Source organism: Triticum aestivum, chromosome 1D, assembly GCF_018294505.1.
Source record: "Triticum aestivum cultivar Chinese Spring chromosome 1D, IWGSC CS RefSeq v2.1, whole genome shotgun sequence".
NCBI classification, from domain to species: Eukaryota; Viridiplantae; Streptophyta; class Magnoliopsida; order Poales; family Poaceae; genus Triticum; species Triticum aestivum.
This window is the reverse complement of record NC_057796.1, coordinates 230905142-230977230: the sequence shown is the minus strand read 5'-3', so window position 1 is coordinate 230977230 and position 72089 is coordinate 230905142. Positions and strand designations below refer to the sequence as shown.

General features: G+C 44.7%; 2 protein-coding genes and 1 non-coding gene across 4 annotated transcripts; 1 reads left to right on the top strand and 2 right to left on the bottom strand.

The window, feature by feature from the left end:
- The first annotated feature begins 31550 nt into the window (after positions 1 to 31550).
- LOC123181163 (E3 ubiquitin-protein ligase HAKAI homolog) lies at positions 31551 to 34555 on the top strand. Its single transcript, XM_044593407.1, has 3 exons — positions 31551 to 31907; positions 32771 to 32829; positions 33361 to 34555. Exons 1-3 carry the CDS (start codon positions 31590 to 31592, stop codon positions 34385 to 34387), a joined length of 1404 nt encoding a protein of 467 aa, XP_044449342.1. The 5' UTR covers positions 31551 to 31589; the 3' UTR covers positions 34388 to 34555.
- A 669-nt stretch (positions 34556 to 35224) lies between these two features.
- LOC123183733 (U6 spliceosomal RNA) lies at positions 35225 to 35327 on the bottom strand. The gene has a single exon (XR_006492762.1). It is a non-coding gene; the product is annotated as a U6 spliceosomal RNA (small nuclear RNA).
- A 444-nt stretch (positions 35328 to 35771) lies between these two features.
- LOC123181162 (katanin p80 WD40 repeat-containing subunit B1 homolog KTN80.3) lies at positions 35772 to 42282 on the bottom strand. Of its 2 annotated transcripts, none has more exons than XM_044593405.1 (18): positions 42027 to 42282; positions 40965 to 41095; positions 40730 to 40847; positions 40409 to 40635; positions 40085 to 40187; positions 39866 to 39936; positions 39181 to 39204; positions 38965 to 39039; positions 38726 to 38869; positions 38532 to 38655; positions 37699 to 38406; positions 37552 to 37616; positions 37332 to 37454; positions 37151 to 37225; positions 36954 to 37072; positions 36596 to 36712; positions 36439 to 36507; positions 35772 to 36335 (listed from the first exon to the last, which is right to left on the bottom strand). In XM_044593405.1, exons 1-18 carry the CDS (start codon positions 42052 to 42054, stop codon positions 36254 to 36256), a joined length of 2403 nt encoding a protein of 800 aa, XP_044449340.1. In that variant the 5' UTR covers positions 42055 to 42282; the 3' UTR covers positions 35772 to 36253. The 2 variants fall into 2 exon arrangements, with proteins under 2 accessions (XP_044449340.1, XP_044449341.1); XM_044593406.1 differs by having other exon boundaries at positions 37552 to 37640; positions 38143 to 38406.
- Positions 42283 to 72089: the final 29807 nt, after the last annotated feature.

Genomic DNA, 72089 nt, shown 5'->3' with positions numbered 1-72089 from the left:
ATAGCCGTGTCCCTCGGTAAAAGGACGACCCGGAGTTGTACCTTGACCTTATGACAACTAGAACTGGATACTTAATAAAACACACCCTTCCAAGTGCCAGATATAACCCGGTGATCGCTCTCTAACAGGGCGACGAGGAGGGGATCGCCGGGTAGGATTATGCTATACGATGCTACTTGGAGGACTTCAATCTACTCTCTTCTACATGCTGCAAGATGGAGGCTGCCAGAAGCGTATTCTTCGACAGGATTAGCTATCCCCCTCTTATTCTGGCATTCTGCAGTTCAGTCCACCGATATGGCCCTTTACACATATACCCATGCATATGTAGTGTAGCTCCTTGCTTGCGAGTACTTTGGATGAGTACTCACGGTTGCTTTCCTTCCTCTTTTCCCCCTTCCTTTCTACCTGGTTGTCGCAACCAGATGCTGGAGCCCCGGAGCCAGACGCCACCGTCGACGACGACTCCTACTACACTGGAGGTGCCTGCTACTACGTGCAGTCCGCTGACGACGACCAGGAGTTAGTTAGGAGGATCCCAGGCAGGAGGCCTGCGCCTCGTCCGATCTGTATCCCAGTTTGTGCTAGCCTTCTTAAGGCAAACTTGTTTAACTTATGTCTATACTCAGATTTTGTTGCTTCCGCTGACTCGTCTATGAGAGAGCACTTGTATTCGAGCCCTCGAGGCCCCTGGCTTGTATTATGATGCTTGTATGACTTATTTATGTTGTAGAGTTGTGTTGTGATATCTTCTCGTGAGTCCCTGATCTTGATCGTACACATTTGCGTGCATGATTAGTGTACGGTCAAATCGGGGGCGTCACAATCCCCGACACTTCTGGTGTTTTACCAGATAATTTTCTACCATACAACTTCTTTGAAGACGAGAAGTGAATGAAAGGTCATGCATTAAAGAAGTGGGAGTCGACCTTGAACTTTGTGTTCATGCCCATGGACTCGATGTGGAACTTATCATGGAAGCTTCTTGCAAAATATTTAATCATTTGGGTAATTCTTTCGGTGTCATTAAATTGGATCCCTTGCAGCTATGGTTCCGACCATAATTTGCTTCTTCAAACCACCTTTCGTTTATTAAATCATAATTTTCTCACCATGAATCATAGTAAATTATATATGCCTAAAATAGGTATGCAAATTGGTGCATGGCGACAAATAGTAGCAATTATCACTCACGGATAACAGTCTACTCAAGCTGAATTGAAACCGGATAAATAATGCAACCAGACAACCAGGTAAAAAACTGGCACATATGTACAGACAACTATTTCATTGGTCTTTCCTCGAATTTGTACCTATTTATCTGTGCTTATGTTTAAAGATCGAGTGTCCATCAGCTGTAACATCAAGGAAATTGCACATGTATCTTTCTCGCTACTCTTTTCACAAAATTGGTTGCTTCAAACATAAAAATTGTTGGCAAAACATATATGATTATATTTTTTCCAAATAATAATTCTCTCACATGTCAGCATACATATCTTGGCACTCATTACTATCCAAGAATTTGGTGGCATGGATCCACTCTGGCAACAAACAGATTCATGGTAGGAGAAAAATGCGAAGAGAAAAAACACGGGACAACACATACCTTGCCTCCTCCCTGGCCCGGTTCCCTGTGCCAGCCTCCTCCCTCACCTGTGCAGCTCCACCCCATCGCGACCGGAGCGTTGCCCCGTGCTCCAACCACCGGATGGCTAGTGAAGCTAGTTGTGCTGATGGAGAAAAACTAAGAGAATAGATATGGGGAGAGGGATCTCACCATCGGTAGCTTCCTCGGCCTCGAGCACCTCCATCCGGTCTCTCCTTTTTCTGACCTTCCCCGTCTCGGCCTCTAGCTCGAGCTCCGACCCACCAATGCCAGATTCGACCCAGAAGCATCAACGGTGGTGGAGGGGAGTAGCAGGCAGTGGCGGTGACGAGCGAGGATGAGCGAGGGGCTGTGGGGAACGAAGCTTGCGCAGCACCCCGACAGCGGTACGGCGCCACGAACGGCAGCTTCCTCACGGCGACGTGGTTGTAGGACAGAGAGGAGGGAGGCAGAAGGGCGGCGGCGGCGGCGGCTAACGAGGATGGAGGAGGAGGGAGGAGTGCGGGATGTGGGGCTTGGTGAGGCTAGGGTTTGTCCGGTGTGGGCTGTGCCTGGGAGACGAGACGAGGGATTGGGTGCGGAGCGCGCGGTGCGGATTGGGCAAAACGCCCTGCACGCGAAAACAGGCAACCCAGCCAACCACCACGCCACGCGAGCCCACCCGTCATTGGACAATGAAAACGACCGCGGTGAAAATTAGTTTTGACCGCTGTGAAGATCCGATGGCTCAGACGCGCCAGAATACAGATCCGATGAACAACGAAGCTCTAAATCGAGGGAGCCTACTGGGAGCGAGTTGGCTAGCCTCATTATTTGTTTAAATTTGTTTTGTTTTCTGTTTTTATTTTTCTTTTATTTATTTTCCTTTTTCTTTTTATTTATTTTCTTTTCTGTTTTATTTCACTTTAAAATATTTAGGCATTTAAAAAATGTTTCTCCACAATAATACCAGTGCATTATTTGGCACCCACCGAACATTTTTGTTTCAATGTTTGAAAACTTTTGTTGTTTGCCATATTTTGAATTGATTTTTGAATCGGTTTTGAACTAACGAAAGATTAGCAACAGTAACGGAGGTGACGTGGTATCATTAGCAGAGTTTTACCGTCGCTTAATTATCCGGGCGTCACAATTCTCCTCTACTACAAGAAATCTCGTCCCGAGATTTAAGAGGGGAGTAAGGGGGAAAGTTCTGGTTACGATATTCTAACGGATCTTCTCGAAGAAGTTAATCCCTTTCGTTGATGTCTTCAATTCTTTATTCCAATGCATCATGATGAAGTTGTCTTCCTTCGGGAACTCCATCGTACTTACGAAAGGATAAGGGGGTATTATGGAAGAACGACCGCTACAATGTTTGCTTATCTAGTAGATAACATCAGGGAAGGTGGCGGAAAGTAACTCTCGAATTGAAACTTTAGACATTATCGAGAGCAAAGTGAGGAGGTATCATGAGAAGTTTCGAGCGGATAGACAATTGTTCGTTGCCTGAAACAGAGTGTGAAAGGGGTTGAAGGCAACGGGAATAAGTATTGTGTCTAATACCAGAATTGATGATCACAGGGAAGGTGGCTCGTGAATTACATACGAAGACAAGAATGAGGAATAACTTTGGAAACAGGGGGTGTATAGGAGAGTCAGTTTTCGATCCTGTGGAACTGTGGGTTATGGGCCCACCATGTGGGTTAAAATTAGGAGGAGCGGTGACATCTTGCATGGTCATGATAGTAAGGCATGCCAGAGGATAGCCTGTCGATTATGTCGGCAACAACGTCGGTACCAAGGGCGAGGGACGAAGAGAACCATTTTCCTGCTCGTTGAACGAGGCGGACCAATAGGCAAAGTTCTCGTCCATCGGCGGCTACCGGAATGTCATCAACAATAGTAACAGGGTCTTGCTGACGAAATTGTACACCGAGGTGTTTACATAAGCAGTGAGGCTTTACTGCTTAGATTATATAGATCACAAGAAAGGTCAAACAAACCAATGAAAAGGAAAATGTGATCATGAGGTTAAACAGAACAATGGAAAGGGAAATGTGTTTAAACACATATTCCAGGGGTATATCTTTCTCAAGGACAAGCAGAGCATCATATCCATGACATGATAGAAAGCAGAAAACCCTTTAGGTAAGGGGAGAGAAATTTCATGACATTACCCTTATAGCGGTGTTTGGATAATTGAGCAGGAAACATTTAGCATTGGGCTTCAAATGTTCTTGTTGAGAATCGGAGTATCATAGACATGCTTCGAGATAGCATTGACATGGTCATCAGGTGAAGATCAGACTTTGGAAACACAATGGATCCATCAGGAACAACTTATAGAATAAGTCTTTTGATTTCCTCATGGAAGAATGACTAACCTTGCCTAACAATAGGTTCTCCGGCCAGGTGTGCTAGGCATGACATCATCTTACCGGGTCATATAAAGACCAATGTTATAACTCTTGGAAATATGTTCCAACCATCATATCTGACCGAGATTCAGATCTGATTGTTGTTGGGATACCGCAGACTCGGGATGCCTGAGAAGAGAGGTGTAACACAAATTGTCGAGATGACATTGTAAGATTCTCGGGAATTGAACTGTGTGAGCGAGTTCCGAAACAAGAGTTCATCATTAAATCAAGGAGAGGTGAGGAGGTGGCTGATTGACTCAGCGAAAATTCCTCCAGATTTCCAAAAAGATGGGTTTCCACAGTCATGTGAACAAGGAGATAACATTTGTCAGATCAAATGATATAATGGTGTGCTAGAGGAAAGCATACTCAATTGGACATTGATTGAAAGGTGCACCCGAAATATGGGCTGGGTCGCACGATCAATGTTTGAATGGTGACTAAATGAACAAAAGAAGTAGAATGAAACTATCAACCATTAACTTACAAGCAATAGGGTTGCTAGAAGTTTTGAATTTTACACATCATAGTGCATTTGTCGGTATTCCGGGTTAGAAACAACACGGGGAACAAGGAATAATGGTGATGGTGAGAAGTATCACTATGTATCAAGGATTCTCGAGACATGGTGAAATTAGCATGACATTCTTGACATAAAAGATGGTAATATTCCAAGGTAGATCCTAACACAAGCTGGATAGAAATAAACTCAATGTACTACACAAAACATGAACAATTTTGTGTCGGAGGGAGGGCAATAAGGTTATTGCCGTTGATAACATAAATCATCGAGGGGCAAGGGTGGTATTTCGCATCAAGAATTCGATTGATATCCAGGAAGGAATCAAGATGTTGATGATGATCATGACAAATTTTGATGAGAGGCTCCACGAAGATGTAATAGATCAGCGATGACATCAAGTCAAAGCAATGGTGAAGCGAAAGGTTAATGGAACCAAGGGTATGACACAAACTCCAAAGCAAGCTTGCTGTCCAAAGCTAAATGATATGATGAGGAAAGATCGACGTAAGCTTAGCTCATCGTCAAAAATTGTGCTCCGGGAAGAAGGACCAGGTAGCACAATTAAAATTTAGCACGATAATGATATAGCCGATCAGGATTGGGATGACTTGAAGGATTATTAAACTCGTAAGCAACAAAAATTACTTAAGAGTTATTGAATCAGAGTGCGGACTCGATTCACTATTTGGTGTCCCCGGTTGACGACAACCCAAAACCCAGGAAAATTGGAAGCGGTGAGAAATAACAGTTGATGATGAACCCATAAGAAGTTATGCAGTTCCATGATATTCTCAAGATACCAGAGTGTAATACTCGACGGTAGATCAAAGTCAAGGTTGGACCGGGGTATTGACCCACAGAAGACAAATGCTTAAACTTGCCCGAGAAATGGGATCAAAGGAGAACAATATGGTCGGAAATTGGTATATGCCTAAAATAGGTATGCAAATTGGTGCATGGCGACAAATAGTAGCAATTATCACTCACGGATAACAGTCTACTCAAGCTGAATTGAAACCGGATAAATAATGCAACCAGACAACCAGGTAAAAAACTGGCACATATGTACAGACAACTATTTCATTGGTCTTTCCTCGAATTTGTACCTATTTATCTGTGCTTATGTTTAAAGATCGAGTGTCCATCAGCTGTAACATCAAGGAAATTGCACATGTATCTTTCTCGCTACTCTTTTCACAAAATTGGTTGCTTCAAACATAAAAATTGTTGGCAAAACATATATGATTATATTTTTTCCAAATAATAATTCTCTCACATGTCAGCATACATATCTTGGCACTCATTACTATCCAAGAATTTGGTGGCATGGATCCACTCTGGCAACAAACAGATTCATGGTAGGAGAAAAATGCGAAGAGAAAAAACACGGGACAACACATACCTTGCCTCCTCCCTGGCCCAGTTCCCTGTGCCAGCCTCCTCCCTCACCTGTGCAGCTCCACCCCATCGCGACCGGAGCGTTGCCCCGTGCTCCAACCACCGGATGGCTAGTGAAGCTAGTTGTGCTGATGGAGAAAAACTAAGAGAATAGATATGGGGAGAGGGATCTCACCATCGGTAGCTTCCTCGGCCTCGAGCACCTCCATCCGGTCTCTCCTTTTTCTGACCTTCCCCGTCTCGGCCTCTAGCTCGAGCTCCGACCCACCAATGCCAGATTCGACCCAGAAGCATCAACGGTGGTGGAGGGGAGTAGCAGGCAGTGGCGGTGACGAGCGAGGATGAGCGAGGGGCTGTGGGGAACGAAGCTTGCGCAGCACCCCGACAGCGGTACGGCGCCACGAACGGCAGCTTCCTCACGGCGACGTGGTTGTAGGACAGAGAGGAGGGAGGCAGAAGGGCGGCGGCGGCGGCTAACGAGGATGGAGGAGGAGGGAGGAGTGCGGGATGTGGGGCTTGGTGAGGCTAGGGTTTGTCCGGTGTGGGCTGTGCCTGGGAGACGAGACGAGGGATTGGGTGCGGAGCGCGCGGTGCGGATTGGGCAAAACGCCCTGCACGCGAAAACAGGCAACCCAGCCAACCACCACGCCACGCGAGCCCACCCGTCATTGGACAATGAAAACGACCGCGGTGAAAATTAGTTTTGACCGCTGTGAAGATCCGATGGCTCAGACGCGCCAGAATACAGATCCGATGAACAACGAAGCTCTAAATCGAGGGAGCCTCAGTTGGCTAGCCTCATTATTTGTTTAAATATCTTACAGATTTACATTTCAACAAATTAATAAATTAATAAGGAGGATAGTAGCATTTGCATCCATCTAATATTTTGCCTGTCATTCTTAGCGAGAATTCAAAATAGTGACCTTTGGATCAATTATGGGTTTATAATTTCGTGCCAAGACGCTGAAAGCATTTTTGTCTCATGTTTCGACTGCCATATCCATTTTCTCTGTAAATTCTAGACCTGCAGTTGAGATTATAATCTTTGCATGCCCTTTTGTTGTACCTTCTGAAATACGCTAACATTACAAAAAAGAGCCACATGTTTTAGAAATTGAATTATATGGTCACCATGACAACTTTTCAGGTTATGGTTCTTTAGCCATTTAATGCAGTATTGATGGTTCAGTGTACTTCACGAAGAAACATAATGCATAATTCATCAATTTTGAGCCTTACCTGCATATTTTTGCCGCTCCTTTTGCACTGCACCATATTTTCTTACATGTATTGCTTCACCCGTCACCATAGAGGTCATACCTCACCTTGACCATGCAGCTGCTAGGAGTACGATCAATATATGATCATTCTTAGAGTTGAAATTATAATTTCCGTACTGAATCAATTGCTTCCTTCATCAAGTGATTCATAGTAAACTGGTAAACATGAATTCTGTGTGTATATTTACTTCTTCATTTTCCATTTATTTTGTTCAAAATATTTTTATGGTGTTTTTCAGAAAGCTTATGGTTAGAGATGTGGTGCTGTATGAGGCTATTGTTAGGATGGAAGATAAATTAATGTTAAAAATGTGTGATAACCATATTTTCAACTTAAAAAATGCTTCCTTAACTGGTCTATACATGTTACACAAATATGATTTTTTTCAAACTCTGATTTTCAATATAGCATGATTTAACACATGGGCATTCTACTACCAATATCGAATATTTCGTTGCAAAACGAAACTATTTTCTTCGACAACATGGCTTTAGCGGGTTTCTGCGCCATTTGGCGCAACGGGTCAACTAGTAAAAAAAAGGAAACCCCCGGGCTTCGGCCCAGCTGACCACCAGCCCAACTGGGCAAAGGGCCAACCGACCAGCCCAGCCCCACTCCTCTCCTTATCCCCTGGACCCCGAAACCCTAACCCGCCGGCCACCACTTCCTCCCCTCGCTCTGGATCCGGATCGGGAGGAGCCCGATCCCTTCGCCCACGCTCGACGCCGTCGCCGGAGGCCACCCCGCCGGACCGCAACCTCGCCGGCCTGCCTACTCCTCCCCGCCGGACTGCTTCCTCTCCGTCCCAGTCGTCTCTGTCCTCCTCCTCGCCCCCCCCCCCCCCCCCCCGTTGCCCCGTTCCCTACAGAACCGCGGTGAGGCCCCCGGCCTCTTCCCCTCTGCCCCCGCGCACACCGTGCCCCCTTGCGTGCCCGAAGTCGTCGGCGCTCCACCTCGTCGCCCGCATCGAACCCAGCCATTACAGCCGCGACTGGACCGCCCCTACTGCTGCTCCCTCGCGCGGACGCACCCCCTGCTCCTGGCCGCGCCTGCCCGCGCCGAAGCGCGCGCGCTCGCTCGCTCGCATCACAGCTTGCGCCGCCCGCTCGCGGTGGCCTCAACCACGCGTGCACCCGCCCCGCGCTGCTCCCCCTCGCTGACCGCCGCCTGCGGCCGCGCCCCGCTGCTCCTGCTGCCGACCAGCGCGCCTCGCCGCTCGCTCGCCGTCGCCAACGCTCCGGCCGCGCCCGCTGTCCCCCGCCCGCGCCTTCACGCCCCCTACCGGTAGCGCGCCGCACCGTCCGACCGTGCCCGCCGCCCCGTGCCGGCCACGCCCCCTCGTCGCGCCGCTCCGGCGCCCTACTGTCGCCGTCCGCTCCCCTACACCTGCCTCGCTCGCGCGCCTCCTCTCGCATCCACGCCGACGCTCGCCCGCGCTTCGCCCCGCACGCCCAACGGAGCTCCACCCTGGCGCCGCTCGCCGCACGCCGCTCCCCCCCCACCAGCTGCTGGTGGTTTGCTGCTGGCGCTGCTCGTCGTTGCCCCGCGCCGCCGTGCTGGGCTCGCCCCCCGGCTCCGTTCCGCTCCACTCGCCGGGCGGAGCCCTCTGCTCCGCCCGTTAACCCGCACGCCCGCAGCGCCCCTGCGCCCGAATCGCCCATCACCCGTTTGGCCCTATGGGCCACTGACTAGGGGGCCCCACCCACAAAATGTTAAAATAAATAAATAATAATAATATATTAATTAATTAACTTAATTAATTATGTTTAATTAACCTAATTAACTAGTATTAATTAATTAAACAGTAATTAGATTAGGTAAACCCTAATTAGATTAAACAGAGTATGGCATGCGGGACCCACACGTCAGTTTGACCGGTCAACGGTCACTGTTGACTGCTGACGTCATGATGACGTCAGCTTACACTATTCTGGATAATGTGGATTTAAAATAATTAAGTAAATTCTAAAATGATTAAATCTTTAAAAATTAATATAAAATAAACCGTAGCTCGGATGGAAAAACTTTGTACATGAAAGTTGCTCAGAATGACGAGACGAATCCGGATGCGCAGCCCGTTCGTCCGCCACACATCCCTAGCATAGCAAACTCGCAACTTTTCCCCTCCGATTCATATGTCCGAAAACGCGAAACCCCGGGGATATTTTCCCGGATGTTTCCCCCTTCACCGGTATCACCTTGTACCGTGTTTGGGCACCCCTAGCAACGCTCATTGTCATGTCATGCACCGTCATGCATATGTTTGCATTGTATTTATTGTTTCTTCCCCCTCTTCTCTCGCTAGACACCGAGACCGACGCCGCTGCTACCCAATACGACTACGGTGTTGACGACCCCTCCTTCTTGCCAGAGCAACCAGGCAAGCCCCCCCTTGATCACCAGATATCGCCTATTTTTCTCTCTACTGCTTGCATCAGAGTAGTGTAGCATGTTACTGCTTTCCGTTAATCTTATCCTGATGCATAGCCTGTCCTTGCTACTACTGTTGTTACCTTTACCTGCAAGCATACATGCTTAGTATAGGATGCTAGTATTCCATCTGTGGCCCTACATTCTTGTCCGTCTGCCATGCTATACTATCGGGCCGTGATCACTCGGGAGGTGATCACGGGTATATACTTATATACATATTATATGCTACGTGTGGTGACTAAAGTCGGGTCGGCTCGTAGAGTACCCGCGAGTGATTCACGGATTGGAACCGAAAGGACGTTTGTCCCGACGGCCCTCTGAGTGAACCTTTGTGACGGAGCGACAGGGCAGGTTGGGACCACCTAGGAAAGAGGTGGGCCTGGCCCTGGTCGGCGTCCGCGGTTACTTCATAATAACACGCTTAACGAAATCTTGGTATTTGATCTGAGTTGGGTCGTTGACCTTATACGCACTAAACGCCACGTGGGACAAGATATGGGCAACCGGCGTCGTGGTATCAGCCGAAGCCTTCGTGACGTCAGCGACTGAGCGGCGCGCGCCAGATTGGACTGGAAAACCTGCTCTTGTATTAGGGAGGCTAGGTCTTCTTCCGGCCGCGTTTGCAACATGCAGGTGTGCAATGGGCGATGGGCCCAGACCCCTGCGCGCATAGGATTTAGACCGGCGTGTTGACCTCTCTGTTGTGCCTAGGTGGGGCTGCTACGTGTTGATCTTCCGAGGCCGGGCATGACCCAAGAAAGTGTGTCCGGCCAGAGGGATCGAGCGGGTTGGGTAAGGTGGTGCACCCCTGCAGGGAAATTTATCTATTCGAATAGCCGTGATCTTCGGTAACAGGACGACTTGGAGTTGTACCTTGACCTTATGACAACTAGAACCGGATACTTAATAAAACACACCCTTCTGTAACACCCCGGTGTAATGATGCTACAGTAATCCCTGAGATGAAGCTAATCTTTTCGCTATAACAGTGCTTGGTCACTTTGATCAATATTCCATTTCAAATTCGAGTTGAATTCAATTTGAATTTATGTGTGAAATAAAAAAAATGCTCAGACATGAAAACTAAAATGTTCATCATGTGGAACATATTCTTCTGGTAATACTGGTGGTGAACCAACAATTTTTGCAAAATGTCTAAGTGGCCTAAAATAGCTAAAACGGAAAAGCAAATGTTTAAAAAAAGGAAAAGAAAAGGAGAAGGGGTAGGAGAGCCCCTGGCCTCCCCTTGGGCTTCGGCCCATCCAAGCAGGCCGGCCCACCTACCTCCCCGATCGCTCTCCCCTCCCCCTGTTCAACCGACCGAGAGCGCGCGCCCGCGCGTCGCCGCCGAACCACCTCGCCGTCGACGAGGGGGATAAGGATCCCCTCGACGCCTCGGGCTCCCCTTCCACTTGCTCTGCCACCCCACTCGCCCGCTCTCTCCCCTCATCCACTCCGCCTCTTCCACTCCCCTCTCTCCCTCCTCGCTCTCCCCCTCGTTCCCCACCACATCCGAGCGCCGCCATGGCCTCGCCGCCGTAGAACTCGCGGCCACCGTGACCTCCTCACCTCGCCATCATGCCTGTCAGCTCCGCCGTCGTCGACTACCTCGTCCCCGTCCACGAGCGCAAGCCGGGGAGCACCGCAGGCAGCGGATCGAGCCACCCTCCTTCCGCATCTGCTCCGACGATCCCCGTCGACTCCGGCGATGCTTGCTACTGCTACTAACCTTCCAAGGGCTTTACGTAGCCGCCTGGTGAGCCTCGCCTCTCTCCCCTCCGTCTTCCCGCCGTTGCCGCACTCGTAGGTGCCGTTCCCCACATGTCCGAGCTCGCCTCCGGCCATGTTCCGGTGACCGAACGCCCGCGCAAGCATGTCCATCATGCTCGTCTGCACGCGTAGACGTCGTAGGTGCTCAGCACCGCTTGTTTTGCTCGTCATTGCGCTGTTTGCGAGCTCGTCGTGCCTCAGGTCTCCGCCATTCATGTCGTCGGCAACGGCTCCGGCCACTCCCCGCCCGGGCCACCACCGCAGAACGATGCGGCTTCGTCCACTCGATCAATCGAGCTAGGACACGAGCCCGGAGACGCCCTGTAGCCAAATCCCCCCGCTGAGCCATGCCTCCGCCGTGGTTTTTGCCACCGGCGGCTAGACGTCGGTGCCCGCACTGACGTGGCCGACCGGGGCCACCCCCTGGGTCACTGCCAGCGGGGCCCCTGGCCCCCAGTTGACCTAGTCAACTGTGCTGACTGGGCAGCCCCATCCACTGACATGGGGGCCCCACCGCATATTAGGTTAATTAAAACTTAGTTAGTTTAGTCATTTGCCTATGACAGGTGGGGTCCAGTAGCTAATTAACCTAGATTAGTTAGTTTAATACACTGTTAGACTAACAGAGGCTGACATGTGGGTCCCACTGGACCCACAGGCCAGGTTTGACCTGGTCAGCCGCCCTGCTGACTGCTGATGTCACTGTGACATCATGCTAACGCAATAAACCCTTATGTTAATTTATTTAATTCCAAAAAATGTTTAAGCCTTTAGAAATTCATAGAAATTAAACCGTAGCTCCGATGAAAATGTTTTCTACATGAAAGTTGCTCACAAAAATCCAACGTTTCCGAATACGCGGTCCGTTCATCTGTCACATGCCCCTAGCATGCTGAACATGGAACATTCCCCCTCCGATCATCTGTCTAGCACAGGTCCGGAACCGGGAATACATTCCCGGTTGAATTCCCCCTTCACCTATGTCGTGCAGTACTACGTTAGGTCCACCCTAGTTCTGCTTATCGTCTTGTCATGCTTACTGGTACCTCTGTTTGCTTTATATTTACTGTTTCTTCCCCCTCTTCTCTTCGGTAGACCCCGAGATCGATGCCGCCCCTGTGATCGACTACGTCGACGACGACCCCTCCTTGCCAGAGCAACCGGCAAGCCCCCCTTTGATCATCCCGATATCGCCCATTCCATTCTCTTATGCTTGCATTAGATTTTGCTATTGTTATTGTTTGCTCCTATTCTGATGCATAGCCTGCTTTTGTAACCTGCTCATTGTACCTTACCTGCTTATCCTAAACTGCTTAGTATAGGTTGGTTAGTGATCCATCAGTGACCCCCACCTTGTCCTTGTTGCCCCTGCTTCATCATCGACGACTCGATCAACGTGATCGACGACCAGAGCCCGACACCTCACATCACATCACGCCCCTTTTGTTGCTCGACTGTGCAGAGTTACTATCGAGTGCCGAGGGTGAGACCTCTGCAGCACTTCTGATGTTAACCCTATAGTGTAGCTATTCGGTCGTGGTCATCGAGGGTGATTCCGCCTTAACCACTTCCGATACGACTCTGTCGTGCAACCCCTCAAGTGTGAACCTTGGGGGTGGTTCCTCTTACGTTCACCTTGATGATTACATCGAGTGGAATTCACCGGGGGTGATTCCTCGGGTTTTCCCCTTGATGTTTGGACACACGGATACTTGGACTTTACAGCTGTTTCTTGGAAAGGCGGGTCGACCCTGAGGGGTACCCGCGAGTGATGTGGAGTCGGGTTGACCTGGAAGGTGCCCGCGAGATACTTACGAGGCGTGGTCGGGCATTCCTAGCCCTTGCCACAAGTCCTTGAGACGGGGCAACGGGGTCACATCTTTCGTGAGTCTCTGCTTGTTACCGCGCGTTCCCAATCCACTACGATTTGGATATTTGATCCGAGGGGCCTCTGGCCTGATAGCACTAACCATCGCGTGGGCATAGTATGGGCGTTCTGCGTCGTATGCATCAGCCGAAGTTTAATAGACGTCAGCGACTAAGCGGCGTGCGCCGGGTTGGACTGGTAAGCACCTGCCTTTTTTAAGGAGGTAGCGGGCATATTTCCTTCAGTCTCCCACTTGCACTAGAGTCAATAATCTAGTTCACATCGCCATGTGATTTAACATCAATAGTTCACATCACCATGTGATTAACACCCATCACATCGCCATGTGATTTAACATCAATAGTTCACATCACCATGTGATTAACACCCATAGTTCACATCGTCATGTGACCAACACCCAAAGGGTTTACTAGAGTCAGTAATGTAGTTCACATCGCTATGTGATTAACACCCAAAGAGTACTAAGGTGTGATCATGTTTTGATTGTGAGATAATTTTAGTCAACGGGTCTGTCACATTCAGATCCGTAAGTATTTTGCAAATTTCTATGTCTACAATGCTCTGCACGGAGCTACTCTAGCTAATTGCTCCCACTTTCAATATGTATCTAGACCGAGACTTAGAGTCATCTAGATAAGTGTTAAAACTTGCATCGACGTAACCTTTTACGACGAACCTTTTGTCACTTCCATAATCGAGAAACATATCCTTATTCCACTAAGGATAATTTTGACCGCTGTCCAGTGACCTACTCCTAGATCACTATTGTACTCCCTTGCCAAAATCAGTGTAGGGTATACAATAGATCTGGTACACAACATGGCATACTTTATAGAACCTATGGCCAATGCATAGGGAATGACTTTCATTCTCTTTCTATCTTCTGCCGTGGTCGGGCTTTGAGTCTTACTCATTTTCACACCTTGTAACACGTGCAAGAACTCTTTCTTTGACTGTTCTATTTTGAACTACTTCAAAATCTTGTTAAGGTATGTACTCATTGAAAAAACTTATCAAGCGTCTTGATCTATCTCTATAGATCTTGAAGCTCAATATGTAAGCAGCTTCACAGAGGTCTTTCTTTGAAAAACTCCTTTCAAATACTCCTTTATGCTTTGCAGAATAATTCTACATTATTTCCGATCAACAATATGTCATTCACATATACTTATCAGAAATGTCGTAGTGCTCCCACTCACTTTCTTGTAAATACAGGCTTCACCGCAAGTCTGTATAAAACTATATCCTTTGATCAACTTATCAAAGTGTATATTCCAACTCCGAGATGCTTGCACCAGTCCATAGATGGATCGCTGGAGCTTGCATATTTTGTTAGCACCTTTAGGATTGACAAAACCTTCTGGTTGCATCATATACAACTCTCTTTAATGAATCCATTAAGGAATGCAGTTTTGTTTATCCATTTGCCAGATTTCATAAAATGCGGCAATTGCTAACATGATTCGGACAGACTTAAGCATCGCTGCGAGTGAGAAAATCTCATCGTGTTCAACACTTTGAACTTTGTCAAAAAACCTTTTTCCGACAAGTCTAGCTTTGTAGATAGTAACACTACTATCAGCGTCCGTCTTCCTCTTGAAGATCCATTTTAATCTCAATGGCTCGCCAATCATTGGGCAAGTCAATCAAAGTCCATACTTTGTTCTCATACATGGATCTCATCTCAGATTTCATGGCCTCAAGCCATTTTGCGGAATCTGGGCTCACCATCGCTTCTTCGTAGGTTCGTCATGGTCAAGTAACATGACCTCCAGAACAGGATTACCGTACCACTCTGGTGTGGATCTCACTCTGGTTTACCTACGAGGTTTAGTAGTAACTTGATCTGAAGTTACATGATCATCATCATTAACTTCCTCACTAATTGGTGTAGGAGTCACAGGAACAGATTTCTGTGATGAACTACTTTCCAATAAGGGAGCAGGTACAGTTACCTCATCAAGTTCTACTTTCCTCCTACTCACTTCTTTCGAGAGAAAACTCCTTCTCTAGAAAGGATCCATTCTTAAGCAACGAATGTCTTGCCTTCGGATCTGTGATAGAAGGTGTACCCAACAGTCTCCTTTGGGTATCCTATGAAGACACATTTCTCCGATTTAGGTTTGAGCTTATCAGGATGAAACCTTTTCACATAAGCATCGCAACCCCAAACTTTAAGAAACGACAACTTTAGTTTCTTGCCAAACCACAGTTCATAAGATGTCGTCTCAACGGATTTAGATGGTACCCTATTTAACGTGAATGAAGCTGTCTCTAATGCATAACCCCAAAACGATAGCGGTAAATCAGTAAGAGACATCATAGATCGCACCATATCTAATAAAGTACGATTACGACGTTCGGACACACCATTACGCTGTGGTGTTCCGGGTGGCGTGAGTTGCGAAACTATTCCGCATTGTTTCAAATGTAGGCCAAACTCGTAACTCAAATATTCTCCTCCACGATCAGATCGTAGGAATTTTATTTTCTTGTTACGATGATTTTCAACTTCACTCTGAAATTCTTTGAACTTTTCAAATGTTTCAGACTTATGTTTCATTAAGTAGATATACCCATATCTGCTCAAATCATCTGTGAAGGTCAGAAAATAATGATACCTGCTACGAGCCTCAATATTCATCGGACCACATACATCTGTATGTATGATTTCCAACAAATCTGTTGCTCTCTCCATAGTTCCGGAGAACGGCGTTTTAGTCATCTTGCCCATGAGGCACGGTTCGCAAGCATCAAGTGATTCATAATCAAGTGATTCCAAAATCCATTAGTATGGAGTTTCTTCATGCGCTTTACACCGATATGACCTAAACAGCAGTGCCACAAATAAGTTGCACTATCATTATTAACTTTGCATCTTTTGGCTTCAATATTATGAATATGTGTATCACTACGATCGAGATCCAACAAACCATTTTCGTTGGTGTGTATGACCATAGAAGGTTTTTTATTCATGTAAACAGAACAACAATTGTTCTCTAACTTAAATGAATAACCGTATTGCAATAAACATGATCAAATCATATTCATGCTCAACGCAAACACCAAATAACACTTATTTAGTTTCAACACTAATCCCGAAAGTACAGGGAGTGTGCGATGATGATCATATAAATCTTGGAACTACTTCCAACACACATCGTCACCTCGCCTTTTTACTAGTCTATGTTTATTCTGCAACTCCCGTTTCGAGTTACTACTCTTAGCAACTGAACCAGTATCAAATACCGAGGGGTTGCTATAAACACAAGTAAGTACACATCAATAACATGTATATCCAATATACCTTTGTTCACTTTGCCATCCTTCTTATCCACCAAATACTTGGGGCAGTTCCGCTTCCAGTGACCAGTCCCTTTGCAGTAGAAGCACTTAGTCTCAGGCTTAGGTACAGACTTGGGCTTCTTCACTTGAGTAGCAACTTGCTTGCCGTTCTTTTTGAAGTTCCCCTTCTATCCCTTTGCCCTTTTCTTGAAACTAGTGGTCTTGTTAACCATCAACACTTGATGCTCTTTCTTGATTTCTACCTTCGTCGATTTCAGCATCGTGAAGAGCTCGGGAATTACTTTCGTCATCCCTTGCATACTATAGTTCATCACGCAGTTCTACTAACTTGGTGATGGTGACTAGAGAATTCTGTCAATCACTATTTTATCTGGAAGATTAACTCCCACTTGATTCAAGCGATTGTAGTACCCAGACAATCTGAGCACATGCTCACTGCTTGAGCTATTCTCCTCCATCTTTTAGCTATAGAACTTGTTGGAGACTTCATATCTCTCAACTCGAGTATTTGCTTCAAATATTAACTTCAACTCCTGGAACATCTCATATGGTCCATGACGTTCAAAACATCTTTGAAGTCCCGATTCTAAGCCGTTAAGCATGGTGCACTAAACTATCAAGTAGTCATCATATTGAGCTAGCCAAACGTTCATAACGTGTGCATCTGCTCCTGCAATAGGTCTGTCACCTAGCGGTGCATCAAGGACATAATTCTTCTGTGCAGCAATGAGGATAATCCTCAGATCACGGATCCAATCCGCATCTTTGCTACTAACATCTTTCAACATAATTTTCTCTAGGAACATATCAAAAATACTATCAGGACTAAGTTCATGATAATTTTAAGTTCAATTAATCATATTACTTAAGAACTCCCACTTAGATAGACATCCCTCTAATCCTCTAAGTGATCACGTGATCCATATCAACTAAACCATGTCCGATCATCACGTGAGATGGAGTAGTTTCAACGGTGAACATCACTATGTTGATCATATCTACTATATGATTCACGCTCGACCTTTCGGTCTCCGTGTTCCGAGGCCATATCTGTTATATGCTAGGCTCGTCAAGTTTAACCTGAGTATTCCGCGTGTGCAACTGTTTTGCACCCGTTGTATTTGAATGTAGAGCCTATCACACCCGATCATCACGTGGTGTCTCAGCACGAAGAACTTTTGCAACGGTGCATACTCAGGGAGAACACTTTTATCTTGAAATTTTAGTGAGAGATCATCTTATAATGCTACCGTCAATCAAAGCAAGATAAGATGCATAAAAGATTAACATCACATGCAATCAATATAAGTGATATGATATGGCCATCATCATCTTGTGCTTGTGATCTCCATCTCCGAAGCACCGTCATGATCACCATCGTCACCGGCGCGACACCTTGATCTCCATCGTAGTATCGTTGTCGTCTCGCCAACTTATTGCTTTTACGACTATCGCTACCGCTTAGTGATAAAGTAAAACCATTACATGGCGATTGCATTTCATACAATAAAGCGACAACCGTATGGCTCCTGCCAGTTGCCGATAACTCGGTTACAAAACATGATCATCTCATACAATAAAATATAGCATCATGTCTTGACCATATCACATCACAACATGCCCTGCAAAAACAAGTTAGACATCCTCTACTTTGTTGTTGCAAGTTTTACGTGGGTGCTACGGGCTTAGCAAGAACCGTTCTTACCTACGCATCAAAACCACAACGATAGTTTGTCAAGTTGGTGTTGTTTTAACCTTCGCAAGGACCGGGCGTAGCCACACTCGGTTCAACTAAAGTGAGAGAGACAGACACCCGCCAGTCACCTTTAAGCAACGAGTGCTCCCAACGGTGAAACCAGTCTCGCGTAAGCGTACGCGTAATGTCGGTCTGGGCCGCTTCATCTCATAATACCGCTGAACCAAAGTATGACATGTTGGTAAGCAGTATGACTTATATCGCCCACAACTCACTTGTGTTCTACTCGTGCATAGCATCAACGCATAAAACCTGGCTCGGATGCCACTGTTGGGGAACGTAGTAATTTCAAACAATTTCCTACGCACACGCAAGATCATGGTGATGCATAGCAACGAGAGGGGAGAGTGTTGTCCACGTACCCTCGTAGACCGAAAGCGGAAGCGTTATCACAACGCGGTTGATGTAGTCGTACGTCTTCACGATCCGACCGATCAAGTACCGAACGCACGGCACCTCCGAGTTCAGCACACGTTCAGCTCGATGACGTCCCTCGAACTCCGATCCAGCCGAGTGTTGAGGGAGAGTTTTGTCAGCACGACGGCGTGGTGACGATGATGATGTTCTACCGACGCAGGGCTTCGCCTAGGCTCCGCAATGATATTATCGAGGTGTAGTATGGTGGAGGGGGGCACCGCACACGGCTAAAATATCATATATCAATTGTGTGTCCATGGGGTGCCCCCCCCGGCCCCCGTATATAAAGGAGCAAGGGGGAGGCCGCCGGCCTAGGGAGGAGAGGCGCGCCAGGAGGGGGTGTCCTACTCCCACCGGGAGTAGGACTCCTCCTTTCCTTGTTGGAATAGGAGAAGGGAAGGGAGAAGGAGAAAGAAGGAAGGGGGCGCCCCCCTCCCTAGTCCAATTCGGACTAGTCCATGGGGAGGGGTGCGGCCACCCTTTGGGGTCTTTCTCTCCTTTCCCGTATGGCCCATTAAGGCCCAATACGAATTCCCGTAACTCTCCGGTACTCCGAAAAATACCCGAATCACTCGGAACCTTTCCGAAGTCCGAATATAGTCGTCCAATATATCGATCTTTACGTCTCGGCCATTTTGAGACTCCTCGTCATGTCCCCGATCTCATCCGGGACTCCGAAATCCTTCGGTACATCAACATACATAAACTCATAATAAAATTGTCATCGTAACGTTAAGCATGCGGACCCTACGGGTTCGAGAACTATGTAGACATGACTGAGACACCTCTCCGGTCAATAACCAATAGCGGAACCTGGATGCTCATATTGGTTCCCACATATTCTACGAAGATCTTTATCGGTCAGACCGCATAACAACATACGTTGTTCCCTTTGTCATCGGTATGTTACTTGCCCGAGATTCGATCGTCGGTATCTCGATACCTAGTTCAATCTCGTTACCGGCAAGTCTCTTTACTCGTTCCGTAATACATCATCCTGCAACTAACTCATTAGTCACAATGCTTGCAAGGCTTATAGTGATGTGCATTACCGAGTGGGCCCAGAGATACCTCTCCGACAATCGGAGTGACAAATCCTAATCTCGAAATACGCCAACCCAACAAGTACCTTTGGAGACACATGTAGAGCACCTTTATAATCACCCAGTTACGTTGTGACGTTTGGTAGCACACAAAGTGTTCCTCCGGTAAACGGGAGTTGCATAATCTCATAGTCATAGGAACATGTATAAGTCATGAAGAAAGCAATAACAACATACTAAACGATCGAGTGCTAAGCTAACGGAATGGGTCAAGTCAATCACATCATTCTCCTAATGATGTGATCCCGTTAATCAAATGACAACTCATGTCTATGGCTAGGAAACATAACCATCTTTGATCAACGAGCTAGTCAAGTAGAGGCATACCAGTGACACTCTGTTTGTCTATGTATTCACACATGTATTATGTTTCCGGTTAATACAATTCTAGCATGAATAATAAACATTTATCATGATATAAGGAAATAAATAATACTTTATTATTGCCTCTAGGGCGTATTTCCTTCAGTTACGCTGAAGAAGACATTGCTACTGATGCTCGTAAGCAAGAGAAGTTCCGTGACGGACTTCACTCTGATATCAAGCTAGCGCTCCTGGTGCATGACTTTGCTGATTTCGCCACCATAGTGCACAAGGCTATTCAGGCTGAGACTGGTCTTCGGGAACACCACGGATCCCTCAGGCACAGCCATGACGCTGGCTCATCTTCGGGCCCGTCAGCGCAGAAGCGTCGGATATGGATTCCCCACAGCATATATCGTCCAACTGCACCTGCACCAAGACAGTCCTATACTACACCTCGTCTGCCTCCTCCACCGCAGAGGCAGCCTCTTCGAGTTGTACCACCCCAAGCTCTTGTTCCCAATCCCAATGATGGTCTGCGCTTCAGATGTGGCCGTCCAGGTCACCTTGCCAAAGAGTGCAATCAGGAAAGGAGCCAGCTGGCTCTGCCTTCAACTGGCCATAACAATCAGCCCCACAACAACAATGCCAGACCTTATGGTCGTGGTCAGGCTAATCATATTGATCTGAATGAAGCTCAAGACCAGCCTGCCACTGTGATGGGTGCTCTTCTTGTTAATTCAGTACCAGCTATTGTTTATTTGATACAGGAGCATCACATTCTTTCATATCCGAAGATTTTGCATTCATGCATGGCATTAAATACGAAGAGATGCACATTCCACTAGTGGTAAAACCCCTGCGGGCCAATGCCAAACCTCCATGGTTAGCCACAACGTTTCAGTTGAAATCGAAGGGTTGGAATTTTTTGCCTCCCCCATTATTCTGAAGTCTTCCAATATTGACCTCATTCTGGGAATGGATTGGTTGATAGCACATACGGCTTCTATCATTTGCGCCACTAAAACTGTCCACCTTCTGCACCCTTCAGATGAGATAGTAAGCTACAATGATCATCTGGTTCAAAATGCCGAAGCCCGACTCTATCTCCTGAATGCGTTGAACGCAGCACCTCTTGAGGGAATTGAAAAGATTCCAGTCGTTCGTGACTTCCTAGATGTCTTTCTAGGAATACCCCCTGCCCGGGCTGTCGAGTTCGTCATCGACTTGAAACCAGGCACCGTTCCTATTGCTAAATGCCCCTACAAGATGCCGCCTCATGAGCTCCTTGAACTTAAGGATGAAATTGACAAATCTCTTCGCAAGGGTTTCATTTGTCCAAGTTCCTCTGCTTGGGGAGCACCTTCTCTCTTCATCAAGAAGAAGGACGGTACGAACCGTTTGGTCCAAGACTATCGTCCTATCAACCAAGCTACAATTCAGAACAAATATCCCCTTCCTCGGATCAATGATCTGTATGATCAACTGGCTGGTTCATCGATATTCTCTAAACTTGACTTGAGGTTGGGTTACCACCAGATCCGTGTTCGTGAAGAGGATATTCCAAGGACGACATTCGTCACTCGTTATGGTTCTTACGAGTACACCATCATGTCTTTTGGCTTGACCAATGCTCCAGCCACATTCTCCCGTTTGATGAACTACATATTCATGGATTACCTCGACAAGTTCGTCGTAGTCTATCTGGATGATATCCTGGTATATTCAAAGAACAAAGAACATGCTGAACATCTTTGACTTGTTCTAGAGAAGCTTCGAGAGCATCAACTTTATGCCAAGTATTCCAAGTGCGAATTCTGGCTTCCCGAAGTCACCTACCTTGGTCATGTCATATCCAAGGATGGTATTGCCGTCAACCCAGAGCGCGTTCAGGCTATTCTTGACTGGACCCCTCCGAAGACTGTTAAGCAAGTCAGAAGCTTTCTCGGACTTGCCAGTTATTGCCGCCGTTTCATCGAGAACTTCTCCAAGATTGCCAAGCCCCTGACTAATCTGCTTCACAAGGGCGTTAAGTTCGATTGGACAGACAATTGTCAGGAAAGTTTCCAGACACTCAAGGACAAGCTGACTTCTGCCCCAGTGCTTGCTCCCCCTGATTCTCGCAAGGACTTCGTCATCTATTGCGACGCTTCACAACAAGGATTAGGCTGCGTCCTAATGCAAGAGCGCAGAGTGATTACTTATGCCTCCCGTCAAGTGCGCCCTCATGAAGAGAACTATCCAGTTCATGACCTCGAGCTTGCTGCGGTTATCTTTGCACTGAAGCTATGGCGACAGTACCTTCTCGGTAATCGTTGTGAGATCTTCACCGATCATCAGAGTCTGAAGTACCTGTTTACTCAGCCAGATCTGAACCTCCGTCAGCAGCGATGGATGGAAGCTATTGCTGAATACAACTGCGGTATATCCTATACCCCTAGCAAGGCTAATGTAAAGGTCGATGCCCTGAGCCGTAAGTCTTATTGCAACAATCATATGGTCTTCAAAGCTCAACCCCACCTTTATGAAGAGCTATGCAAGCTGAACCTTCAACTAGTTCCACAGGGTTCTCTGAATAACCTTGTCCTGGAACCAACTCTTCTCAAAGCTATTAAGTCTGCACAAGCCAAAGATGCTCACGTTGATTTGATGAAAAAGGATCTTGCCTTAGAGAAATCTAGAGATTTCTCACTTGGTGAAGATGGAACCTTATACTTCAGAGATTGCATTGTAGTACCCCGGTTCGAGCTTATGACAGAGAAGGTGATGAAAGAAGCGCATGACACCCCTCTCTCCATTCATCCGGGAAGTACCAAGATGTATCTAGACATCCGTCAGAAGTACTGGTGGTCTAAAATGAAGCAAGACATTGCTCGATATATCGAAGAATGTGACGTTTGTCGTCGCGTCAAAGCAGAACATCAGAAACCGGCTGGACTTTTACAACCGCTTCTGATTCCTAAATGGAAGTGGGATAAGATTCAGATGGACTTCGTCACTGGCCTTCCCAAGTCTCAGAAAGGTAACGATGCTATCTTTGTCGTCATCGACCAATTCTCGAAGGTTGCTCACTTTCTGCCAGTCAAGGAGACAATCATTGCTAGCCAATTAGCAAACTTGTATATCTCCAGAATTGTGTCACTCCACGGCATTCCGAAGGAGATCAGTTCAGACCGCGGCAATATATTCACTTCAAAGTTCTGGAATAGTTTCCAAGAGGCAATGGGAACTCATATTACCTGGAGCACTGCTTATCATCCCCAATCCCAAGGCCAAGTCGAGCGAGTCAATCAAATTCTTGAAGACATGCTTCGGGCTTGTGTTATTTCTTTCGGCAAGAAGTGGGAAGAATCTCTCCCTTATGCGGAGTTCTCTTATAACAACAGTTATCAAGCCAGCTTGAAGATGGCACCCTTCGAAGTGCTTTATGGACGTAAGTGCCAAACCCCTCTGAATTGGTCAGAAACTGGGGAGCAGACATTATTCAACAAGCTGAAGAGCAGGTTCGCATTGTCCGGGATAATCTCAAGGCGGCCTAGTCCCGCCAGAAGAGCAACTATGACCGGAAACACTGGGGTTCAACTTATCAACCTGGTGAACAAGATTATTTGCATGTCACTCCTTTGAGAGGCACTCATCGGTTCGGATTCAAGGGCAAGCTAGCTCCGCGCTACATTGGTCCTTTCCGCATTCTAGCCCGTCGTGGACTGGTGGCTTATCAACTGGAGTTGCCACCTTAGTTCTCTCACGTCCATGACGTATTCCACGTGTCGCAACTTCGTCGATGCTTCAAGGATCTGGAACGTGAAGTGGATCCGGAATTGATTGAAATTCAAGATGATCTCGCATACAAAGAGCATCCGATCCGCATTCTTGAAGAAGCTGAACGTCGAACCCGCCAGAAGGTTACCAAGTTCCTCAAGGTGCAATGGTTGAATCATACTAAAGATGAAGCCACTTGGGAACGCGAAGATAACCTTCGGTAACAGGACGACTTGGAGTTGTACCTTGACCTTATGACAACTAGAACCGGATACTTAATAAAACACACCCTTCTGTAACACCCCGGTGTAATGATGCTACAGTAATCCCTGAGATCAAGCTAATCTTTTCGCTATAACAGTGCTTGGTCACTTTGATCAATATTCCATTTCAAATTCCAGTTGAATTCAATTTGAATTTATTTGTGAAATTAAAAATGCTCAGACATGAAAACTAAAATGTTCATCATGTGGAACATATTCTTCTGGTAATATTGGTGGTGAACCAACAATTTTTGCAAAATGTCTAAGTGGCCTAAAATAGCTAAAACAGAAAAGCAAAAGTTAAAAAAAAGGAAAAGAAAAGGAGAAGGGGTGGGAGAGCCCCTGGCCTCCCCTTGGGCTTCGGCCCATCCCAGCAGTCCGGCCCACCTACCTCCCCGGTCGCTCTCCCCTCCCCCTGTTCAACCGACCGAGGGCGCGCGCCCGCGCGTCGCCGCCGAACCACCTCGCCGTCGACGAGGGGGATAAGGATCCCCTCGACGCCTCGGGCTCCCCTTCCACTTGCTCTGCCACCCCAGTCGCCCGCTCTCTTCCCTCGTCCACTCCGCCTCTTCCACTCCCCTCTCTCCCTCCTCGCTCTCCCCCTCGTTCCCCACCGCATCCGAGCGCCGCCATGGCCTCGCCACCGTAGAACTCGCGGCCACCGCGACCTCCTCACCTCGCCATCGTTGCCTGTCAGCTCCACCGTCATTGACTACCTCGTCCCCGTCCACGAGCGCAAGCCGGGGAGCACTGCAGGCAGCGGATCGAGCCACCCTCCTTCCGCATCTGCTCCGACGATCCTCGTCGACTCCGGCGATGCCTGCTGCTGCTACTAACCTTCCAAGGGCTTTACGTAGCCGCCCGGTGAGCCTCGCCTCTCTCCCCTCCGTCTTCCCGCCGTTGCCGCGCCTGTAGGTGTCGTTCCCCACATGTCCGAGCTCGCCTCCGCCGAGCTCGTCGCCGGCCATGTTCCGGTGACCGAACGCTCGCGCAAGCATGTCCATCATGCTCGTCTGCACGCGTAGACGCCGTAGGTGCTCAGCACCGCTTGTTTTGCTCTTTGTTGCGCCGTTTGCGAGCTCGCCGTGCCTCGTGTCTCCGCCGTCCATGTCGCCGGCGACGGCTCCGACCACTCCCCGCCCGGGCCACCACCGCAGAACGATGCGGCTTCATCCGCTCGATCGATCGAGCTAGGACACGAGCCCGGAGATGCCCTGTAGCCAAATCCCCCCGCTGACCCATGCCTCCGCCGTGGTTTTTGCCACCGATGGCTAGACGCCGGTGCCCACGCTGACGTGGCCGACCGGGGCCACCCCCTGGGTCACTGCCAGTGGGGCCCCTGGCCCCCAGTTGACCAGTTGATCTAGTCAACTGTGCTGACTGGGCAGCCCCATCCACTGACATGGGGTCCCCACCGCATATTAGGTTAATTAAAACTTAATTAGTTTAGTCATTTGCCTATGACAGGTTGGGTCCAGTAGCTAATTAACCTAGATTAGTTAGTTTAATACACTGTTAGACTAACAGAGGCTGACATGTGGGTCCCACTGGACCCACAGGCCAGGTTTGACCTGGTCAGCCGCCCTGCTGACTGCTGATGTCACTGTGACATCATGCTAACGCAATAAACCCTTATGTTAATTTATTTAATTCCAAAAAATGTTTAAGCCTTTAGAAATTCATAGAAATTAAACCGTAGCTCCGATGAAAATGTTTTCTACATGAAAGTTGCTCACAAAAATCCAACGTTTCCGAATACGCGGTCCGTTCATCTGTCACATGCCCCTAGCATGCTGAACATGGAACATTCCCCCTCCGGTCATCTGTCTAGCACAGGTCCGGAACCGGGAATACATTCCCGGTTGAATTCCCCCTTCACCTATGTCGTGCAGTACTACGTTAGGTCCACCCTAGTTCTGCTTATCGTCTTGTCATGCTTACTGGTACCTCAGTTTGCTTTATATTTACTGTTTCTTCCCCCTCTTCTCTTCGGTAGACCCCGAGATCGATGCCGCCCCTGTGATCGACTACGTCGACGACGACCCCTCCTTGCCAGAGCAACCAGGCAAGCCCCCCTTTGATCATCCCGATATCGCCCATTCCATTCCCTCATGCTTGCATTAGATTTTGCTATTGTTATTGTTTGCTCCTATTCTGATGCATAGCCTGCTTTTGTAACCTGCTCATTGTACCTTACCTGCTTATCCTAAATTGCTTAGTATAGGTTGGTTAGTGATCCATCAGTGACCCCCACCTTGTCCTTGTTGCCCCTGCTTCATCATCGACGACTCGATCAACGTGATCGACGACCAGAGCCCGACACCTCACATCACATCACGCCCCTTTTGTTGCTCGACTGTGCAGAGTTACTATCGAGTGCCGAGGGTGAGACCTCTGCAGCACTTCTGATGTTAACCCTGTAGTGTAGCTATTCGGTCGTGGTCATCGAGGGTGATTCCGCCTTAACCACTTCCGATACGACTCTGTCGTGCAACCCCTCAAGTGTGAACCTCGAGGGTGGTTCCTCTTACGTTCACTTTGATGATTACATCGAGTGGAATTCACCGGGGGTGATTCCTCGGGTTTTCCCCTTAATGTTTGGACACACGAACACTTGGACTTTACATCTGTTTCTTGGAAAGGCGGGTCGACCCTGAGGGGTACCCGTGAGTGATGTGGAGTCGGGTTGACCTGGAAGGTGCCCGCGAGATACTTACGAGGCGTGGCCGGGCATTCCTAGCCCTTGCCGCAAGTCCTCGAGACGGGGCAACGGGGTTCACATCTTTCGTGAGTCTCTGCTTGTTACCGCGCGTTCCCAATCCACTACGATTTGGATATTTGATCCGAGGGGCCTCTGGCCTGATAGCACTAACCATCACGTGGGCATAGTATGGGCGTTCTGCGTCGTATGCATCAGCCGAAGCTTAATAGACGTCAGCGACTGAGCGGCGCACGCCGGGTTGGACTGGTAAGCACCTGCCTTTTTTAAGGAGGTAGCTAGGTCTGCTCACCGGCCGCGTTCGCAACGTGCAGGAGTTCCGGGGCGATGGCCCATGACCCCTGGGGGCATAGGTTTAGTCCGGCATGCTGACTCCTAGGTCGGTTTGCAGCGTATTGTTTGGCCGAGGCCGGGCATGACCCAGGAAAGTGTGTCCGGCTGGAGTTAATCGAGCGTGGTGGGTAAGTTGGTGCACCCTTGCAGGGAAGAAAACATCTATCGATAGCCTGTCCTACGGTAACGGACACTTGGAGTTGTATCCCGATCGATACAACTAGAACTGGATACTTGTGATGAGAACTGGATTGTGATGACAACTGGATAGTATGGCTCTGGGATTGCTTTCTCGCAGGGAGTCGAGAAAGGATCTCTGGCCGAGGTTGATAACACTACTACTACTTTACTTTATGCTACTCTACTCCCTCCTGTTGCTGCAAAATGGTGGTTTCCAAAAGATGTAGTCTTCGATAGGACTAGGCTCTCCCCTCTATTCTGGCTTTTCTGCAGCCCAGTCCACATATACAACCTTCCTTTGATAATGTTGCATATGTAGTGTAGATCCTTGCTTGCGAGTACTTTGGATGAGTACTCACGGTTGCTTTGCTCCCCCTTTTCCCCCTTTCTTCTTCTTTCCGGTTGATGCAACCAGATGTCGGAGCCCAGGAGCCAGATGTCACCGTTGATGCCTACTACTACGTGGAGACCGCCGACGACCAGGAGTAGTTAGGAGGCTCCTAGGCAGGAGGCCTTGCCTTTTCGATCGTAGATGCTTTTGTGTTGGCCTTCTTAAGGCAAACTTGTCTAACTCATGTCTGTACTCAGATATTGTTGCTTCCGCTGACTCTTGTGTAATCGAGCCTATGTATTCGAGCCCTCGAGGCCCCTGGCTTGTAATATAAAGCTTGTATTATTTTAATTTGTGTCTAGAGTTGTGTTGTGATATCTTCCCGTGAGTCCTTGATCTTGATCCGTACACATTTGCGTGTATGATTAGTGTACGATTGAATCGAGGGCGTCACACCTTCCAAGTGCCAGATACAACCCGGTGATCGCTCTCTAACAGGGGGACGAGGAGAGGATCGCAGGGTAGGATTATGCTATGCGATGCTACTTGGTGAACTTACCATCTACTCTCTTCTACATGCTGCAAGATGGAGGCTGCGAGAAGCGTAGTCTTCGATAGGATTAGCTATCCCCCTCTTATTCTGGCATTCTGCAGTTCAGTCCACCGATATTGCCCCTTTACACAGATACCCATGCATAAGTAGTGTAGATCCTTGCTTGCGAGTACTTTGGATGAGTACTCACGGTTGCTTTTTTTCCCCTCCCCCCTTTCCTTTCTTCCTGGTTGTCGCAACCAGATGCCGGAGCCCAAGAGCTAGACGCCACCGTCGACGACGACTCCTACTACACCGGAGGTGCCTACTACTACGTGCAGGCCACTGACGACGACCAGTAGTAGTTTAGGAGGATCCCAGGCAGGAGGCCTGCGCCTCTTTCGATCTGTATCCCAGTTTGTGCTAGCCTTCTTAAGGCAAACTTGTTTACTTATGTCCGTATTCAGATATTGTTGCTTCCGCTGACTCGTCTATGATCGAGCACTTGTATTCGAGCCCTCGAGGCCCCTGGCTTGTATTATGATGCTTGTATGACTTATTTATGTTTTTAGAGTTGTGTTGTGATATCTTCCCGTGAGTCCCTGATCTTGATCGTACACGTTTGCGTGCATGATTAGTGTACGATTGAATCGGGGGCGTCACAGGGGGCGCCGTCCCCTTTCCCCTAGTCCAATTCGGACCCATGGGGGGGGCGCCTCCTTCCCTTTGGCCTGCCTCCTCTATTCCCGTATGGCCCAATAAGGCCCAATATTTCTCCCGGCGAATTCCCGTAACTCTCCGGTACTCCGAAAAATACCCGAATCACTCGGAACCTTTCCGATGTCCGAATATAGCCTTCCAATATATCGATCTTTACCTCTCAACCATTTTTATACTCCTCGTCATGTCCCCGATCTCATCCGGGACTCCGAACAAACTTCGGTCATCAAATCACATAACTCATAATACAAATCATTATCGAACGTTAAGCGTGCGGACCCTACGGGTTCGAGAACTATGTAGACATGACCGAGACACATCTCTGGTCAATAACCAATAGCGGAACCTGGATGCTCATATTGGCTCCTACATATTCTACGAAGATCTTTATCGGTCAAACCGCATAACAACATACGTTGTTCCCTTTGTCATCGGTATGTTACTTGCCCGAGATTCGATCGTCGGTATCACCATACCTAGTTCAATCTCGTTACCGGCAAGTCTCTTTACTCGTTCCGTAATGCATCATCCCGCAACTAACTCATTAGTGACATTGCTTGCAAGGCTTATAGTGATGTGCATTACCGAGAGGGCCCAAAGATACCTCTCCGATACACAGAGTGACAAATCCTAATCTTGATCTATGCCAACCCAACAAACACCTTCGGAGACACCTGTAGAGCATCTTTATAATCACCCTGTTACGTTGTGACGTTTGATAGCACACAAGGTGTTCCTCCGGTATTCGGGAGTTGCATAATCTCATAGTCAGAGGAACATGTATAAGTCATGAAGAAAGCAATAGCAATAAAACTTAACGATCATAATGCTAAGCTAACGGATGGGTCTTGTCCATCACATCATTCTCTAATGATGTGATCCCGTTCATTAAATGACAACACATGTGTATGGTCGGGATACTTAACCATCTTTGATTAACGAGCTAGTCTAGTAGAGGCATACTAGGGACACTTTGTTTTGTCTATGTATTCACACATGTATCAAGTTTCCGGTTAATACAATTCTAGCATGAATAATAAACATTTATCATGATATAAGAAAATAAAATAATAACTTTATTACTGCCTCTAGGGCATATTTCCTTCACGTGGGGCCTACAAGCTCTCATGGCGCGCCCCAGGGGCGCTCCCTGGTGGCCCCTCCGGTAGTTCTTTGCACTAGTATTTTTTATATATTTCTGAAAAAAATTCTATGTAAAGTTTTGTCTAATTCCGAGAACTTTTTTTATTTCTGCACAAGAATAACAACAAATTAGTTTTGTTGAAAACAATATCAGTCCAGGTTAGTTCCTTTCAAATCATGCAAATTAGAGTCAAAAAAGAGCAAAAGTGTTTGAAAAAGTGGATACGTTGAAGACGTATCACCCATGTGTCTTAAAAGTGCGTCTTTTCATTTGGTAGACGTTTGTGGATCGTCTTCCATCTGCATTAACCTTTAAAAACGTCACGGTCCGGACAACATGTGTTAGTATGGAGGACTGGAAAACGTCAACCATATATTGTTACAATATGCCCCCGCAAAATTCCTGTGGAGTTACGTTCGAGAATGTGTTGATCCATCCTGGAACCAAACTCGATGATGGGGATTTTGGCACTGTTAAAACTCCCGCGGGCAGCTACGATCGCTTAGCTTTGATAATGTTTTGTGCTGTTTTGTGATTTAGCTTGGTCGCTATGGACTTGTCATAATAAACTTATTACCGAGGGAACCATTTCATCCCATCCTATTAACTATATCTTTAAATTGTCTTTATTTTTCAGCAATGGCGCCCTCTAAGGAGTAGGAAGGACTGTTATGCGGCGGCAGACATCCTTCTCAAGATCAAGCATCTTCATGCTCTCCATAGGAACTCTTGAGTTTGAACTAGTCGTAGGAACTCTTGAGTTTGAACTAGTCGGACCATAGTGATCTTGACGCTCATTTTGAATCGCGATATGTATCCCTGTTTATTTTCCTCGCATGGATGTAAGAACGTAAAGTTGGGCTATCATAGCCTACGCGCACTTTATTAGTTTTAAGCTGGCATCCTTTATGCCTGTTTTTTTTTAATTCCCAAATAAAAACTGTTGTGTCGTCTTCAATACACTTTATCAAACTGGCATTCCTTGTGCTTGTTTTTTTAGTTCCCAAACAAAAACTGTTGTCTCGTCTTCAATACACTTTATCAAACCGGTTTGCAAAGCACATCTTCTCACGTTGATAGTACGCCACATTGTAAATAAGAATTTTGGGGTTTGCATTTTACAAGCAAGGATCCATCTGCGCCGCTACGAGGACTTCACCAAAGAAAAAGAAAATGTAATCTTGCATATCCAAAAAAAAAACTCTTTCTTATAGGCAAAAACAAAAAAAACTCTTTGTTGGCATCGAGTTCTTTTTTTTTTTTGAGACAATGTTGGCATCGAGTTAACTCATAGAGTATGTTCAAGCGGGCCAAGCTGAAAAATCGAAGCTGCTCCTGGGCCCAGATCTGCACCAGAAAAGCAGCAAATAAACCCACGGGAAAAACTCCGACAGAAATTGAGAAACCCTAGCGATGCTCCAGATACGCCTGAGCAAGATCGGCTCGTCGGACTCCGGGGCCGCGGCCTCTGGCGCGGCGGCTGGGGCGTCCGGTGGCGCCCCGGCGAAGTCCGCCGCCGCGGCGGCTGGCGGCGCCCCGGAATCGGTGACTGTCGCTTGCCCCGACCACCTGGTCATCGCAGACCTCGCTGTGGCGAAGAGCCTCGGCGCCGTCACAAACTCCGCCATCGCTGCGACGCGCGCCATCGGCCGCCGCTCCCGCCGCCCCCTCGGCGAGCGCGTCCACATCTGCTCCCGCTGCGAGTTCCCCATCGCCATTTACGGCCGCCTCGTATGGAATCCTAAATCCCAGCATCTTCCCCTGTCTATGTCTTCATATAACACCATCTAATTATGTATCATTCAGGAGGAGTTAATTGCTATTGTAATCCTTGTTTGGAATAAATAGTCAAGTGCATCAGGCTGATGTAGAATTTCTGCAGTGTCGGTATGCTCACTGTTTAAGGATTTTAGGGGTCTGAGAGCCCAAGGCTAGTAAAACTATTGATATTGCGCAAAAAGAAATAGAAAATACCTGTAGGAATTTGCAGTGGTATATTTTAGGGGTGTGTTACAGCGACATATGTAACTGAAGTCAATATTATATCCTTCTGTTTGTGGTACATTTGTTTGCCAGAAAAAGGATGTTGGTTGTTTTGTTTAAGTGTCGAATAGGGGAGGCCTACGGTCCAGTTTTGAAGCTGTATTGAATGGAAGCAGTAATCGTATTTTTTCTGCTACACTATCGGTCGATATTAATACTTTTAGGGATTGCACGTAATTTGCACATGGAATTTATATTAGTTTGATAATGTTGTGTTGTTGTAAATACTGAATCTAAATTACTCCATTGACGGCATGGGATGTTCATATTCACTTTATTCAGAGTTCCTGGCGTGGTTGGTGCTCGGATTTCTGAAAGTATTCCGGCTATCAAGCCTGTCTAGTTTTAGTACGACACAGTGCATAAGCAAGCGAAACCACCGATTGCATGCAATACATTTCACAATCATCTAGTCGTATGTCCCTAAACTAGCATGTATATTTTACCTGTTGTCTGAGACTATCAGTTACCGGCCTGAACTATATGTGGTCTATTCATTTTAGTTCTTTTGCTATTTTCCATAGTTGAATCGTTCAATTAACTTTGTGCAGATTCCTTGCGAACATGCTTTCTGTTTAGCCTGTGCAAGAAGTGATTCCAGCTGCTATCTGTAAGCATTCTCCTGAACTTTTCCTAACTTGGTTTTATCCCATTCTCACCTTCGTAGTATATCGAGCGACTTACTTGATTCATGATAGGATAACTTGCATAACTCTGATGTATCTGCACGGCATGATACTTGCTGAAATAAGCTTGCTATGTGACATTTAAGTATCCACTGATTGAGCTTAAGGAGCTTCAGCTAAGTAGATCTCATGTTAGCATGCATGTATTTTCAATTTTGTGGTAGTCCAGTGGAACTATAGTAACCTTCACCCAAATTGCTTGTGTTTCAGCTTGTTTCCTTTTATCTTTGCTAGTTGTTACTGTTAGCATCAATAGTTGCTAACATTAGTTAAGCAGTGATATACATTGTTCTGTACCTTCCATGAGATAGTAAACAAGCAATTGTAGTTTTCCCCCGTTGACATTGTACTTAAGAGGGACAAATGTTGCTGCTTACTAATTACTGCTATGTTGTTTGACTCGTTTGGTCTTAGACATGTCATTTTGAAACTTATATATTTATTTGTATCCGCAGTTGTGATGAGCGCATTCAGAAGATTCAGACTGTGAAAATGATGGAAGGGATTTTTATCTGCGCTGCACCTATGTGCCTCAAGTCTTTCCTTAAGAAAGCTGAATTTATGTCTCATGTACCTGAAGCTCATGCAAATCTCCTCCAAACTAACACGGAGAAGGAAGAACGTAATGAACCAGATGCTCCTAACATCTCCCGTGCTTCTGGAGGAGATGCTCAAAGGCAATCTCAAATGCCTGAGATATCTACCGCACGTGCTCCTCCAAGGCGGGGTGTTTCACCCACTTCAAGTTCTCACATGCAAGAGCGTGAAGACCGATCTCGGTATCACCAGTCCAGGGAGAGGGAGCACACCCCACTAAGGCCCCCTATGCTAAGCAAACCGCCATCATTCCATGGTCGCCACTATCCACCAGGTGATACTCAGTCCGAAAACAACACACCTCAAGGATTTGACCGTCCCTACAGCTGGGCCCATGATGGTACACCTGGTGCAACTCCACTTCGCCAAGAACCTGACCATGGTACTCAAGACAAGCAGCAAGTGATGCCTAATTCACCTTTCATGTTCTCTCCAATGCATCCTCATCAGCAAAACTTCATGATGCATATGAATATGAATCAGCCTTTAATCCCCAACTCATCATTCAGCTACCCTGTCCAACAAGATGGGAATCCGCAGTACTTCAGTGCTCCTTTCCAGATGCAACTGCAAGATGCCGGATCAGATCAAGGTTCAGCGTCGGTGCCTGAGGGGCTTCAGCGCCCATGGGGCATGGGGTTGATGGGCAATCCATCTCAGGGAGGTGGCGGCATGGCCTTCATGCCAGCTGGTTTCGGGATGATGCCAGACAGCTCGATGAATCCAGGCATGCAAGGTAGGGATTTTCAAGGCCAAGCTGATCGTGGCGACGGAAGGGGCATCCAAGAACAGTTACCTATGGTGATGCAAATGCAGATGTCGCTCCCCCCACCCCCCCCTACACAACCCCCGTCTGCTGGACAGCAGTCTTTCAACAGAACTTGATGAGTTTTTTGCGTGCCAATTTTATGGCTGCTGCCAAAATCGTGCTGTACTGCGTTGGGAAATTGCAATTTTGCCACCTTGGCATGTAACTGATGAGCACTCGATGGCAGCCTATGTTGTGCTAAAAACGATGCAATTTAATCTGAGTTGTCATATGCTGTTTGTGAATTGTTTTTTTAGAATTTTTTGTGAATTGTTTGGTGTTACAAAATGCATGCAGCCCACTGTTGGGCTGCCAAGTTTTTTATGTCTGATGCTTGGCATTTCTATTTGCCATCCTTTTGGTTTTTATTATATTTTAGTGTGTTTTTGTTATGAACCAGAACTACTAACACCCACAAATAAGTGTCTCAAATTTAATTGAACTACACTTATTTTGGGATGGAGGGAGTACAAGTGAATGAAAACTGAATACGAACAAGTGAATGAAAACTGAATACAAACGCAATTTCTTGTTAAAATGTCATTTTGTAGAGAAAGGAGTTCCCTAAAGGTAAGAATTTATGAATGCAAAGATGCAAAACAGAAAAGAATAGTGGCTGAAACGCAAAATCTCAAAAAGGTTTCTGTAATGAGTATATCCCTCTGAGGTTCTATCTGCGTAAAGATATGCCCACCAAGTAAGGGAAAAATTATGAACGTAAAGGAGCCAAACAGTACAGGGGTGAAAGTGTAAAATCTCAAAAACATGAAGGGGCCACAAACACAACGGTACAGAAGTGAAAGCGCTAAATCTCGAAAGCCCAAACACGGTAGCACAGGGTCATAAGTGTGAAGTCTCGGAAAACATAAAGGGGCCAAGCAGAAAAGTACAGGGGTGATAGCGCAAAATCTCGAAAAAATTTGAACCATTTCTCCATTTGTGCGTGTCATCCTTGCGCAGCGACCATGCTAATCTTCTCTGTATCGTTCCAATTTTATCGGATGTCGCCGAAGAGACGAGAGTGCTCTCATGCCTCGGCTTATAAACTGGTCTGGGCGAAGCTCGGCAAGCGATGTGGGACTAAACGCTGGCACCGCTTCCCTCCCACAACCCTCCTTTGGGCCGTCCGATTCAATACTAACGGGCCAGATCCAAGGCCACGCTGACGTCCTGTCCAGCACGATTTTGCAGGGGATCTTCTGCGGCTTCTGACACGCGCGTGCCCTTGTGGGTTTTCTCTAGCCGTCTCACGTGACTTCGAGACCGGACTGCCGTGTACAAGGTACAAGTACGTTCTCGTGAAACTCGTATTCTACGTATAAACTGTTCATCTGACCGTGCTCATAGCAGCAGTTTTTGTACACTTTCTATCACGTAACACACACATACGATGTGTACAACAGCAGTTTCATCTACAAGACAACAGTAAAATTCACCAAGTTTCTCAACAACAAAAAAAAGGAACCTGAAGGACATGCTGCAATCCATGTGTATACTTGTTACGTGTATATACACATGATTTGAAGATTACCACGCGGCAGGCAGACGTGATCAGCCATCCTAAAATCTTTGATATATCATTATCAGATATAAAGACAAGGTAAGATCTTCTTCATACTTTTTTCACTGTATGCACTGTCAACATAGATGCAGAGCTGAGAGCTGAAGGTGTCATATACAGTTGTTCATTGATCCACAGTCACAGAGACAAGGAGCGAAAAGAATATATCAAGCTTTGGTTTCCTGTATGCCACCACTCTGCTGCAGCAGCTGCTCTTCAGCCAGTTAACCTCAAACTGGATGTTGCGTATCTCTATCGGAAAATGACATGCATTTTGCCCTACTTGTATCTACTTCCCGTATATTTCTTCTGTCATCGTAGCTGTTAATCCTACGTCGCTACGTATTTCATGTACAAAAGAAAAAGGGTGAAATTTCTGCATTTATACACTGCTTGGTGTCTTGAAGATATCCTGAAGGAGGAGGCTCAGCTCCCGTGCTGATCTCCCAACCTTGCCTTCTCGCCTACAAGATGATGATGTGTCATTTCGGTTCTTTACATTACTAATAAGATCTCCAGATTTTCGGTAGTAACGCCTGGTTTTTGAATTGAAAGAGAGGGGCTTACCTTGTCAAGGAGATGAGACTTGCATTTATCTTTTCCAGCTCTTGAAAGCATATACTGCAGCGTTCCAACCTAGCAACGTGGCACAAATGGAACAAACGCATTACATTGTATGTACAGCAGGATCACCCTGAATGAGATGGAGGGATGGGCAAAATACCGGTGCTCTGCTTCGAGGTCTACACAGGCTGGTGGAGTAGACGACAAAGTAGAAAAGATTGATGCACGGAAGCTTTTGACAAGGTTAAGGATCATCGCCAAGGCAACGTTCAAATGTCTGCGGGCGTAGATGACAACAAACACTTGTATAAGCCCAAATATTACCATCACATTATCTGTGACTTTTCATACTACAAAAACTGTGTGAACCATGAAGATTTTTTTAAATAACAGTCGAAGGGCAGTAAAAGACCGCAGTACGGAACACGGCAATGGCTATCAGTAAACCTTATCCAGTGTACAATAGGAAGGTAAAAGGTAAATTATAATACCCTGAATGAATAAATAAGATGAAATACCTGTCATATCCGCTTTCAAGAAGATTGGAGGCGAGAGGTAAAACAGAAGCGCAAATGTCTAGTGTAATATACTTGGTACTCTTTTCCATAATAAGAACATTAATTATATCAGCAGTAACCTACAAGACAGATAGAGCAAGACATCAGCCGTTGTATAGAATGAGACTACAGTATGGGATATGGTAGGAAGTACACACAGCATGATCCGACATTCTTCGCATAGCACTGACAGAGCCCTTGATATCGTTATTTTGCCAACAGCGGTACACAAGCTGCAAATATCACATGGAAATTACCATTTCTCAATATATGCACCATAATCATGCCTCCCAAATAACAGCAGTAAATATTATTGCTGATTCTATTTCCCTTCAATACCTCTAGTTTTGTCAGCCGCGACTTCACGCCATGAATGAATTCTTGATGGTTTTGCATTAGGTCAGCTATAAGATCGTCATCATTAGCCGATGCACTGCGTTCTCCAGCAAATGAAGATTGTCTCTACAGAAGTAGAAAATATAGAGTTGGGTTTGGTATGAACAGAATGAGCAAAGGCATCCCAAATAACATAACTTAAAGTTTCGGAAGTAATGTATACCAAGCCATCTGACGTTGGTGCGTACTCGCTTCTCTCGTAACTCGCACATAAATGTCCCGTTCCTCCTGACAAAGAGCATGATGATAACCCTACGAGGATCAAATATTCAAATCAAATAATATCATACCAATTCAGCGGAGCACTTACGATCCACCAGTTGGCTCGATCCAAACACTACTGCTCTGTTAACATTCACAAATTGTGGATTCCTTCCAACTGCTGATTTTGTTTCTTCAAAACCACAAACATCATACCAGTCATCAACTTTGTTAGACTGAACACTTTCAGTGCACAATGGTCCAAAACAGTTAATGTCCCCATTACTTGATGTTTCTCTTATAAATTTCCTTTGTGGAGTTTTTGAAGTAATTGGTTTTGACTGAAATATGCAGCGATGAACATCTTTGTCATGATCCACAGCCAGATGACCTGGTAAGTCAGCAGCGGCAGCTTCACTGAGATTGGAACCAGCATCCACTTTAGAAACATGCCTTGGGACAACACCAGGCACGAAAGCGGATCCTTCACTACTACATGCAAATATATTGGACCTAGTTATATATGTGGGAGCAGCAGAAGCCTGTGAGTTACCAGCGATCATTCTGGCACTTGTAGAGAGATCCACTTTGAAGCGAACATTAGCTATGTGTCTCTTCTGGTGGTCAGTAGAATTTGGCTTCAATCTAACCCTAGGAGAAAGAAGAGGTGCAGATTCAGCTCTTGTCAGCCGAAGATTATTTATTCCAGGTGCTTTTGATAATCTCTTCCTCACTGCAGAAGAAACTGGTACAGAAGTTTCTTTCGACATAGACATCGGGCGCTTAAGCAATGTACTGGATGGAGTTTCATTGGCTTCTGTTAAAAACACAAAATACAGGTAGTGTTGGGGTGAAAATCTTAACTAAAAGAGAACAGGCGAAGATTAGGAAATGAAATGTTATTCACTTATTCATGAGACAATAACAACTCCTTATGGGTACCTGGTCTTCTGGAAATCGATAAACTTCCCAGCATTGATGATATGCTATTATCAGCTTGTAATGGCCCATTACCAGTTCCATTCCAAAATGCTTCCGCACTACCGACAGTGTATGGATCAAATTTCTGAAGTTTAGGATTAATACCATATCAGAACTGCTCATATGCTAACATAATAAATTTTATAGAATCATACCATCAAGTCCACAACCCATATTCCCACACAACTTTGGTTATATGAGCAACCAAGAAGTTTTCCCTCTTGTACATTTAGATCTGCTAATGTTGACCAGCCAACATCAACTGCATCATGACATATGATAGGTTCCCATGAAAGAACCTGCAAGCAAAAGGATAACATGCAAATGATTTTGTTATGACATCATTTGTTCCAAGCTTGAAATGAGGAATTTGACATTTTACTAGAGTATCTACCTTCAAGTTTTCATGTAATCCACAAAAAAGTGCTTTGCCATCACTGTTGAATGTCATAGAACGAACTACACTAGCCTGAAAATTCGGAAGCTTGCGATAAGTATTGACTACAGCACTTACAGATAGTTAATTTGGTCATTATCAAGAATCCCCATCCACCCATAGGGAAACTATATACAATATGAATAACAGAGTAGCTGTGGTCAGAATCTGTACCGGCATATAGTATTCCCGATAATTCTGCATGAAGCTGAAAAATTAGTTAAATCCAGGATGAAAACAAGATAAATGGATACTAAAATTACTTATAGCTCAAGTACAGAAGATTAAAAAAAAGAGTGGGTATGTACCATCAGGCTTACCGAAAGTTATAAAAGAGTTCAAATATGCATACACAAGAAACTTGTTCTAAAAACAAACCAAGAAACTTGAAATTAACAAATGATAATAAACAACTAAGGCTCATGTTACGTGGCTCACAATTTCAGGTACATTACAACATCTGGTCCGACATACTATTTTATGAATCATGGTCAGCATTACTTGGTACTATTTCATGACTCTGGGTACAAATACATGAAATCAATGCTTAATGCTGTTCTGACGTGTTCCCTTGGGTCCTTGTAAAGGGTCAGATTTAGGCATAATTACAAAGGACAAACACAATTCATAGTGATTGAACTCAGTTTGAAATTAAATTACATCAAAGCCAAGAGTATGATCAAATGCAGCTTGAGAAAAGTTGTAAATTTTATTAGGACATAAGTTTGCTGGATGACTGCATAATGATAGTGTTTATAGAACTACATTATTTCACAATCTGAACACAAAGATAGCATGAACTGGGAGACACAAATGTAGAGCCTGAGCTTTCTAAATCATCAATTAGGAGATATTATACCTCCGGTCCAGAAGATCCAATCAACTCAAAAGTCTCAAGGTCCCAAAATTTAACAGTTTTATCAGCTGAACCTGCAGAAGTTTTTGGAAAGAACAGAAAGCAAAAGTTACAACTAACCAAGTCTAGATGATGTATAATTAATTTTGGAGGAAAATATTATCTGGGAACATATCTTATATTCTTGTACAGGTTTTACAGTAATATGGTCATCCATCTAACCTGTGGCCAGTAAGAACTCGTGGGGGTGAAAATCTAAACAGTTAATTGGGCCTTCATGAAGCCTAAAGTCATGCAAGAGCTTTCCAGCTGTCAAATCCCAGATCTAGCAAGATATTTCCCAAAAATAATCAGTGACCGAAGAAATATAAGATATTTTTTCGCTAGAGCATGTGTTCATTCATCTTATTAATATTAGTTCTGTTATGAGCATTATGACAATTTTATAGGTTGGACCAATCAGCAGATTCCCTTGCAATTTTTTCTGTGGTACAGCTTAATAGGTTAAACTTTTTTCATATTTACTAGACATGTTCAAACTCTTACCTTCACAGAACTATCAGCCCCACCAGAAACAATCCACCGACCATCAGGAGTGAATCTAAGCACATCAATCCTCCCGGTATGACCCTGGTATGTGTGAATGCATCTCTTCTTCCGCATGTCCCATATTTTCATGTTTGTATCTGAAGACCCAGACGCAAAAAATTCTCCAAAAGGATGGGAATCAAGAGAGGCGCAATTTGATCTATGCCCAGTGAAAGTTCGAACAACTGTGGCAATAAAATCAGATATAGTTACAAGATATAATTACAGTTGATCTTTTTGCCTCAAATACAGCCAAGCGTTATGAAGACTGGTTCACACCTTTTGCTTCCTTGATATCCCATATTTTTATTGTTCCGGTTGCTGCTCCGGCACCTATCATAACCTCAGAGGAATCAAAGCTCAGTGACTCAACTGGACTTGTATGGCCTGAGAGGCTCTGCAAAAGCGTAGTGACACTCACTTGTAATTGTAAGTGCATAAGCAACCACCTAAATGACTACCAACCAAAAATTCAATGACATAGAAAGTGATGAAACTCCCCATATAACATTACCAGGACAGCGCTAGGTTTCCCTACAGCCCAAAGATTGACCTTCTGATCCTCCCCACCAGTGATGAGAGTTCTTGATGTTCGCTTCCCAAACTTGGCACAAGTGACATCCGAAGCATGCGCAACAAACTCCTCTGGGCATTGTCAAGGAAACATGAAACTGTTGTAGCCTGATATAAATCCATGAAGTCAGGCTAAATGTTTATGTCAGAGTTCACTCTCTGGTGTTGTTTTAGGTACATAGTCAACTAAAACCCAGAGCGAAATAGTTGTGCGGTCATGCCATCAATTAGAAATTTAGAATTATTCTGCACCTCATTATCAACATCGAACAGGTAATAACACCATAGTGCGAGTGGAACTAGGTTCGTTTCAGTAATTCTACAATCCATGCTATCCTAAATGAGTCTAACAAAACGAAATCTGAAGATTCAGTATTGAGTTTCACAACTTCCACAAAGTAGGTGTCAGGAGTTCAGACCCAACAACATGATCATATTTGCTGCAATATCTGAAGTGACAAAATCAATGGTAAATTACATAACACAAGGGGCAAATTTCCTAACAAGGATTGAATTTCTTTCGGTATTACACTTACAAACAAAATTTCTTTTAAGGAGCCTCACAAACAAACTGTTGAGCACACATTCTCTCGAATTAAAATTGAACACGAAAAATGTAATTTAATGTTCAGCAGAAAACCGTATTGTTTCATGTAAAATTTTCTTTGGTCATATTAGTCCTCAATTTCAAGAGGACATTTCACTAAACTTACACGCCCATTCACACAGTTGCAAAATCACACCCAAAAAAATTGTCCGTTACTCCGTCTTACATTAGTTCGTTGGAACCAACTCAGCTCAATCACAAACTAAGAAGGCCAACATGAAGCCAAGAACAGCTCAAGATGCAAAAGGTAGGTTCCTGGAATCAATTGTAATCGCTGCACGCGAGCCCAACCCAACCAAAACCTAACTGCACCGATCCAAGCAAGTCGGCTCAAAGCACCCTGATTCGAGATTCCCAGAAGGTAATAGATTATTCACGGAGCAAGAAGTAGGATACGGAGCTTGTACGCGCGCTTGGTGGCCATCCGTGACGGCAGCAGTCATCAAAAGCTTGAATTATTTTTTTACTCGCTGCGGCGGCGGCGGCGGCGACGGCGGAGAGAAGATTTCGAACTGCGTGTCAGAATCGATCCCTTATTATATGCCGTTTCTCGATTGGTGCTACAAATCTGCCCGATTTTGTAGCAACAAACTAGTGAGAGGGAGAGAGAGGGGCGAGGGGAAAAGCAACTCCAAAGAGCACAGCTGAGTATTTCTTGGTTATTGTAAAAAAAAAGGCGAAAGTCATCTTTTGATCCCGAGCTCATATGCTTCCGCATGAACAGTAAAATTGAAAAAATATTAAAATAAATTCAAAAAATTCTAATTTTTTTTGAGAGAAACATTGACAAAAGTTCTAAGTGCCTGCAAAAATTCATCATGAAATCACATTCCTGTAAGGCGTGGCAAAAAAAATAAATTCAGTGCTTCAAAATGCTTTTGAAGGTAACTTTTTCAGAGTACTGTTTTTGTTTTTTTTGCCATGCCTTCTAGGAATGTGATTTCGCGACGAATTTTTGCAGGCACTTAAAACTTTTGTCAATGTTTCTCCCAAAAAAATTGGAATTTTTTGAATTTTTTCGATATTTTTTGATTTTACTGTTCATGCGGGAGCATATGAGCTCAGGATCGATTCCTCCGCTTCCGTATTTCTTGTTTTGTAGAGAGTTTTTTTTGTTCTCTTTACCGGTCAATGTCCAAGCCGTGATGATAAAAAAATAAGCTATGACGTTTCCATTTTCAAATTATGTCAATTTTTCCATCAAAAAAGATTATGTCAATTTTATTTTTCATAAATTGGAGAACCTTATTGTTATTGATTAATTATAATGAACAAATGCTGTTAGAAGGTTCAAAATGGATGAAGGTGTTGCCAAATACTGTCGCACTCATGTGTTTTCTCCGGCTGGATGTGCATATTTATAAAGGCACTCTATTACTACCTCCGTTCCAAAATACAAGATGTTTTGTAGGCTAGTTTAATTAGCCTACCAAAACGTCTTATATTTTAGAATGGAGGTAGCATATGCCATCTTTGTTCAGAAAGCTTTCACCTAGTAGTACCATTAAACCCTAATGTGGGACCAAGAACAATAGTAGTGTTTGGACTTGCAGAATAAAAGTTGTCGACTTTTAAACAAATTATAACATAGTAGAGAGATAGCATCATAAGCATGCAAATCCAACAAACTTGTAAGAAAGGAATTTGCTAAAAAAAATTACCCATTAGCTGCAACCATAAGGAATTTGTTCCGTATGTTTGCATCGTTATGGTAATTTCATTTTTTTGCAGACGTTTAGATACAAAGTCTTACTTTACTTGCCTTTTTTCCTTAATCCCTACACACGAAGTTATTGGACAATCACCCGTGATAGAGATATTCTCTTCATAGATCATCTCTTGTCTTCATAAACTTCTTGGCTACTCAGAGATTCCCAATCAACTATATAGTAGAAGCTCACCCTTCAAGACTAACAAATTCTTGATGTCTTCATTTGGAGATGAACTCTTGCCAAGACTCCTTAAAAGGTTTCTCACAAAAGTTCATGGATCTCTCTCAAATATTTTCTCTCGGCAGATGGAGTGGAGTAGAGAGAGCTCTCAAATAGCCAAGCGCATATAAGGGGGCTCAAAAAGGTTTCTTTTCATGTTGTGTGCACAACTTATATAGGTAGCCTACCAAAACTCAAAAAGTCAATTTGGCTCCCGGGGCCAAAAAATTGAAATGAAAAAAAATCAAGACAAAATTTGTTTGTGTACTTAGTCACATCCAAATGCCACCTGCAAATTTAAACATTTTGGCTTGTGCAAAAAAAAAAACAAATTGAACATCAAAAGTTACCTCAATTTTTTTTGCTGACAAAACACCGCCGCTCCGCTTCGCATGAAATTTGCATGCATGCTTGCAACACTAACACAAACATCTATAAAAAATTCATAATTTTTCGAAAACATTTAATATAATTTTTTGTGTTACTGTTCACCCAGGAGCACCAAAACTAGCTTTTACTCACAAAGACTTTAGACACGTAAGTATCAAGCAAACACGGTTCATCAGTATTTGATGTATTCAAATTTTGAATATGGCTAGCAAGAACACATAGCTTAGAGGCTTGGCTCACAATACTCAGAGTGATCCAAGACATCAACTAGAGGGCGAATAGACGACTACAAATTTCAAAATTTCTAGTTGATTCTTGGGATTATGGAATTATAATGTCTAAAAGGCATAATTTAGTGAATCTAATATTGCAAAGAACTGCAGGAATGATTATTGAAAATGTCGGTTGAAAGGATCGATATGGTTGACTAGAGGGGGGTGAATAGGCAACTACCAATTTTTAGCTTGTCTTATCAAATTAGGTTTAGCAACAAATAGGTTTTCTAGATGTGCAACTAGGTGAGCAGCCTATATGATGCAAACAACAACAACAACAACAACAACAACAACAAGAAGTGCAAGAAGAGATACAACACAACAATAGCTTGCACAAAGTAAAGGGAAGAGATAACCACAAGTGGAGACGGTGGAGACGAGGATGTGTAACCGAATTTCCTTCCCTTTGGGGGAAGTACGTCTTCGTTGGAGCGGTGTAGAGGCACAATGCTCCCCAAGAAGCCACTAGGGCCACCGTATTCTCCTCAAGCCCTCACACAATGCGAGATGCCGTGATTCCACTAGTGGTGCCCTTGAAGGCGGCGACCGAACCTTTACAAACAAGGTTGGGGCTATCTCCACAGCTTGATTGGAGGCTCCCAACGATACCACGGAGCTTCACCACAATGGAATGTGGCTCCGAGGTGACCTCAACCATCTAGCGTGCTCAAACACCCAAGAGTAACAAGATCCGCAAGGGATTAGTGGGGGGAATCAAATTTCTCTTGGTGGAAGTGTAGATCCGGGCCGCCAATCCCTAGAAAATCAACAAGTTTGATTGGCTAGGGAGAGAGATCGGGCAAAAAAGATCATTGGAGCAGTAATGAAGTTTTGGAAGAGAAGAGGTAGTCTTCTTGGGGAAGAAGACCCCCTTTATATAGTGGGGGAAAGAATCCACCCGTTACCCCACTTTCAGCCCGTGCACTGCGGTACTACCGCTACCTGGTGCGGTACTACCGCACGCACAGTAGTGACCAGAGGATGGACTACTGCACGAGGCAACATGCGGCAGAACCGCCGAAGTGGTATTACCACAAGTGCTTACGGTGATGGGGAACATAGTAATTTCAAAAAAATTCCTACGCACACACAGGATCATGGTGATGCATAGCAATGAGAGGGGAGAGTGTTGTCTACGTACCCTCGTAGACCGAAAGCGGAAGCGTTATATCAACGCGGTTGATGTAGTCGTACGTCTTCATGATCCGACTGATCCAAGTACCGAAAGCACGGCACCTCCGGGTTTTGCACACGTTCGGCTCGGGGACGTCCTCGCCTTCTCGATCCAGCAAGAGGGGCGAAGTAGTAGATGAGTTCCGGCAGCACGACGGCGTGGTGACGATGTTGGTGAAGAACAATCTTCGCAGGGCTTCGCCTAAGCACTACGAAAACTATGACGGAGGATAAACTAGAGGAGATGGGGTTGCCGGCACACGGCTTGGTGTTTCTTGATGTGTCTTGGGTGCTAGCCCTACCCCTCTATTTATATGTTGAGCCATGGGGTCGAAACTAGGAGTAAAAGCCTCCACAAAGTCAGTTTCACCCGAAAGGCAAGAGTCCTTCTCGGACTCCAGGGCCAGACGCCAGGGTTCCCGGCGTCTGGACCCAGACGCCAGGGACCCTGGCGTCTGGCCCCTGGACTCCGCAAAACTTCCTTTTGCGCTTTCCAAAAACCTCGTGGGCTTTCCCCTTTGGCCCAGATAAAGTGTTCTTGTGCCCAAACATTTCGGGAAACATCCGGAACCCCTTCCGATGGATTCCGGAACCCTTCCGGAGATCAAACACTACTATCCACATATCAATCTTTACTTCCGGACCATTCCGGAGTTCCTTGTCATATCCATGATCTCATCCGAAACTCCGAACAACATTCGGTCACCAACATACATAACTCATAGTACTATATCGTCAACGAACGTTAAGCGTGCGGACCCTACGGGTTCGAGAACTATGTAGACATGACCGAGACACCTCTCTGGCCAATAACCAATAGCGGAACCTGGATGCCCATATTGGCTCCTACATATTCTACGAAGATCTTTATCGGTCAGACTGCATAACAACATACGTTGTTCCCTTTGTCATCGGTATGTTACTTGCCCGAGATTCGATCGTCGGTATCTCAATACCTAGTTCAATCTCGTTACCGGCAAGTCTCTTTACTCGTTTCGTAATACATCATCCCGCAACTAACTCATTAGTTACAATGCTTGCAAGGCTTATAGTGATGTGCATTACCGAGTGGGCCCAGAGATACCTCTCCGACAATCGGAGTGACAAATCCTAATCTCGAAATACGCCAACTCAACAAGTACCTTCGGAGACACCTGTAGAGCACCTTTATAATCACCCAGTTACGTTGTGACGTTTGGTAGCACACAAAGTGTTCCTCCGGTAAATGGGACTTGCATAATCTCATAGTCATAGGAACATGTATAAGTCATGAAGAAAGCAATAGCAACATACTAAACGATCAAGTGCTAAGCTAACGGAATGGGTCAAGTCAATCACATCATTCTCCTAATGATGTGATCCCGTTAATCAAATGGCAACTCACGTCTATGGTTAGGAAAGTCAACCATCTTTGATTAACAAGCTAGTCAAGTAGAGGCATAACAGTGACACTCTGTTTGTCTATGTATTCACACATGTATTATGTTTCCGGTTAATACAATTCTAGCATGAATAATAAACATTTATCATGAAATAAGGAAATAAATAATAACTTTATTATTGCCTCTAGGGCATATTTCCTTCACTCTCCCACTTGCACTAGAGTCAATAATCTAGATCACATCACCATGTGATTAACATCAATGGTTCACATGAACACCCATAGTTCACATCGCCATGTGACCAACACTCAAAGGGTTTACTAGAGTCAATAATATAGTTCACATCGCTATGTGATTAACACCCAAAGAGTACTAAGGTGTGATCATGTTTTGTTTGTAAGAGAAATTTAGTCAACGGGTCTGCCACATTCAGATCCGTATGTATTTTGCAAATTTCTATGTCAACAATGCTCTGCACGGAGCTACTCTAGCTAATTGCTCCCACTTTCAATATGTATCTAGATCGAGACTTAGAGTCATCCAGATCTGTGTCAAAGCTTGCATCGACGTAACTCTTTATGATGAACCTTTTGTCACCTCCATAATCGAGAAACATATCCTTATTCCACTAAGGATAATTTTGACCGCTGTTCAGTGATCTACTCCTAGATCACTATTGTACTCCCTTGCCAAACTCAGTGTAGGGTATACAATAGATCTAGTACACAGCATGGCATACTTTATAGAACCTATGGCTGAGGCATAGGAATGACTTTCATTCTCTTTCTATCTTCTGCCGTGGTCGGGCTTTGAGTCTTACTCAATTTCACACCTTGCAACACAGGCAAGAACTCTTTCTTTGACTGTTCCATTTTGAACTAATTCAAAATCTTGTCAAGGTATGTACTCATTGAAAAAACTTATCAAGCGTCTTGATCTATCTCTATAGATCTTGATGCTCAATATGTAAGCAGTTTCACCGAGGTCTTTCTTTGAAAAACTCCTTTCAAACACTCCTTTATGCTTTGCAGAATAATTCTACATTATTTCCGATCAACAATATGTCATTCACATATACTTATCAGAAATTTCGTAGTGCTCCCACTCACTTTCTTGTAAAAACAGGCTTCACCGCAAGTCTGTATAAAACTATATGCTTTGATCAACTTATCAAAGCGTATATTCCAACTCCGAGATGCTTGCACCAGTCCATAGATGGATCGCTGGAGCTTGCATATTTTGTTAGCACCTTTAGGATTGACAAAACTTTCTGGTTGCATCATATACAACTCTTCTTTAATAAATCCATTAAGGAATGCAATTTTGTTTATCCATATGCCAGATTTCATAAAATGCGGCAATTGCTAACATGATTCGGACAGACTTAAGCATAGATACGAGTGAGAAACTCTCATCATAGTCAACACCTTGAACTTGTCGAAAACATTTTGCGACAATTCGAGCTTTGTAGATAGTAACACTACTATCAGCGTCCGTCTTCCTCTTGAAGATCCATTTATTTTCTATGGCTCGCCGATCATCGGGCAAGTCAACCAAAGTCCACACTTTGTTCTCATACATGGATCCCATCTCAGATTTCATGGCCTCAAGCCATTTCGCGGAATCTGGGCTCATCATCGCTTCCTCATAGTTCGTAGGTTCGTCATGGTCAAGTAACATGATCTCCAGAACAGGATTATCGTACCACTCTGGTGCGGATCTTATTCTAGTTGACCTACGAGGTTCGGTAGTAACTTGATCTGAAGTTACATGATCATCATCATTAGCTTCCTCACTAATTGGTGTAGGAGTCACAGGAACAGTTTTCTGTGATAAACTACTTTCCAATAAGGGAGCAGGTACAGTTACCTCATCAAGTTCTACTTTCCTCCCACTCACATCTTTCGACAGAAACTCCTTCTCTAGAAAGGATCCATTCTTAGCAATGAATGTCTTGCCTTCGGATCTGTGATAGAAGGTGTACCCAACTGTCTCCTTTGGGTATCCTATGAAGACACAATTCTCCGTTTTGGGTTTGAGCTTATCAGGATGAAAACTTTTTCACATAAGCATCGCAACCCCAAACTTTAAGAAACGACAGCTTAGGTTTCTTGCCAAACCATAGTTCATACGGTGTCGTCTCAACGGATTTAGATGGTGCCCTATTTAACGTGAATGTAGCTATCTCTAATGCATAACCCCAAAATGATAGTGGTAGATCGGTAAGAGACATCATAAATCGCACCATATCTAATAAAGTACGGTTACGAAGTTCGGACACACCATGACACTATGGTGTTCCAGGTGGCACAAATTTGTGAAACTATTCCACATTGTTTTGATTGAAGACCAAACTCGTAACTCAAATATTCGTCTCCGTGATCAGATCGTAGAAACTTTATTTTCTTGTCACGATGATTTTCCACTTCACTCTGAAATTCTTTAAACTTTTCAAATGTTTCAGACTTATGTTTCATCAAGTAGATATACCCATATCTGCTCAAATTATCTGTGAAGGTCAGAAAATAACGATACCCGCCGTGAGCCTCAACACTCATCGGATCGCATACATCAGTATGTATTATTTCCAATAAGTCAGTTGCTCGCTCCATTGTTCCGGAGAACGGAGTCTTAGTCATCTTGCCCATGAGGCATGGTTCACAAGCATCAAGTGATTCATAATCAAGCGATTCCAAAAGCCCATCAGCATGGAGTTTCTTCATGCGCTTTACATCAATATGACCTAAACGGCAGTGCCACAAATAAGTTGCACTATCATTATCAACTTTGCATCTTTTGGCTTCAATATTATGAATATGTATATCACTACGATCGAGATCCAACAAACCATTTTCGTTGGTGTGTATGACCATAGAAGGTTTTATTCATGTAAACAGAACAACAATTGTTCTCTAACTTAAATGAATAACCGTATTGCAATAAACATGATCAAATCATATTCATGCTTCAACGCAAACACCAAATAACACTTATTTAGGTTCAACACTAATCCCGAAAGTATAGGGAGTGTGCGATGATGATCATATCTATCTTGGAACCACTTCCAACACACATCGTCACTTCACCCTTAACTAGTCTCTGTTTATTCTGCAACTCCCGTTTCGAGTTACTAATCTTAGCAACTGAACTAGTATCAAATACCGAGGGGTTGCTATAAACACTAGTAAAGTACACATCAATAACATGTATATCAAATATAGCTCTGTTCACTTTGCCATCCTTCTTATCCACCAAATACTTGGGGCAGTTCCGCTTCCAGTGACCAGTCCCTTTGCAGTAGAAGCACTCAGTTTCAGGCTTAGGTCCAGACTTGGGCTTCTTCACTCGAGCAGCAACTTGCTTGCCGTTCTTCTTGAAGTTCCCCTTCTTCCCTTTGCCCTTTTCCTTGAAACTAATGGTCTTGTCAACCATCAACATTTGATGCTCTTTCTTGATTTCTACCTTCATCGATTTCATCATCATGAAAAAAGCTCGGGTATCGTTTTCGTCATCCCTTGCATACTATAGTTCATCACAAAGTTCTACTAACTTGGTGATGGTGACTAGAGAATTCTGTCAATCACCATTTTATCTGGAAGATTAACTCCCACTTGGTTCAAGTGATTGTAGTACCCAGACAATCTGAGCACATGCTCACTGCTTGAGCTATTCTCCTCCATCTTTTAGCTATAGAACTTGTTGGAGACTTCATATCTCTCAACTCGGGTATTTGCTTGAAATATTAACTTCAACTCCTAGAACATCTCATATGGTCCATGATGTTCAAAACGTCTTTGAAGTCCTGATTCTAAGCCGTTAAGCATGATGCACTAAACTATCAAGTAGTCATATTGAGCTAGCCAAACGTTCATAGCGTCTGCATCTGCTCCTGCAATAGGTCTGTCACCTAGCGGTGCATCAAGGACATAATTCTTTTGTGCAGCAATGAGGAAAATCCTCAGATCACAGACCAAGTCAGCATCATTGCTACTATCATCTTTCAACTTAGTTTTCTCTAGGAACATATCAAAAAATAAAACAGGGGAGCTAAACGCGAGCTATTGATCTACAACATAGACATGCTAATACTACCAGGACTAAGTTCATGATAAATTAAAGTTCAATTAATCATATTACTTAAGAACTCCCACTTAGATAGACATCCCTCTAATCATCTAAGTGATCACGTGATCCATATCAACTAAACCATGTCCGATCATCACGTGAGATGGAGTAGTTTCAATGGTGAACATCGCTATGTTGATCATATCTACTATATGATTCACGCTCGACCTTTCGGTCTCAGTGTTCCGAGGCCATATCTGTTATATGCTAGGCTCGTCAAGTTTAACCTGAGTATTCCGCGTGTGCAACTGTTTTGCACCCGTTGTATTTGAACGTAGAACCTATCATACCCGATCATCACGTGGTGTCTCAGCACGAAGAACTTTCGCAACGGTGCATACTCAGGGAGAACACTTATACCTTGATAATTTAGTGAGAGATCATCTTATAATGCTACTGTCAATCAAAGCAAGATAATATGCATAAAAGATAAGCATCACATGCAATCAATATAAGTGATATGATATGGCCATCATCATCTTGTGCTTGTGATCTCCATCTCCGAAGCACCGTCATGATCACCATCGTCACCGGCGCGACACCTTGATCTCCATCGTAGCATCGTTGTCGTCTCGCCAACTTATGCTTCTACGACTATCGCTACTGCTTAGTGATAAAGTAAAGCATTACATGGCGTTTGCATTGCATACAATAAAGCGACAACCATATGGCTCCTGCCAGTTGCCGATAACTCGGTTACAAAACATGATCATCTCATACAATAAAATATAGCATCATGCCTTGACCATATCACATCACAACATGCCCTGCAAAAACAAGTTAGACGTCCTCTACTTTGTTGTTGCAAGTTTTACGTGGCTGCTACGGGCTGAGCAAGAACCGTTCTTACCTACGCATCAAAACCACAACGATAGTTTGTCAAGTTAGTGCTGTTTTAACCTTCTCAAGGACTGGGCGTAGCCACACTCGGTTCAACTAAAGTTGGAGAAACTGACACCCGCCAGCCACCTGTGTGCATAGCACGGCGGTAGAAACCAGTCTCGCGTAAGCGTACGCGTAATGTCGGTCCGGGCCGCTTCATCCAACAATACCGCCGAACCAAAGTATGACATGCTGGTAAGCAGTATGACTTATATCGCCCACAACTCACTTGTGTTCTACTCGTGCATATAACATCTACGCATAAAACCTGGCTCGGATGCCACTGATGGGGAACGTAGTAATTTCAAAAAAAATCCTACGCACACACAGGATCATGGTGATGCATAGCAACAATAGGGGAGAGTGTTGTCTACGTACCCTCGTAGACCGAAAGCAGAAGCGTTATATCAACGCGGTTGATGTAGTCGTACGTCTTCATGATCCGACCGATCCAAGTACCGAAAGCACGACACCTCTGAGTTCTGCACACGTTCGGCTCGGTGACGTCCTCGCCTTCTCGATCCAGCAAGAGGGGCGAAGTAGTAGATGAGTTCCGGCAGCACGACGGCGTGGTGACGATGTTGGTGAAGAACAATCTTCGCAGGGCTTCGCCTAAGCACTACAAAAACTATGACGGAGGATAAACTAGAGGAGACGGGGTTGCCGGCACACGGCTTGGTGTTTCTTGATGTGTCTTGGGTGCTAGCCCTACCCCTCTATTTATATGTTGAGCCTTGGGGTCGAAACTTGGAGTAAAAGCCTCCACAAAGTCGGTTTCACCCGAAAGGCAAGAGTCCTTCTCGGACTCCAGGGCCAGACACCAGAGTTCCCGGCGTCTGGACCCAGACGCCAGGGACCCTGGCGTCTGGCCCCTGGACTCCGCAAAACTTCCTTTTGCGCTTTCCAAAAACCTCGTGGGCTTTCCCCTTTGGCCCAGATAAAGTGTTCTCGTGCCCAAACATTTCGGGAAACATCCGGAACCCCTTCCGATGGATTCCGGAACCCTTCCAGAGATCAAACACTACTATCCACATATCAATCTTTACTTCTGGACCATTCCGGAGTTCCTCGTCATATCCGTGATCTCATCCAAAACTCCGAACAACATTCGGTCACCAACATACATAACTCATAGTACTATATCGTCAACAAACGTTAAGCGTGCGGACCCTACGGGTTCGAGAACTATGTAGACATGACCGAGACACCTCTCTGGTCAATAACCAATAGCGGAACCTGGATGCCATATTGTCTCCTACATATTCTACGAAGATCTTTATCGGTCAGACCGCATAACAACATACGTTGTTCCCTTTGTCATCGGTATGTTACTTGCCCGAGATTCGATCGTCGGTATCTCAATACCTAGTTCAATCTCGTTACCGGCAAGTCTCTTTACTCGTTCCGTAATACATCATCCCGCAACTAACTCATTAGTTACAATGCTTGCAAGGCTTATAGTGATGTGCATTACCGAGTGGGCCCAGAGATACCTCTCCGACAATCGGAGTGACAAATCCTAATCTCGAAATACGCCAACCCAACAAGTACCTTCGGAGACACCTGTAGAGCACCTTTATAATCACCCAGTTACGTTGTGACGTTTGGTAGCACACAAAGTGTTCCTCCGATAAACGGGAGTTGCATAATCTCATAGTCATAGGAACATGTATAAGTCATGAAGAAAGCAATAGCAACATACTAAACGATCAAGTGCTAAGCTAACGGAATGGGTCAAGTCAATCACATCATTCTCCTAATGATGTGATCCCGTTAATCAAATGACAACTCATGTCTATGGTTAGGAAACTCAACCATCTTTGATTAACAAGCTAGTCAAGTAGAGGCATACTAGTGACACTCTGTTTGTCGATGTATTCACACATGTATTATGTTTCCGGTTAATACAATTCTAGCATGAATAATAAACATTTATCATGAAATAAGGAAATAAATAATAACTTTATTATTGCCTCTAGGGCATATTTCCTTCATACGGTACTACCACAGGGTAGTTTCCAACGGCCACAGGAGGTACACGGAAAAATTACTTCCGTGTCTACCTCCGCTGAAGCAGAGACTGTGCAAATCCGACATGGTAGTATCGGAGGCAGTTTTGCGGTACTACCACCCGAGAGCGGTAGTAAAAAACTACATCCGCAACTACTACCGTAGGCGCATGCAACAGGTGTTGGCGATAGCGGTACTACCGCTGGCACCTGCGTTACTACCGCTCCCTTGAGCGGTACTACCGCTAGCCACTGAAAACTAACACCTTGCTGCCTTCAATCTGCACAGACATGGAAAACGGACAGGAGCTCCAATGAAGCGAAGGAAAGGTGGTGCAAAAGAACAGATGTGTACATGTTGATTCCACCCTAACCTTTCCGAAGCAGACCCCCTCTTAATAGTACGGCTTTCCTACGACTCAAATCCATCGAAAAGAAACATAGAAGGCAACTGTCTTCGATAGACTCTGAGGGGCACCTAATCGTCTTGTGCCTAGACATGAGATATCTGAAATGCTCAATGCACACGATTAGTCCGCAAAAGCATTGTCATCAATCACCAAAACTACTTAGGGTGAGATATGCCCTTACAATCTCCCCCTTTTTGGTGGATTGATGACAATACGGGATTTGGTCATAAGGATATGTAATTATACAATGCGAACCCAAAGTCTATAAAATATAGACAGGCTCCCCCTAGATGTGTGCATTCTTTAGATATGCTTTGCACTGCAAAGCACACAAACTAGGATCAACACTCCCCCTAAACTTTATAGACGAGGCATTCCTTGCAACAAACTAAATATCACTAAGCATGGAGGCAAGGCATAGCATGTGGGCATGAAGCTAAGGGCACATAACAAATAGACTCACAAGCTACTTAACAAACTGGACAATAATGAGATAAGAGTGATAGCATATGTCTCACATCATATGATAGAATAAGTCTCCTGGTCTCACACACAAAACAAAAACCAAAGCAACGACGAAGGTCAACGTAAGCAAAGAGATAACAAAAATGAGATCATTTGCAAATCCTACACTCTCTCCCCCTTTGGCATCGAGACACCAAAAAGACAGAGATGACAACTAAGACACAGGTGGTAGCTCCCACAGCAGAGAGATCATCCAACGAACTCCTCCTCTGATGCGGCTGGAAGAGAATCCTCATCAGAATCAACCCACTGAAAGTTCTTCTTCTTCATCCAAGCAGCTTCAGGTGTAATTTTCTTCTCCGACCCACTCAAGATGGTCTCGCCAAGCTTCCTCAGAATCCGCTTGTCACGCTGACGACTCTCCTTCCGAGCAACATGTGTCAGATACTGCCCCTTAGACTGCATGCAAAATGGAGTCTTCATCTTGTCCTTGAGCTTTGTGGCCCAAGATGGCTCAGTAGAGGAGGACACATACATCTCGGGACTGTCCTCGTCCTCATCAACATCCATGTTGGCAGCAGCAGGCTTTGTGGTAGTGTTAGCCCACTTGTCCTTGAGACGTAGCCGAATGGGCTCATGACGGATCCAGTTGGGAGCCTAAAAATCCACACCGGGAAAGGTCTCCGCCCACTTCTCCTGGATCAAGTAGAACAAGTAGTAAGGTCCATAGATGGGGACCTTACGGTGAAACACAGCCGACTGAAGCTCACTCCACATGATGTGGGAAACATCAAGCGGTCCAGGGATGCTTATCCGCCCTTTCTCACAAAAGAGAAGCATATCCACCAGATAGGAGTGCACCTAGTCCTTGTTTCCCATACGAGGAAACAGAGTGTTGCGAAAGATTCTGTGCATGACATCAAGAAACGGGTTCAGCACATGAGATACCTCGCCAGAGGCAGACACCTTCTCAACAAGGTATGGCAGCAGCTTCTCCTTGGGGGCAGCTTGAGGATTTTCGTGCGGGCGAAAACCAATGGGCTTCTCAAGCCCCTCATCGGGAATGTGCAAAAGATACATGAACTCCTTCCAGGTAGCAGACATCCTCTCACCATTTGTCATCCAAGTCATTGTTCGCTCCTCATAAGTGTGGAAGTGGACGGAAGCAAAGAACTGAGCCAACAATCTCAGGATCATAGTCAAGATGAAAAGAGATGCTTTCATCGAGGTTAAGTTGCTCTACCATGTCCAGAGGTTCACCAAAATATGCCTGGTCCTTCCTCAGATGATCCATGTCAATCCACTGAACAGGTACATAGATATTCTCCTTTGCCTTGATCACATCTAGGAAGATGAGAGTATGTTGCTTGGTCTAGAATAAGTCATTGCCCTTGACATGAACCCTAGGGTTGACATAGGGATTGATCTTCCGGCGAATATGAAACTCTGCTTGGGGCAGACCATCCCAACCGACATTGGGCTCCTTGAACTTGCTTGCGGTCTTCTTGAAGTTGGACCCCTCAGGTGCAGCTTGATTGCGAAGTCACTTGGAACTCGTATCACGAGAGAGATTCGAGGGTCTGGAATCGGAACCGGAGCCACCACCTATGACACACAACACAAACACAAGAGAATAGCGAAAGAAGTCATTGCGAAGACCAAAGCAAACAACAGAACCACATAGAAGTGATAATTGGTAGGATAAAGCAGGGCAATTATAGAGCGAGCGGTAGTACCGCAGGTCGTGCGGTAGTAAAATTTTACTACCGCGCCCACCGCGGTAGTACCGCAGGTTGTGCGGTAGTAAAATTTTACTACCGCGCCGACCGCGGTAGTACCGCTCCAGGAGGTGCGGTAGTACTGCACGGGGTGGAATTTGTAGAACAACGGATCTGAACCACGGAAATTTCAGATCGGTACTGCCGTAGATCAAAACTACCATGTTGTGTCCTACCATATAACATTTCTACCACACAAGCACTCTCCAACCATCAACTTATGCAATGATTTAGCCAAAAATCAATGAAACCAACTCATATGGCCCCCAAACCTAGATTCAAAAAGAAAGAAGCAAGGAGAGAAGAACTAGGAGCAATACCGGGTTCCATAGCATGAGGGTGGGGTGGGGAACGATCCCACCGGTTGGAATGGGAGGAGAGTGGCCGGAGACGAAAAACCGGCGAGGTCCTCCAGCACCGTTCCTTGAGAGGAGAGAGAGAGAAGCATGAGAGGATAAGGAAAGAATGGGTATGGGGGAGTTGGAACCCCCTGCCCGTCCTTAACCCCCTCGCGGTCCCGACTTAACACTACAAAAAAATACACTTCCGTGATGATACGTGTTTGTCACAGTAGGTCATGTTTTCTGTCATGCATGTACATCCATGACGATTTTATGACAGAATCAAGATAGTCATACCTGCGCTGTCGTAGAAGTGTTCCATGACATTACCAAAATTATCATCACGGAAGTGTCCACTTCCATGACGATAAATGGCGTGTCATGGAAGTGCTTTCGTCAAGGGTGACCGACACGTGGCATCCACTGTAACGGGTCGATCGGGTCCGGTTTTGGATCCGATAACCCGTTAACAGCTCGGACCAATGAGAATTTTCCATGTGTAAAATTCTCATTGGCCGGAGGAAACACGTGTCGGCTCACCGTTGGGACAGATGTCATCCATTCATTGGACAGGAGGCACCTATGATACATCGACACGTGGCACGGCCCAACAGAGGCCCATTCCGGTGAAAAGGCCGGTCCGTTTGACTTGGTCAAAAGGTAACGGTCCGGCCCGCAGAAAGCCTGTTAACGGCCTGTTTGTATATAGCCCATTTACGACCCGCTAACTCACGACCCGTTACGGCCTATCGGAATTAAGCCTAGTAGCTTCATCTGGGCCGTCCAATATGATTCCAGCCCGTTGTAACTTCCGTCCCATGTATGGCCCATGATGTCTTTTGGCCCATACGAGGCCATTTGTAACTCTTGGCCCATTAACGGCCCGTGGTGAATCTGGCCCGCAATGAACAGTGTACCGCTTTATACCCATTAACGGCCCATTATTCCATTGGGCCATTTCCAACCAGTGTTATCTTTCGGCCTTCTCAGGGCCCATTTATTCTTGGGCTCATTTCCAGCATTCGGTTACTTACGGCCTGTTACTAGCCTTTTCTGCTTGTGGGCCAAATTCAGCCCGTGGTTACAATCGGCCCGTTAATCCGTTGGGCCGTTTTCAAAGCGTCATCAAATATGACCGATTAACGACGGTCCATTATGGTCGGCCCATGAACGGACGATTTCCAAATCTAGCCCGTTTACGGCCCATAATGTGGTTTGTTATTGGCCCATGTTAGGCCGATCGACCATACGGCCCGTAGAAGGCCCATTGATGCTACGGCCCATAGAAGGCCCATTGTTTCTACGGCCCTTAGAAGGCCCATTGTTTCTATGGCCCGTAGGAGGCCCATGGTAACTACAGTAAATATGTAGCCCATGGTTATTGTGGCCTAGTTTTAAAAAATAGGTTATTGCGGCCACTAGCAAACCGCGAAAAAAGAACTGCACTGACTACAAGCAAACAAATAAACAAGAAAACAAGGAAATAAATAAGCAAGCTACTTACGCTAGGCTATCACGGCTATTACACATATTACATCCACTGGGCATCAAAGTTCGCCACCAGTGCAAATATAGGGAACAAAGCAGCATATCATATACACTGATTGTCAAAGTTGGTGACCAGTGCAAATAAACGCCGCAGCAAAACAAGTCCAGAACTGAAACCACTTCAAAAGATCTCAAGAAACAATATCCTGGGTACCCATAATGCTGGCAAGATGCTTAGCAAGCTTATTAACTTTCTCTTGTTTGGCGCTTAAATGCTCCAGCACTTGCTGTTGCACGAGAAAGTATGCATCTGAATTCTGCAGGGGCTTCCTCAGTCCTTCGGCTTCCTATCGCATAACATCTAATCAATGTCTTTCAACTTGAAGTTGAGACTCAAGAAACCGAACTGATTCAGGCAGCGAGTTCGAAGAGCTGGTGCCAGCAGTAGTAGCCAGTAACTCGAACACTACATCAAGACATGACTTTTGGGTTGTCTCAGTGTCTTCAATATAGTTTTTATCAGCTTTCTTGGAGACCAACAGGGATGTTTCACTATCTTGAACCTTATCTGCATTACTTCCTTTACCATTGCATAACGGGGTACTCTTCTCCAATATTTTATCTGCATTCTAAAAGAGAAACAAACAAACACATCACAGGTTTACCATGTTGTATATGAAACTCATTTTGGTAAACCAGTTCAGTAGTAAGGTGGACAGGATAACAACATGAAAAAACATATATCTATGTAGTATGGTCACTGTATGGTCTATATCATTCTAGTTTATGTTGCCAAATCAATATAGAGACAGTTCAAATCATATCTATTTAAGACAAAGCGGCATAGACAGAATATAAGTGTGGGAAACTACACAACAATAACAACACTTGTAATGTGCATGGCATGAGAACATAACTGTTTATTCAATTGAAACTGAAATCAACATAGAGCAAGTTACAACAGCAAACACGTTAAAGAAACATGTTTAAAACATACCTGTTGCGCCATTGGAGTTTCAATTGCATCCTTCAAATTTGAAATTAGTTGGTATGAGTAAATACAGTGATGCAAGAGCAAAGTAGTATGAACCATAGCTACGAAACCTGACCTGAGAACAATTCTTCTTTTGCTTTAAGCGTTGACTTGGGGTTCGCAGTGGTGGTCCTCATGTTTTGGGCATTGCAGTTGCCTTACTAACTGCTCGTGTTTGGGTGCTCTGTGGTGGAGACGGTGTTGTGTCAACTGGAACTGGATTACTATTTGCTGGGGTTGGGGTTAGAAGGGGTGTAGCTGGTTCTCTGTCCAACTAGGTAGGGGTACAATCTGCGTGAGTCTGGGTTATGTGTGGTGGGGCTGGTTCTTGGGCAAGTACAACCGTGGTTCTATCTGCATCTACAGGTAGCACGATCTTTTCTGAAGACTGTGTTTTTACTCCCACAGATACTACCATCACCCCTCCAATTGAAATGGCTGATAACCAAGAAAAGTAATTGAATGTACAGACATTGTAAGATAGACAGGTGTAATGGATAGTGGGGAAGAAAACAGGGCATGAAATAATTCACATTTATGTTGTCTAACTAAACAAAATAGTAGGACATAATTTCACATATATGATGGCTAATTAAACAGGATAGCATGACACAATTTTACATGTATGATGGCTAACTAAACAGATAGAATGACATACTCCAAAATATGATGACTATGTAAACAGGATGACATGATATAACTATACGATGTGTCTATTAAAGTGGTTGGCATGCCATAAATCACAAACATGTCGTCGATGGAAACATGATGGCATGATATAATTCACGGATAGAATGACATAATTCAAAATATGATGACTATGTAAACAGGATGAGATGTGTCATGGAATTGTCACGGCAGATGTCCTAGTGTGAGGACTTAGTCGTGGAGCCATCGCACTAGGTTAGCTTAAAGGGGTTAAACGGGACAAAGGACACAAGAGTTTATACTGGTTCAACCCCTTGCGGTGAAGGTAAAGGCCTAATCCAGTTTGAGGTGGTATTGCTTATGCCTCGATGACTAGGGAGCGAATACGCTTGACCTAGCTTTCGATCTTGTTGTCCCTTGCCCTAAACCGCCGCCGGGTCATCCCTGTATATACACAGGTTGACGCCCTCGGCTTACGGAGTCCCGGGCGGCTCATAAACGTGTCCGGCCTGGTGACTAATTACACTTGCCTTACAACACAAGTCATGCACATATGGCGGTTTATACCTATGGGCCTTAAGCCGCCTTTGGGCCTTGGGCTCTTCATAAGTCATCCTCATGAACTGCCATCTTCGATTCCTTTATGGCTTCATAACAATGAACCACCGTTGGTATAACCCGGCCCCTCCTGGGCGGGTCATACCTAATAGTTATATCCCCAACATTAGGCACCAGGTTGATTTGAACTTGTTCATGTCAATCTTCAACACTTAGGAAAAAATCCTTCTTCACTTGTTCTCACAAGATATTGTAACCCGCCATGACGTCATCTCCTGGAATCAAGGAAAACCGCCATGACGTCATCTGCCATTAATTCCGCACAATACCCAGCATATCTAATAGATCCTTATCTTTAATAACCATCCTGAAAATCGAGGCGTTGGAACAGCTAGATAATCATTCTTTGGCCTCCTCGTTTCTCGCGCTTACTTATTAACCCTTTCCTTATAAATAGGGCCCGACAGCCTTTCCATTTTCCCCCTTCTTCTTCTCATCTTCAACCTCTCCCTTTGGAACGCACCTACACGCCTGAGCACCGCCGCCACCGAACTCATCAGCTTCCTCGACTCCGGCCACTGCATCGACCTGAACGAGACCAGAGAAACCGCGGTGCCCCTCCATTGCTTGGTGGATCCAGTAAGTGTCTCTCCTTTCTCCGCTGTAGATCTCCATTAGGGTTTCTCGAAGTTCTTCAGAGTTCATCCTTGTTCTTCGCTGTAGCTTGTAACTTTGATCCAAACTTAGCACTTCTCCTGCACGGCGGCAGCCATGATACTTACTTTTATCACTAGATCATTCCTTCGCATAAGAAAAAACCAATCTGAACATATGAACTGCTCGAGTACTGTAATTTAGGTCAAAAATATTTTCCATTATCTGAAGAGTCGCAGATCCGAAATCCTAGCATCAATCTGTGAAACCTGTTTGCTTCAACACTTAGTAGAATTTGCTCTTGATAGATCTTGAATACCATTGTTGTCATGGCGGCTTACATCACCGCTTTATAACTTAACCATATGTCATTAGGCCCCACTTAAGCCTCCAGTCTGAATACATACTGTAGCGTTTTATTTCCGGCTTACTGAATCAACTTAAACCGGCAGAATTTTTCTTTCTTTTAGGCTTCTTTCTTCACAATGCCGCCAAAGACGGTCACCTCATGTAATTGGGTTCCCTCCATTGTGACTGAGAACACACTCAAAGACTTTGTCAAAATCGGCTACTTACCAGCAAAAGACATCATGCATTGGCGCGCCCCCAAACCAAGTGAAGAAAGACCTCACCCAAAGGATGGTGAAGTCATCGTTTTTACTGATCACATGAACTGGGGCTTCTCAACGCCTAGATCAAAAAAATTCCGAGACGTTCTGCATTTCTTTCAACTCCATCCTCAAGACATCGGACCCAATTCCATGTCAAACATTTGCAATTTTCAAGTTTTCTGCGAAGTATACCTTCAAGAGGAACCCAACGTTGAACTCTTTAGGGAATATTTTTATTTAAACCGACAAAACGAGTTTACGAACGGACCCAGCTTGGAACTTGGTGGAATCTCAATTCAACGAAGAAGAGATGCCATCTTCCCTTATGCTTGCCTGCCGAGTCACCCCAAAGATTGGAACCAGACATGGTTTTACTGCAAAGATACCTCTCCGGCTGATGAGAATCCACTGCCGGGTTATCGTGTCCAGCGTCTTGACTCAAAGTGTCGTCTTCCTGAAAAGCTTACCACTGCTGAACGTGCAAAGCTTGCCCCCACTATTGCAAAGGTCAAGGCTCTGCTCGGAAATGGGTTAACTGGCACTGGTACGCGTCGGTCCTAAACAAACGGTTTTTAACCCCTTTTCGCGATGGCATTTGGAACCGTCACCAAGTGAGTGTGTGCGATAGGGTGTCCTTCCCACATGACCCAGAAATCGTCGGGGATAGGCCCTCCTGGGACCCAGGCTGGGGCCGTGTGCGATCGGGCGAGGCATCGAAACCCAATCATTTCCGTAGGTATGTAAATCCCACACGGTAATCCGAGAAAATCATTTCCGTAGGTATGTACTGATGGGGAACGTAGTAATTTCAAAAAAATTCCTACGCACACACATGATCATGGTGATGCATAGCAACGAGAGGGGAGAGTGTTGTCTACGTACCCTCGTAGACCGAAAGCGGAAGCATTATATCAACGCGGTTGATGTAGTCGTACGTCTTCATGATCCGACCGATCCAAGTACCGAAAGCACGGCACCTCCGAGTTCTGCACACGTTCGGCTCGGTGATGTCCTCGCCTTCTCGATCCAGCAAGAGGGGCGAAGTAGTAGATGAGTTCCGGCAGCACGACGGCGTGGTGACGGTGTTGGTGAAGAACAATCTTCGCATGGCTTCGCCTAAGCACTACGAAAACTATGACGGAGGATAAACTAGAGGAGACGGGGTTGCCGGCACACGGCTTGGTGTTTCTTGATGTGTCTTGGGTGCTAGCCTTACCCCTCTATTTATATGTTGAGCCTTGGGGTCGAAACTTGGAGTAAAAGCCTCCACAAAGTCGGTTTCACCCGAAAGGCAAGAGTCCTTCTCGGACTCCAGGGCCAGATGCCAGGGTTCCCGACGTCTGGACCCAGACGCCAGGGACCCTGGCGTCTGGCCCCTGGACTCCGCAAAACTTCCTTTTGCGCTTTCCAAAAACCTTGTGGGCTTTCCCCTTTGGCCCAAATAAAGTGTTCTCGTACCCAAACATTTCGGGAAACATCCGGAACCCCTTCCGGTGAATTCCGGAACCCTTCCGGAGTCCAAACACTATTATCCCATATATCAATCTTTATCTCCGGACCATTCCGGAGTTCCTTGTCATGTCCGTGATCTTATCCGGAACTCAACAACATTCGATTACCAACATACATAACTCATAAATACTATATCATCAACGAACGTTAAGCGTGCGGACCCTACGGGTTCGAGAACTATGTAGATATGACCGAGACACTTCTCTGGTCAATAACCAATAGCGGAACCTGGATGCCCATATTGGCTCCTACATATTCTACAAAGATCTTTATCGGTAGAACAACATAACAACATACGTTGTTCCCTTTGTCATCGGTATGTTACTTGCCCGAGATTCGATCGTCGGTATCTTAATACCTAGTTCAATCTTGTTACCGGCAAGTCTCTTTACTCGTCTATAATACATCATTCCGCAACTAACTCATTAGTTGCAATGCTTGCAAGGCTTATAGTGATGTGCATTACCGAGTGGGCCTAGAGATACCTCTCCGACAATCGGAGTGACAAATCCTAATCTCGAAATACGCCAACCCAACAAGTACCTTTGGAGACACCTGTAGAGCACCTTTATAATCACCCAGTTACGTTGTGACGTTTGGTAGCACACAAAGTGTTCCTCCGGTAAACGGGAGTTGCATAATCTCATAGTCATAGGAACATGTATAAGTCATGAAGAAAGCAATAGCAGAGTACTAAACGATCGTGTGCTAAGCTAACGGAATGGGTCAAGTCAATCACATCATTCTCCTAATGATGTGATCCCGTTAATCAAATGACAACTCATGTCAATGGTTAGGAAACATAACCATCTTTGATCAATGAGCTAGTCAAGTAGAGGCATACTAGTGACACTTTGTTTGTCTATGTATTCACACAAGTATTATGTTTCCGGTTAATACAATTCTAGCATGACTAATAAACATTTATCATGATATAAGGAAATAAATAATAACTTTATTATTGCCTCTAGGGCATATTTCCTTCATGTACATCCCACACGGTAATTCGAGAAAATCATTTCCGTAGGTATGTACATCCCACACGATGAATCCCAGAAAAACATTGCCGTTCGTATGTATATCACACACAGTCAATCCAAGGAATATGTTTCCGTTCTTATGTACATCCCACATAGTCAATCCAGGGAAAACGATTCCGTTTGGATGTACATCCCACAAGGTTTTATGTATACGCTCGTGTGTGAAAGGTGTAACTATCACACACGCTCTGCCTTGGTTAACTATTTGCATTCATTAACTACATCACACACGATTTGATGTAGAAAACTGTGTGGCATTGGGCTATCCATCACAAGCGCTTTTACTGCCAGAACCGTTTGCAAAGTTCCATGACCGTCTGTTCTCTTTTTAGTTTTGCCTGTAATTTATTATTCTAATTGGAAATTTTGAAATACAAAACGTGCAATTCAAATTCTCAGCACAATGGTTCAATAACGAATCCATAAATAAAACTGCCAGTACAATATGTTCAGTAATTACAGGATTAGGCAGCAATTAACTATGATGAACCACAATATTTAAAGCGGTAAAGGTGAAGAGACAAGTGTAAATCATTTTGACTGCCGATGGTGTTGAAGAAGCGGAATGCCCATAATGTGCCTTCCTGCATGCCATAGGCACGAACCACTTTTGTCCACCCCCTTGTGACGATCGCCCGCCCATCTTTCACCGCCTTCAGGAAGACTTCTAGAGCATTATCATGGTAGCATGAATTATATACTTTAACTTTAGTTGCCTCCACTCCGGTCATGTAGTTTGCAAGGTAATCATCAGTAAATAGCTCCGGAAACCACTGAAAAGAGAAAAATATCAGATACTAAGGTCTAATAGAGTAACTTGTTATGGGCAGGGGAAAAGGCAACACATTACTTACCATCCTAAAGTTCACTGTTGTCTTTGACAAAGTGTAAATAAAGAGCTTAGTTCCAATCACCCGTTTCTTTCGCCTAACAATCTTTCTCAGTTTCCTCACTTGACGCTTGTTCATGAATATCTCATTGCCCCATATGCAAAAGGGATCAAAGCGTGGACCAGTACCCCTCATATATGTACCTACAAGCAACCAGTAAATGTTAGAAGCTAAACTGAGATTGCACAAATGATGTAAAATACAACTACGTAGGTTCCTAAGTACAAGTTTTTTTTTGAGATTTCAATATGAACTACATACGGATGTATATAGATTATAGATATAGTTTAGATTAGAATCTAGATTCACCCATTTTGCTCCTTATGTAGTCTATATTGGAATCTCTAAAAATACTTATATTTAGGAATAGATAGTGTATAAGACATGGGATGCAGCTAACCTCGACGGCACACAAAAACATTGCCCATTGTAGCCCCATGTAAGTACATGGAAAGCCAATGTTAAGTACAACAGGGTTAACATCCACCAAAAATAGCAAATGATAATAAAACGACATCATCTGTAGTGATATCTTCATTTTGAATGAGTAGCACGGTAGCAAAGGGACGGATTAAAAATGGATACAACTGTTAATTGCAACAGGCTTAACAACATCCTAATTCATGTTTTGGAAGTTTGTAGCCATTGAAATAAAACTCTTTAAAAATGGATACAACTGTTAATTGCAACAGGCTTAATGGCCATTGAAACTGATACTGACAAAAATGCAATTGGCAGAGTTAAACATCACAGGGCAGGTGCTGCCAGAGCAGATAATGGCCCAGTTGTCTATAAAAAGGTAGGGAAAATAGCTCAAACGTGTTAGGCATGTTTACTACAACATGCTTAATACATCGACAGTACAAAACATAGCCATTAATTGCAACTGGTATTGGTAAAATTGAAATGGTGGGTACATACTTGGTAAGTCCTGAGAGGTAGTTGCTGGTGTTGGGGAACGTAGTAATTTCAAAAAATTTCCTACGCACACGCAAGATTATGGTGATGCATAGCAACGAGAGGGGAGAGTGTTGTCCACGTACCCTCGTAGACCGACAGCGGAAGCGTTATCACAACGCGGTTGATGTAGTCGTACGTCTTCACGATCCGACCGATCAAGTATCGAACGTACGGCACCTCTGAGTTCTACACACGTTCAGCTCGATGACGTCCCTCGAACTCCGATCCAGCCGAGTGTTGAGGGAGAGTTTCGTCAGCACGACGGCGTGGTGACGATGATGATGTTCCACCGACGCAGGGCTTCGCCTTAGCTCCGCAACGGTATTCTCGAGGTGTAATATGGTGGAGGGGGGCACCGCACACGGCTAAGAGATCTCAAGGATCAATTGTTGTGTCTCTGGGGTGCCCCCTGCCCCCGTATATAAAGGAGCAAGGGAGGAGGAGGCCAGCCCTAGGAGGGGGCGCACCAAGTGCGGAGTCCTACTAGGACTCCCTAGTCCTAGTAGGATTCCACCTCCCATATGGAATAGGAAAAGAGGAAGGGAAAAAAAGAAGGAAGGAAGGGGGCGCCCCCCTTCCCTAGTCCAATTCGGACCAGACCAAGGGGAGGGGTGCGGCCACCCTTGAGGCCCTTTTCCTTCTTTCCCGTATGGCCCAATAAGGCCCAATACGTATTCCCGTAACTCTCCGGTACTCCGAAAAATACCCGAATCACTCGGAACCTTTCCGAAGTCCGAATATAGTCGTCCAATATATCGATCTTTACGTATCGACCATTTCAAGACTCCTCGTCATGTCCCCGATCTCATCCGGGACTCTGAACTCCTTCGGTACATCAACATACATAAACTCATAATAAAACTGTCATCGTAACTTTAAGCGTGCGGACCCTACGGGTTCGAGAACTATGTAGACATGACCGAGACACGTCTCCGGTCAATAACCAATAGCGGGACCTGGATGCCCATATTGGCTCCCACATATTCTACGAAGATCTTTATCAGTCAGACCGCATAACAACATACGTTGTTCCCTTTGTCACCGGTATGTTACTTGCCCGAGATTTAATCGTCGGTATCTCGATACCTAGTTCAATATCGTTACCGGCAAGTCTCTTTACTCGTTCCGTAACACATCATCCTGCAACTAACTCATTAGTCACAATGCTTGCAAGGCTTATAGTGATGTGCATTACCGAGTGGGCCCAGAGATTCCTCTCCGACAATCGGAGTGACAAATCCTAATCTCGAAATACGCCAACCCAACAAGTACCTTTGGAGACACCTGTAGAGCACCTTTATAATCACCCATTTACGTTGTGACGTTTGGTAGCACACAAAGTGTTCCTCCGGTAAACGGGAGTTGCATAATCTCATAGTCATAGGAACATGTATAAGTCATGAAGAAAGCAATAGCAACATACTAAACGATCGGGTGCTAAGCTAACGGAATGGGTCAAGTCAATCACGTCATTTTCCTAATGAGGTGATCCCGTTAATCAAATGACAACTCATGTCTATGGCTAGGAAACATAACCATCTTTGATTAACGAGCTAGTCAAGTAGAGGCATACTAGTGACACTCTGTTTGTCTATGTATTCACACATGTATTATGTTTCCGGTTAATACAATTCTAGCATGAATAATAAACATTTATCATGATATAAGGAAATAAATAATAACTTTATTATTGCCTCTAGGGCATATTTCCTTCAGTCTCCCACTTGCACTAGAGTCAATAATCTAGTTCACATCGCCATGTGATTTAACATGAATAGTTCACATCACCATGTGATTAACACCCATAGTTCACATCATCATGGGACCATCACCCAAAGGGTTTACTAGATTCGGTAATTTAGTTCACATCGCTATGTGATTAACACCCAAAGAGTACTAAGGTGTGATCATGTTTTGCTTGTGAGATAATTTTAGTCAACGGGTCTGTCACATTCAGACCCGTAAGTATTTTGCAAATTTCTATGTCTACAATGCTCTGCATGGAGCTACTCTAGCTAATTGCTCCCACTTTCAATATGTATCTAGACCGAGACTTAGAGTCATCTAGATTAGTGTCAAAACTTGCATCGACCTAACCTTTTACGACGAGCCTTTTGTCACTTCCATAATCGAGAAACATATCCTTATTCCAGTAAGGATAATTTTGACCGCTGTCCAGTGATCTACTCCTAGATCACTATTGTATTCCCTTGCCAAAATCAGTGTAGGGTATACAATAGATCTGGTACACAGCATGGCATACTTTATAGAACCTATGGCCGAGGCATAGGGAATGACTTTCATTCTTTTTCTGTCTTCTGCCGTGGTCGGGTTTTGAGTCTTACTCAATTTCACATCTTGTAACGTAGGCAAGAAACTCTTTCTTTGACTGTTCTATTTTGAACCACTTCAAAATCTTGTTAAGGTATGTACTCATTGAAAAAACTTATCAAGCGTCTTGATCTAGCTCTATAGATCTTGATGCTCAATATGTAAGCAGCTTCACCGAGGTCGTTCTTTGAAAAACTCCTTTATGCTTTGCAGAATAATTCTACATTATTTCCGATCAACAATATGTCACTTACATATACTTATCAGAAATGTTGTAGTGCTCCCACTCACTTTCTTGTAAATACAGGCTTCACCGCAAGTCTGTATAAAACTATATCCTTTGATCAACTTATCAAAGCGTATATTCCTATTCCGAGATGCTTGCACCAGTCCATAGATGGATCGCTGGAGCTTGCATATTTTGTTAGCACCTTTAGGATTGACAAAACCTTCTGGTTGCATCATATACAACTCTTCTTTAATAAATCCATTAAGGAATGCAGTTTTGTTTATCCATTTGCCAGATTTCATAAAATGCGACAATTGCTAACATGGTTCGGACAGACTTAAGCATCGCTGCGAGTGAGAAAATCTCATCGTAGTCAACACCTTGAACTTTGTCAAAAACCTTTTTCCGACAAGTCTAGCTTTGTAGATAGTAACACTACTATCAGCGTCCGTCTTCCTCTTGAAGATCTATTTATTTTCTATGGCTTGCCGATCATCGGGCAAGTCAACCAAAGTCCACACTTTGTTCTCATACATGGATCCCATCTCAGATTTCATGGCCTCAAGCCATTTTGCGGAATCTGGGCTCACCATCGCTTCTTCATAGTTCATAGGTTCGTCATGGTCTAGTAACATAACCTCCAGAACAGGATTACCGTACCACTCTGGTGCGGATCTTACTCTGGTTTACCTACGAGGTTTGGTAGTAACTTGATCTGAAGTTACATGATCATCATCATTAACTTCCTCACTAATTGGTGTAGGAGTCACAGGAACAGATTTCTGTGATGAACTACTTTCCAATAAGGGAGCAGGTACAGTTACCTCATCAAGTTCTACTTTTCTCCCACTCACTTCTTTCGAGAGAAACTCCTTCTCTAGAAAGGATCCATACTAAGCAACGAATGTCTTGCCTTCGGATCTGTGATAGAAGGTGTACCCAACTGTCTCCTTTGGGTATCCTATGAAGACACATTTCTCCGATTTGGGTTTGAGCTTATCAGGATGAAACTTTTTCACATAAGCATCGCAACCCCAAACTTTAAAAAACGACAACTTTGGTTTCTTGCCAAACCACAGTTCATAAGGCGTCATCTCAACGGATTTTGATGGTGTCCTATTTAACGTGAATGTAGCTGTCTCTAATGCATAACCCCAAAACGATAGTGGTAAATTGGTAAGAGACATCATAGATTGCACTATATCCAATAAAGTACGGTTATGACGTTCGGACACACCATTATGCTGTGGTGTTCCAGGTGGCGTGAGTAGTGAAACTATTTCACTTTTTTTAACTGAAGGCCAAACTCGTAACTCAAATATTTGACCTCTGCGATCATATCGTAGAAACTTTTATTTTCTTGTTACGATGATTCTCCACTTCACTCTGAAATTCTTTGAACTTTTCAAATGTTTCAGACTTGTGTTTCATCAAGTAGATATACCCATATCTGCTCAAATCATCTGTGAAGGTCAGAAAATAATGATACCTGCTACGAGCCTCAATATTCATCGGGCCACATACATCTGTATGTATGATTTCCAACAAATCTGTTGCTCTCTCCATAGTTCCGGAGAACGGATTTTTAGTCATCTTTCCCATGAGGCACGGTTCGCAAGCATCAAGTGATTCATAATCAAGTGATTCCAAAATCCCATCAGTATGGAGTTTCTTCATGCGCTTTACACCAATATGACCTAAACGGCAGTGCCACAAATAAGTTGCACTATCATTATTAACATTGCATCTTTTGGCTTCAATATTATGAATATGTGTATCACTACGATCGAGATCCAACAAACCATTTTCATTGGTGTGTATGACCATAGAAGGTTTTATTCATGTAAACAAAACAACAATTGTTCTCTAATTTAAATGAATAACCGTATTGCAATAAACATGATCAAATCATATTCATGCTCAACGCAAACACCAAATAACACTTATTTAGTTTCACCACTAATCCCGAAAGTACAGGGAGTGTGCGATGATGATCATATCAATCTTGGAACTACTTCCAACACACATCGTCACCTCGCCTTTTACTAGTCTCTGTTTATTCTGCAACTCCCGTTTTCGAGTTACTACTCTTTAGCAACTGAACCAGTATCAATTACCGAGGGGTTGCTATAAACACTAGTAAAGTACACATCAATAATCTGTATATCAAATATACCTTTGTTCACTTTTACTAGTCTCTGTTTATTCTGCAACTCCCGTTTCGAGTTACTACTCTTAGCAACTGAACCAGTATCAATTACCGAGGGGTTGCTATAAACACTAGTAAAGTACACATCAATAATCTGTATATCAAATATACCTTTGTTCACTTTGCCATCCTTCTTATCCACCAAATAGTTGGGGTAGTTCCGCTTCTAGTGACCAGTCCCTTTGCAGTAGAAGCACTTAGTCTCAGGCTTAGGACCAGACTTAGGCTTCTTCACTTGAGCAGCAACTTGCTTGCCGTTCTTCTTGAAGTTCCCCTTCTTCCCTTTGCCCTTTTCTTGAAACTAGTGGTCTCGTCAACCATCAACACTTGATGTTTTTCTTGATTTCTACCTTCGTCGATTTCAGCATCACGAAGAGCTCGGGAATTACTTTCGTCATCCCTTGCATACTATAGTTCATCACGAAGTTCTACTAACTTGGTGATGGTGACTAGAGAATTCTGTCAATCACTATTTTATCTGGAAGATTAACTCCCACTTGATTCAAGCGATTGTAGTACCCAGACAATCTGAGCACATGCTCACTAGTTGAGCGATTCTCCTCCATCTTTTAGCTATAGAACTTGTTGGAGACTTCATATCTCTCAACTCGGGTATTTGCTTGAAATATTAACTTCAACTCCTGGAACATCTCATATGGTCCATGACGTTCAAAATGTCTTTGAAGTCCCGATTTTAAGCCGTTAAGCATGGTGCACTAAACTATCAAGTAGTCATCATATTGAGCTAGCCAAACGTTCATAACGTCTGCATCTGCTCCTGCAATAGGTCTGTCACCTAGCGGTGCATCAAGGACATAATTTTTCTGTGCAGCAATGAGGATAATCCTTAGATCACGGATCCAATCCGCATCTTTGCTACTAACATCTTTCAACATAATTTTCTCTAGGAACATATCAAAAATAAAACAGGGAAGCACCAACGCGAGCTATTGATCTACAACATAATTTGCAAAATACTATGAGGACTAAGTTCATGATAAATTTAAGTTCAATTAATCATATTACTTAAGTACTCCCACTTAGATAGACATCCCTCTAATCCTCTAAGTGATCACGTGATCCATATCAACTAAACCATGTCCGATCATCACGTGAGATGGAGTAGTTTCAACGG

Bases quoted from the DNA above. Each gene is read 5' to 3' on its own strand.
- LOC123181162 (XM_044593405.1), bottom strand. From the start codon at position 42,054: ATGGCCACCAAGCGCGCGTACAAGCTCC. The intron at 38,870-38,964 runs GTAGATACTCTA...TTTTGCTTGCAG, and splicing joins GATTACATGAAAACTTGAAG to GTTCTTTCATGGGAACCTAT. The intron at 36,713-36,953 runs GTATTTCATCTT...CTACGCCCGCAG, and splicing joins CTTGAAAGCGGATATGACAG to ACATTTGAACGTTGCCTTGG.
- LOC123181163 (XM_044593407.1), top strand. From the start codon at position 31,590: ATGCTCCAGATACGCCTGAGCAAGATCGGCTCGTCGGACTCCGGGGCC. The intron at 31,908-32,770 runs GTATGGAATCCT...AACTTTGTGCAG, and splicing joins TCGCCATTTACGGCCGCCTC to ATTCCTTGCGAACATGCTTT. The intron at 32,830-33,360 runs GTAAGCATTCTC...TTGTATCCGCAG, and splicing joins AGTGATTCCAGCTGCTATCT to TTGTGATGAGCGCATTCAGA.